Here is a 55,991-nt window from a genome sequence, read left to right on the forward strand (position 1 = left end):
ATATTAATGAGTTTTTTGGGTTCATTGAGAACATGGTTGTTGTTCAATAATAAAATTATTCCTCAAAAATACAACTTGCCTAATAATTCTGCACTCCCTGGAGGTGTTTACTGTAGGGGGGAGGAGACCAGAGGTTATAACTGTAACTGTTGTGTGAGTTCTTTAGATCAGCCTTTAGCATAGGACTGCATAGGAATGCATTGTGCTGATCTCCAGATGTATCTGTAAGAATAATGGGTAATAAAAGGATTGTGTAAAACATGGAAACATCTCAGCGTGGTCTCTACCAGGACCAAAAGAATCGCAGAGACCGGCGTTGTCTCAACAGCTTCAAAGCTAAGTTTGACTGGGAACCTCAAAGCTCAATAGCCTGCATCAACAGAAATTCACTGCAGCCTATGTAATATTTGATGCGTCATTATTTATTCCAGTCTGTCTTGCAAATACATGTTTGTGCTGCAATGTCATGCACAAACAATTAGATCCTTAAGATCAAACTTATGTCAAAATTGTTTCATTCTTTTGGTCCATTGGAGCGTGGTAAGCCATCAAACATCGCTATTGGAAACTAAGAATATTACATGTAATTGCTTGTTTGGCCAAAAATGGGTAAATGGTGTCATTTGGTAAAAAACATTAAAAACTACAATTTTCATGTGTTGAGTTTAGAATGAAAGCAATTTTACCTAAATTGCATGATTTAGTACTGTAAATAACAATCAAAAAAGGTGGTTATAATGGGTTTCAATTGGCCAAAAATGGCCACGATAGAGCCAAGAGGAACAATTTGATGTATAGTGTATATTATTGATGTATTTAAGGAGCTGAAGTTAAAAATTGAAAAATCTGAAAAAAAATCGAGACCCTTGGAAAGTTTCATTTCATTTGCTTTAACACAGCGAAAATGGTTGGAAAAAGTGAAGTGGCCACAAATGGCCACCACAGAGCCCAGAGGGTTAAGAGTGTTTAAGAAACTTGAGGGAGTGAGATAAACAAATACACGTAACTACAAAAGAAAAAAATGGGAGAGAATAAGAGGGGTTTAGCTTCGTGAAACTTTTTTCAAATGCAGCTTTATTAAAAAATGTTTGAACATTTTGTGGCTTCACACAATACTTCTAGGTTTTCAGCCATTTTTCATTATTTTCAAATGCTTTCATTCCGTCTGCACAGGAAAAATAATCTGATGATAATTACTTTTGTGAGTCTAATTTTCCAGAATGGAAGCAAAACAGCATTTATGTTTATGCCACAGTTTAACACAGTTAAGCAAACTTTTCAGAACTGCTTTGAAAGTATTCACATGAGCCCTATCCCTCCACAGAGATCTACCCTCCAGCTGTTAGAGGTCCCAGCTGTCTGTGAAAAATTGGATCAACTGCAGCGTCGCCATGGCAGCCACCCTCACATGAGTGATGGCTGCTCAGTCCTGCAGTGAAATCAACTGTTAGAGGTTTAATGTGTGTGAGACATTAAGTCCAACATAAGCACTTCTTTGACCAAACTGCCTTCACCAGCTCAGAATAAAATCTAAACACTATATTTATTTACCACTGCATTTACATTTAGTTCATGTTACTTAAAAGTCCCGCAAGAAGGGCTGAAAATCCCTGTTAATCCCTATTAAGAAAATTGCTACAAGAGATTATTAAGCAAACATTTATTTTCAAACATGTTTCATTACTATGATGCCAATGTTAATAATGTAATAAGCATAAGAAATTAATAATGCTCTCGCACACATTTAATAATATGTTAATAGTATTCTATATTAATATTAAATATATTTGAGAGTTAATATATATTAAGAATCCAAGAAATACTTGTTTTTTAATAATACCGATTTTGTGATATTGTAATTAATATAAAGTACTTTTCTTCCAAATACAAATATTGGTCCAAAAAAAGAAATCTGTGATTATTTTATTTGCAAATAACCGGATGTACAAACCTTTGCGTCACAGCTGTATGTTATAAATAAATCCAGATCGATTTGTATTTCTTCCACTTCCTATGGGCTCAAAGGAAGTGATACATACAAATCTTTTTTACACACACACAAATTCTTTTTACACATACAAATCTTTTTTATGCTCACACAAATTCTTTTTACACACACAAATTCTTTTTACACACACAAATTCTTTTTACACATACAAATCCTGATTTACAAGTACAAAACTGATATACAAGTACAAAATATTTATGATCACAATTTGAGGCCATACTTATCCTATCGGTATTACGGTAGGATCAGGCCACACCCCTACATATGTTGGGTTCTCTGATTAGATTACTGCTGTCACGTGACCCGACAATAGCGGAAGAAGAAGGCTCGACCGCAGAGCGAAGGTAAGGAAATAAACAAAATAAAGACGGGTCGTTTTAACGGGGAAAACTCCCGGTAGTGTTTTTACTTCCCGCACGTATACAGAGCCTGGGGCTCGCTGCTGACGGACCCGGTGTTCGGGCTCGGTTTGGACGGTAGGTTTACTCAAGTGACGCGGTTTTTTTGGTCGTTCCGGTTCGTGTCGACAGAAAGAAAAAATAAGACACGAACAGATCAAACAGATACCGGATCGATAACCAGCCCAGAGGAGCTCGTGCGGCACGGGGTCAGCAGGTAACCTGAAGTGTGATGGCCCGCAGGTGGAAGCGTTCAGCTGTGTTCGTGTTTAACCGGAAACCGTAAACAGTAAACAGAAACAAAGGTTAAAGACGTCATCGTTTGTCCGGTAACGACCCAAAGTCGGCTGAATAACCTTCATGTTGCGCGCACTTCTACCTTTTTCTTGTTTCAGGCCTCAAACGGGAATTTCCAGGCAGCTGCCGTGACGTCACGACGCAACCGGTGACGCAGCGAAAAAACATTTTTTAAACTTTTATTTTTTTAATATATATTAAGTGGCGGGAGTTTTCCAACCAGGTGCTTTTTATTTATTGATTGATTTATTACTGATATGTACAGCAGTTTAACACTATCACTTTATCAGTTATTGATTAGTTGTTTCTGCTGAATATTGATGTATTGTTTTTGCTCTTTATCGATTAGCTGTTTGTGGACTCTACACCACAGCCAGCTAATGGATGCATCTTAGAAACAACTGATCAATATAACAGCTGAACAGTGTAGATCAGAAATACCTGACCCATACAAACCACAAATAACAATCAATGGATGCCACAAATTCAGATCAGTATACACCAAAATGCCCAATCTGTATCGATGATTTGTTCACTACTGTTTAGTACTGATGACCTGATTGTTGATTTATCAATATAAATCAGACACAGCCAGAGTCTCTAGTGTGTATAAACTGGCTGGTTATGCTGTATATTGATGAATACTGATTGACAGGCCCTTAATTTTTTAAAGTAAGACTAACATGCTTCTAAGAGAAAATAAACTCTAAGAAATGCCTCAGATTTTCAAAGTAAAGGCCCTCAGTTAGGGTTTAAGTTACTAGATTTTCAAAATAGAAATCTGCTTCTTACTGTATCAGTAACAACTGCTGTCTCCTTTTTAGCTAATCTATTTACCTCCAAGTGTTTTAGCAGTAAACTCGACTGATTGGGTTGTGTTGTGTATTAATCGTTGTTTCCCTTGATGTTGATCAGTTTGTGCTGTGTCTGCAGGATCACCCGCAGCCTTCAGGATGCAGAGCACCGCCAACTACCTGTGGCTGATCTCAGACCTGCTCGGTCAGGGAGCGACGGCAAATGTTTACCGTGGACGGCACAAGGTATTTTGCCATGCCAGCCGCGAATTGTTTTTCTCTCTGGAAATACAGAAACACTCTGTGAAGATATCAAGATATTTTTATTCTGGTTTTGATCCCTTCTGTTTATGAAGAAGTGAACTGTTTCAAAGTCTTTCAGCAATATTTGAGTTCAGAACTGATGGTAGACAGCAGATAGATATTGAGTGTTTCCCCTGATTGCAAAGGGGAAACATTCAGGTACGCTTACAGTTTATGGTTTAACATGTCAGAGTGAGAGGCTCATATGTTATTTTCACCTTCTCAAACCTAAAGATGTCACCTGGACACATTCCAGAAAGCAGGTTTAACAAATTCTAAACCTGAACTCTGAGTTTCGGTTCTACAAAAGCCAATCAGAGTTTGTTTTTGTCCTGAGTCACAAAATCCACAATTATCCATTATTATCCACAGTTAACGAATAACAAGTTAACATTAGTTTCTTGTTTGTAAAGCCGTGAAAGCTTTCATATGAGCTTCGATTCCGACTGAAAAAGAGCCAGGCAGCTACTTCTGCATGAGGGGCGGAGTCATTGACTTCATAGTCTGTTACCCTGGTAACATCATCTTGGGGTGAACAAACTCAGTCTTTAGTAAAACCTGCGTTATTGATCTTCACGCTGATGTTGATCTCATTTATTTGTTCCAGGTTGAATTCATTCATAAAAATGTTGTTACTGTGCAGAAAAGTTTCTCCTTTTCAGATCTGAATAATTAAATCTGATGTCGGGTTGAGTTTCGTGTCTGAGCTCAGCTTGTGCTTTAAACCCTTCACGCTGCCTTCAGCCTGCAGACTACGCTGAGGGCAAATTTCTCCCAGAATATTTATGGTCCTTCTGAGTTTCACCTCTTTTAAAAACAGGATTTATTTAAAAAGTGATGATTCTTGAGTGTAATGTACACGTCTGTGTGTAGAAAACCGGCGACCTATACGCTGTCAAGGTGTTCAACAACCTGAGTTTTCTGCGGCCGCTCGATGTCCAGATGAGAGAGTTCGAGGTGCTGAAGAAACTCAACCACAAGAACATCGTGAAGCTGTTCGCTGTGGAGGAGGAGGTCAGTAACTTCATGTTTTATTCTTACTGAGAATATTTAGTCCTAGCAAGTGAAAGATCCCTGATTTGATCCCAGGAGGAAACGGGAATCTTCCAGAAATAACATGTTAGGTTAGCTAGGGCTGTTGCACATCTGGGCCCAGATGTGGCCCAGATGTGCAACTGCTGGCCCACATTCGGGCCTGGCTGTTGTTGTTGATTCAGGTCGAGTCTACATGCTTTAACGCAGCTTCAGGTTCATCTTATATGAGCCAGATGTCAGGTATGTCGCAACTTTTTGGCCACATCTGGCTCACACAATACCTGTGAGTCCCATAACTGAGCTGAAAGGCCCAAAAGTGTCTGAATGATGTGAGGCCATGATAAAGAGCTCAGCTCCACTCTGCCAGACAGAAACCTCTGAAGGTTTGACCCACGACTCATACTCACTGTGAAAAAGAACCCGTCAGACAAATGAAGCCGAGCACAAGGATGAGGTATTGCCACTGTATCCTTGTGCTCGGCTTCATTTATTTGTTCAGCTGTCTAAGTTTACAGAGTTTATTCAGCTGTAAATGTGAACAATATTCAGCAGAATTTGGGAGTGTTACCTGCTCTTCATAGTTAAGTTATATTTAATTTAAAAAAGCAGAAAATATTATTTTCATTTTTCATGTTGTTGATCTTCAAAACCTTGAAAGCTGCCACTAAAGATTCCCATCATCATAAAATTGGTTTATAGCCCAAAACAAGAAGGAATATTTCCTCTAATGTAAGAGGAGGAAAACAAGATGGAACCTAAAAAACAGAAACAAGAGTGAAGTCCTAAATATTTAAATTGAAGACAAAAGTATAACATTTTTAATGCCATAAATCTGACAACAACATTCAGATTTCGCATTTTTTAGTTTTTAATGTAAAGATTCAAATTTCGTGGTTATTAAAAGAGTTTTGCAGATGTTTGTTTCAGTAACTAAAACAAGTAATTTTTAGCCCTGAATTAGCCTGTCGGGCGCTTCTACCTCCTGACTCTCAGCTCCAGCTTTAGTTTCAGCTTTTAGGCTCAGTTTATGTGGTTCTTCAAAGTGATTTCAAACTAAACTAACATGTAAAAATTGACCAAAGCTGAAATTATATTTTGTAGCTGAGAAATAATGTTGACGTCTTTAAGGAGAGTAAAAACATCCTTCTAACGTCCTCCTCCTCCTCTCAGTCCAACACCCGTCACAAGGTCCTGGTGATGGAGTACTGTCCCTGCGGGAGTCTCTACACTGTCTTGGAGGAGTCGTCCAATGCGTATGGACTCCCCGAGGACGAGTTCCTCATTGTTCTCCATGATGTTGGTGAGGGACACATTTAACTGTGACACTCTGCGTTGGTTCCAGCTGATCAGGTTCTTTTAAATGTGAAATCTTGCTCTGTGAAGTTTGAGCAGTTAAAAGGAAATCAAACACGAGTGATCAGTCTTCTCTTTAAATGTGGAAAGAAATGCATATAAATGGTTCAATATGGCGACTGAAACTGATTGGTTGTTGTGTCCCCTTCAGTGGCAGGTATGAACCACCTGAGAGAGTACGGCATCGTTCACCGGGACATCAAACCGGGAAACATCATGAGGGTGATCGGAGAGGACGGACGCTCCGTCTACAAGCTGACCGACTTTGGAGCAGCGAGAGAGCTGGAGGACGACGAGCAGTTTGTGTCTCTGTATGGCACTGAGGAGTACCTGGTCAGCAAAACAAACGCACGCAGTGAACAGGAACTGTAGATAAAGGATGGCAGCATACACAAACATGCCAGTTAGTGATGTCACAGCTGGTGCAGCTGCTGCTGAGTAACTCTTCTTCATATGTCTCTTATGCAGCACCCTGACATGTACGAGCGCGCTGTGCTGAGAAAAGACCACCAGAAGAAGTATGGAGCCACGGTGGACCTGTGGAGCATCGGCGTCACGTTCTACCACGCCGCTACCGGCAGCCTTCCCTTCAGACCGTTCGAAGGGCCGCGCAGGAACAAAGAAGTCATGTGAGATCTAGCTGTGACCTTTGACCATTCTGACACGAATTGGACTGAGCTGAAACTTACCCAGCTGTTTGTCTGCCTCAGGTATAAAATCATCACAGAAAAGCCGTCCGGGACGATCTCTGGCCATCAGAAGTGTGAGAACGGGAAGATCGAGTGGAGCACAGAGATGCCGGTGTCCTGCAGCCTGTCAAAGTATGAGACCCTCACATACCCTGATCATCACGCTCATGAACAAACATGTTGAGGGATATATGTGTGGAAATGTCTCGGCCTGTTGTTTCCTTCATGGTCACACACACAGATCATGTCTCTGGTTTTGTTTCAGGGGTCTTCAGAGCCTCCTGACCCCAGTTCTCGCCAACATCCTGGAGGCCGATCAGGAGAAATGTTGGGGCTTCGATCAGTTCTTCGCTGAGACCAACGACATCCTGCACCGAACCGTCGTTTATGTCTTCAGCCTGCAGCAGGCCACACTGCACCACGTCTACATCCATGAGTACAACACGTAAGCCTTGAGTGCCCGTGCACCTGCTTTCTCAAACAGTCTGCACGGTGTCTGAAAGCTGCTGTTCTTCATGTGCCCACAGGGCAGCGCTGTTCCAGGAACTGTTGTGCCGCAGGACCAGCATCCCTCTGCATAATCAGGAGCTGCTTTACGAGGGCCGCCGCCTCGTCCTCGACGCCAACCGCCAGGCCAAGACTTTCCCCAAGACCTCCAGAGAAAATCCCATCATGCTCGTCAGCCGTGAGTCCGTCGCCACCGTGGGACTCATCTTTGAAGATCGTATGCACTTCCTTTTTTTTCTTCTGTCATGTTTAATAAAACCAGAATTGATGTGATGGGTTTTGTGATGGGATATGTTGGTTAGAAACTGGACTTGATTTTGTTTTCACAGCCAGTCCTCCTAAAGTTCAGCCCCGCTATGACCTCGACCTGGACGCCAGCTACGCAAAGGTACTGAACTCACATCATCTTAGCTGTGAATCTGATTGGCCCTGGAAAAAAATAGTAAAACATTGCTAGTTTATACGGCCTGTTCAATTACAGGAGCTTAGGTGTGTCAGCATAAGAAATCAGGACCACTTCAGGATGAACTCTAACCCATTAATCTTTCTCTAATTCACTCATCTGGTGACTTTTAAGAAAAAAGTTTATTTTGAACTCTTACAAACAGATTTACAGAGTTACAAAGACTGAACTACACAGAATAATTCGGAACTATTTTTAAATAGATAGATAAATAGAGACTAGAAATGATTGCAAAGGGACTCTAAAAATAACTTATAGATCACCCCAAGACAGCTGGGTTAGGCTCCAGCCTCCCCCCCGTGACCCTGAAAAGGATAAGCGGAAGAGGATGGATGGGTACAAACTACCACAAAAAAACTTGAAGCTTTTTGCAGAGGGACCACCGTGAGCCAGTCTTTTTTTCCTTCAGTCCCTCGATGCTCGCTGACCTTCCTCTTCCTGTTGTTCAGACTTTTGCAGGAGATGTCGGCCATTTGTGGAAAACTTCAGAGTCTCTGCTGCTTTATCAGGAGCTGGTGCGGAAAGGAGTTCGAGGTTTAATGTAAGTTCACGTCACAAAAATCTTCTCAGATGTGGAGCTCAGTTGGTTTTCTCATGTGATGTCATTTTTCTTTGTGTATTTATTTGTGCAGTGAGCTGATGAAGGAGGACTACAATGAGATTATGCGCAAGAAGTTGGAGGTTTTCCATCTGTGTAACTTCTGCACACAGATGTTGGAGAAGACCGAGCAGCTGTGAGTGAGGCCGTTAACCCGCACACTGCTCCTACAGATGCATCACAAACGAACAAAGCCAGCGCCTGACCCTTAGATTAGCGAGATCGATGGCCTCAGTTCTAACTTATATAGATCCTAATGTCAAAACCGCTGCAGTGAACAACCGGCCCAAAGAGCCGCTTGCAGAGACTAGAAACAACGAGACTTGGAACTATCACCAAGTATCACAAAGACTCGTAGTTACTACCAAAACACTTGACATTAATTTAAAAAAAATAAAATAAAATAAATAAATATATATATATATATATATATATATATATATATATTAGGGGTGGGTTTTTATAATCGATTCATCGATTAAAATCGATTCTGGCTTGGATAGCGTAAAATCGATTCATTAAAATCCTGAATCGATTTTTTAATATAAATTTATTTTGTCCGAAATGCCAGAATCTCTGGTGACATCTCACAAAATTTCAAGAACCACCAAACAGTAAATGAGAGCAGGTACAGGGATTCTGCACATAGACTTAAACACACAGCGCGACCCGCGGATCAGAATCAGTTAGATGTCGCCTTTCTCACAGTCGGGGCTGAAAGCCGACAGCTCGCTGATCCGGGTCCGCGCTTTGTGTTCACGCCCTTTATGCGCTGATTCTAAAGCTGTTAGTTTGATCTCTCTCCAAACAATATTGACCGAACCAGCAGCAAAAGAAGATCCAAACGCTTCACATAAACATCGTCATGAATTCACTCTTTTACTGTTTTGCTTCCATTGCGATGCGCAGCTCTCTCTCTCTCCCTCTCTCCCTCCCCCTCCCCCTCCCCCCCCCCCCCTCTCTCTCTCGAACAGTTTCCCTTTCTTCATTATTTGCTTGCTTGTTACGCACAAGTCTACTGTTGCTTACAGCGCTGTCGGCCGCTGTTTTTTCCCCTTTTACATTCTTCCGAAAAGAAAACCTCATTTCTGCTGTTCAATACTGAACAAATTGAAACTTTTTAAAATTATTCAAAATGCAAAATGCTTAGCCATGTCTCTAATAAAACCGCTGTAACGTCAGAGGTAATGTTCATTAATTAATGGTTTTCTTTCGTTTTTGATGTACTGCAGAATATTTTTTATAAAATCCCAGGCCAGGAAAATCACCTACATGTTTTTCTGTGTTTTATCTTCAGCTACTTTGACACAAAGGCATCTGCTGTGATGCTCACACCTTGGATAAAGTCTTGAGAGTGTCAGCTTCCTTTTTATAGATACAAAAATATGTAAATGTCCTGATCTGAATTATATCTCTGACTGTCAAAATTTCCCAGATTTAAATCGAATCGAATTAAATCGAATCGTGGATCGAATTGTGGATCGAATCGATTCGGGACCTTGTGAATCGGAATTGAATCGATTCTAGGAATCAGTGACGATACCCAGCCCTAATATATATATATATATATATATATATATATATATATATATATATATATATATATATATATATAATTGCCAAGAGACTCAAAACTTAAAATTATCACAAAGAGACTGAAGTCACCAAAGGGACTCAGAACAAGTATTGAAAGCATTTACTTCTGAGACTTAAAACTACTGCAAAAAAAAGTCCACAGAACAGAAACTTGACACTACATTTAATAGTCTCTAGCACAGCGGTCTCCAACCTTTTTTGCGCCACGGACCGGTTTATGCCCGACAATATTTTTCACGGACCGGCCTTTAAGGTGTCGCGGATAAATACAACAAAATAAAACTAGTACCGGTAAGGAAGAAAAAGAAGATTTATTCATAACACACGTGAAAAGACCCAGGAAAACCGAGTTAATGATCAAAACGATAACAAAATAACGCTGACAACCGATAAAAACCCTGAAAACCATACATTTCACACCTGAGCCTCAACTCTCGTGGCCCAGTACCAAACGACTCACGGACCGGTACCAGTCCGAGGCCCGGGGGTTGGGGACCACTGCTCTAGTAGAGCAGGGAGATATGACCAAAAATATTTATCACGATATACATTTGAAAATTTGCGATAACATGTAACTGACGATATAATTGACAGTAGACAAAATACTTAACAACTCGAGACTTTATTCAACTTTAGTAGTGCAAAAAAAATCACAAACATGTATTTTCACTTAAACAAACAGCTGTTTTTTATGTGCAATAAAGTTATATAAAAATTTTACAGTGCAAATGCAAATTCCTTGCTGACAGTTTAACCAAAAGGCATTTCCAGTGGAAAATGGCCGACATATCCTCAGCATAACCATGTATAATATCCACAAAACTTAAAAAGTGGTTATACACACACAATACGGTAATATTATGTTGAAGCACAGTACGTATCACTCCGCGAGGCTCCGGCCTACAATAGCTGTAAAGCTCCGACAATCCATCAAGCAGTGTGAGTTTGTAGCTTAGCAAAGTCGGACTAAAACATTTGACAGATTTTCGAGCGCCGTGTACATAAAATCGTTTCGAGGTCAGTAAACAAACAACCAGAATTCATACATAAGGCACACGGGATTATAAGGGGCGCTGTCCAAGTGTGCCGTATTTTCCAAAAAACACGGTAATAACGACGGCCCGCTAGCATGCTCTACCAAAAATAGTGCTTTGTTGTGTATCTGACGGACGAAAGCTAAACCAGTTCCACACCACTGAAGTTGCAGCATTTTTACAAACCAATTCTGTTTCATCCGTTTGATTCAACGATCCGCTTTCGCCCTTCTCATTCTCCATCGCCATCATACTTTTTCTGCCATGTGCGTACAAAAACAAAGGCATGTGTGTTTTACCCATATTCTAAAGCGATATTTCATTTTCTTATCGTTGCCAAACATTATACCGGTGTTACCATGAACGGTATGATATGGCCCAGCCCTAGTCTCAAGTTGTTTTTCCACCAACCTCGCATTTCTGTTTAACACTGACTTTGTGAATTTGTTCAATGTAAGCAACTCTCTTAGATGGTCACAGTTCTTTAGATCTGTTTTTCATAATTCAGCCTTCATTAACTGTTAAAAGTGAAATGTAATGCAGTGTTTGAATAATAATAATTTCCAGAGTGTAATCCTGAAAGTTTTGTTAATAACGTGATGCTCTCGCCGTGCTTCAGGTTCGAGGTGCTGATGCAGGCCAACATGCTGTCGTCAGAATACGACGAGATCTCAGACATGCACAAGAAAGTTCTCAGAGTGAGTGCTGGCGCTCTTTTCCTGTCTCTGTGCATCACATTTGTTATTCAGACATCTTTCTAACATGCTGCAGTTCTTTGTCTCTCAGACTCTCCAGATTTTTATCAGCTTGGTTCTTAAAACCTCTGAACGAGCTGAAACTCATAAATCCTCTTTTTTAATTTTATTGTAACCTGACAGTAATAATCTGAGAGAACAGCCACACTGAACTCTTGGTGGTGACTCTGATTTTGAGTTTGAGAATTGAAGAAACTTTAAATATTTTGCCCTTCATAAAAATATATCCCGTCAAAATTATGCAAGTTAGAAATATGAACCTGCTGCCAAAAACCCCAGAAAAAATAAATGAAAGCATACACAAGGTTCGAGCCGCATGTAGACAGAGCTGGGTATTGCTTCAGGAAAGGAACTAATAAACTGTGCGGGCCATTCAGTGTCGTACTTTCCCTTGAGTGTATCATTACACTGCAGCTCCATCTGAATCTGCACAGGTGCAGTTCAGCAAAGTCCGCTGACTTGGTTCAGCATTACTTGGCAACAGGGAAAGTGAGGCAGGTTGCACTGGTGCATTTGTGACAGTGTCACTTGAAATGCCTTCACAGCATCATACATGCCATGTCCATGAACTGACAGATTTCCTTGCTGAGCTCAAAAACTCTATTGAGAATTTTTATCCCATCTCAGCCAACGGACCTCTGTATGATGAGGAATGTCGGCAAACTCTGAATCTATTTCCCACATAAAAGACTGAAATTGACGGTGATTTAATCTTTTAGCTCAGATAAAATTTATGGTTTGCGTTACGGTGATCATTACATGCTCCATTTTTAGTACTTTACCACACAGCCTTTCCTGGTGTGTGATGCAGTGATATGCTGTTAACTCATCGGTACAGTTCTCCTCCTGCATCTTTACTCTCATCCTGCCGACTAGTCCACTTTTTTCACCGCACAACACCTGCGCTCCATCTGTTGTAAGTCCAACAAGTTTGTCCCAGGGCAGTTTCATGTCGGCTACACTTTGACATACGTTTTAAAAAATGTCTTTCCCTGTCGTTGTCCCGTGCATCGATTTAATGTTCAATATTTCCTCTCCACGGATGAAGATGGCCAGCTGCGCAATGTCCACAGCAAGAGAGTATGCAACAAAGTTTTTGCTTCTTTCACACAACTATGTTCTTAAATCCGTGGCCATCTCACAAACCCGATCAGCAATCGTATTTCTGCTCAGGCTCACATTTGCCAAACTCTGCGTTTTGTCTGGACACAAGATGTCGCACAGGTTCATCATGCAGCTCTTCAGAGTGGTACCGGGCTGATTTGACTGTCTCCTCTGCTACAATACACAGCTTCACTTTGTGATTTTGCTGTGGTGAAAAAAGTCTGCTGAAATGTCAGATTCTTCTTTAGCTCTTCTACTTTCTGTAGTGTCTGCTCTGCATTTAGGATTTTCAGCTTATCCTGACGTTTTGTCTCGTAGTGCCGTCTTAAATTAATTTCCTTAATTGGGGCGACCGTGGCTCAGGGGGTTGGGAAGTGTATCTGTAACCGGAAGGTCGCCGGTTCGATCCCCAGGCTCTCTGGTCATTGTGTCCTTGGGATATGGCAGCCTCGCTTCTGTCAGTCTGCCCCAGGGCAGCTGTGGCTACAACTGTAGCTGCCTCCACCAGTGTATGAATGTGAGAGTGAATGAATAGTGGAATTGTAAAGCGCTTTGGGTGCCTTGAAAAGCGCTATATAAATCCAATCCATTATTATTATTAATTACAGCCACATTAGCTCCACTAATAAGACACACGGGTTTACCAGCAATGTCTGTAAACATATATTCAGTCACCCACTGGCGCTGAAAGGCTCTGTTTTCAGAATCAACTTTTCTCTCCACCATTGTGCGCGGCTAACTTCGCAATAACAGAAGTTTGACTTGATTGACGCGGGAATGTTCCCAGTTAGCCTAGCCTTCAGTGAGGAGGCTGCAGCGCTGCATTATGGGATCTGTAGTTTGTATATTATTAGCGCCTCATATTGCTGGGCCATGCATAACAATAATAGTACATCTATATAAAATGATCTCACGGGCCGGATATAAATGTACGCCGGGCCGGATGTGGCCCGCGGGCCTTGACTTTGACACATGTGGTTTAAAAGGTCAAACTTAACAGCTGAGTAGGACTATAAGAAAAGTGCTTAGTAGTTTTGTGACTCTCAGAAACACTTGAGTTAAGAATTTTTGGTCACGTGCTCACTTTAAAAACCTCCAGTATCACCATACATATGATATCATTAGAGTCTGAGGTTGTCTGTTAATTATGGTGCAGTCGTCTAACTGTGCCTCATTTCTTTCAACTGTTTTTAAAATGTTGGTGATTTTTCTTTGTTTCGTCCTGACGTAATGTTTCTGTGCAGATCTCCGGCTCTCTGGAGCCCATCGAACGTACAACACAAGACGTCAAGAGTAAATTTCTGCCTGGAGGCCTTCTGACCGACACTTGGACGCAGCAAGTTGGGACGCACCCTGAGGACAGGAAGTAAGTTTGAAAGAACAGGAAATAATAATGCAAAAGTGATGTGTGGTGATGCAGTGCGTGACGCTGGGCTTTTTCTCTGCAGTGTGGAGAAGATCAAAGTGCTGCTGGACGCCATCACCGCCATCTACCAGCAGTTCAAGAAGGACAAAGCAGAGAGACGTGAGTTCACAAACACGGCTGCAGATTCAGCTGTTTATCTGTGGAGGAAGAGTCATCGTTAAATCAGGTTTCATTTAGAACCAGCTTCACCTACAGTCTGCATCAGGATCAAAACTTCTGTTGGTCTAAGGAGATTTATTGATGAGGCTCAGAAACAGAAAGCCTGCACACAGTTAGCTTCACGGCTGGTCCAACAGCACATGTATTTGTAGGAGTTTCCTTTTCAGGGCACCTAATAATTCTGGAAGATTATTTAAAGAAAACATAAAAACATGATTTACTAAGTTTTACAGCACACACTTTACTGCAGATTGTACCATATCAGCAGCTTTTATTTCATGCCTGATGTTGCTATGTGGCTGTTCATTTCTTCACAATTTGCACAATACCTGTGGTGTACTGCAAGGCTCAATTTTGGGTTCCATTTTATTTTCTATTTATTTGCTTTTGTCTTCCATTGCTATGCAGATGACACTCACATTTACCTTCACAACCTCGCTGCTGTATTAAACTTTTAAAATGTCAGATGTTACGAAATATTCTGCACCTGCATAACAGAAAATCAGAAATCATTTCTATTTCTTTCTTGAACAAAACACACAAACTGAAACAAAAGTGATCCTCCATCAGTCGAAGTTTAAGATGTGGGATATGTGCAGCTCTCCTTTGTTGTCATTGTTGAGCTGTTCTTTTCCATTTACTGACAGCACACTTAGTCTTCTGTTTAATAAAAGCTTTTGTTTGCTGTTGAGGTTTACCAACAGTTATGATGACACGACACTGTCACGCTGTGCTTAAAGCAAATGAACTGAAGGTTTTAGTTAATTTAAGCCAATTTTAAAATCTTTTAAACCGAGAGCATGTCGCTGTCACAGGAGTAAAAGTGAAACTTTAAATGGTTTGGTTTCATTTCTTCTGTTCAGGTCTGCCGTACAACGAGGAGCAGATCCACAAGTTTGACAAGTAAGTTCCGGTACTGTCAGCTATGTGGATGTCCTCCGTCAGGCTCCGCCTTCTTTCTGATGCCATGTTTTTGTTTCTCTCCTACAGACAGAAGTTGGTCCTTCACGCGAGTAAGGCCAGGACTCTGTTCACAGACGAGTGCGCAATGAAGTACCGTCTTTTCATCTCCAAGAGCGAGGAGTGGATGAGGTAATGACAGGCAAGTGGGCAGCTGGGTCGTGACCCGAGCTCCTCTCGGCTTGAGTGTTGACGTTTTGCTTTTTTTTGCTTTTTCAGGAAAGTTCATCATGTGAGGAAGCAGCTGCTAAACCTGTCCAGTCAGCTGATCAGCATCGAGAAGGAGGTGACCATGCTGATGGAGAGAGCCATCAAGGTAAACATTAAAGCGATTTCAGGTGCTGGGCGGCTGACGCACACGAAATCTGTCATCATAACTAAGCACATTCGTTTACGGCCAGTTTCCCAGAATGAAGTCTGGAAGTGACAGAAATACGTGTCTGTTTGTTTGTCTTCCAGCTGCAGGAACAGCTGCCACAGAAAGTTCTTCCTCTGGTGTCCAGTGGCATGAAGCCTCAGGCCTACCTGAGCCAGAACACGCTGGTGGAGATGACTCTGGGGTTTGTTTGTTTCCTCTCTATTGTCGCATCGTGTTGAGTTCCATCTGAAGCAGCCGTGAGTGCTGACTCAGTGCTTCTGTGTTTCAGGATGAAGAAGCTGAAGGAGGAGATGGAGGGAGTGGTCAAAGAGTTGGCAGAAAACAACCATTTCTTAGAGAGGTCAGACTTTTCTGTTTTTAATTTAAGACTACGGTAAATCAGCTGCAGGTTCTGTTTCTATTGTTTGATTTAAAATGTAAAAAGTACGCAGACCGCTCGGAAACAGACAGAATGTTTTCTCTAAACCAGGGATATCAAATTTATTTTACACCGTAGCCCACATACAGCCCAGTCTGAGCCGAACCAGTGATATCTTAATATAAGATAAAGAAGTGCAGTGCAGACTGTCCTACAGTTATAAATCTGTCAGTTCTCAAAACAAAAAGACATTAAATTCCATTTAATGTCTTTTGTATTTGTTTATTTATTTTTATTGTGAACCCAACATAAAATCTGTAACTTTCTGTAATTTGTTTACCTGTTACTTAATTATTTCAATGTAGTATGAATGACCATTGAGGAGCTCCTCACCATCAGCAAAAGCTGTAAAACTAAAATAAAGTTAAAGTCCAAATTTCATGCCCTCCTTTGTATTTCCGAAGTCATGCAGTAGGCTAGTTGGAGTCTTTGGTCGGCCGATTCTGGCCCCAGGGCCTTATGCTTGACATAACTTTGATTTCTGTTTAATCAGCTCATGTAAAATTTAGACCTAAAAGATGCTTATGAGCGTGCCTCTGAATAATATGGACCAGTGCCAACTCCCTAACAAAACAATAAGGACAAAAAATGAGCTGATCAGTGACCCCTAAAATACAGTAAAGTTTATTCTAAAAGAATTTGATTTTTAAAATCAAGTTGTCACACTTAGTACTACCAGTAATACCAGTATTCTAATGGTCGTCAAACCACAAATTTATTGATACATACTGAAGTGTCAACACTCATGATTAGGGTCTTTTATGAGGGAAAAGTGAACATTATACAGATTATACATTATCCTCCTAAAGTTCCATTAAAATTAGATAATTATAATGTTAGTACATTTAATGAAGCAAATAAAAATGTTACCTTCAACTAAAACAGTTTCAAATGTGGCCAACTTATTTTTTTTCTGCATTTTAAAGTTCAGCAGGTTTCTACTTCATATTTTCAGAGCTGAAAAACACAAAAGTTCAGTTTAAAAACAGCAACCAAACCCACAGGAAGTACAGAGGTGGGGGTCATTTTGACCTGGATTTATGAACACTGACACTGAACACGTGAACACTTTCTTAGAAACAGAATAAAAATATTTTTGTTTGCCTGAGCCAGCTTCTGAAAACCTGCCTTCAGCTTCTTGTTTGACTTTCTTTTATTTTAACTTTAGTGTGATTATTTTGGCACAAATGTGACTCTGTCTGGCCTGTATCACCTCTGCAGGTTTGGCACTCTGACACTGGATGGGGGCCTGAGAGGATGAGTGGAGTCGAGTGTCGCTGCAGTTTGTACATATTCTGTGTGTTTACTGTGTAAATAACGTCGGACTGTTGAAGACAAAGCTTTTTGTATGAGTCTCTGGAAACTCTGGCTCAATTGCTTCAGTCGCTTTAAAAGAAAAAGATCGGAGAGGTTTTCAGCTAAGGATCGGCAAAGGAATGCAGAGCAGCTTCATCCAATCACATCGCAAAGAGACCCTGAAACACCTTTGAGTATTTAGGCGGACACAGCCGGGAACAACAGGTTTAGGGAGGGTTTATGTCACGTTTGGAGTCAAATACTTTCGGCTGCAGGTGTTATTGGAAATGATGAATGGATTAAAGATCACCACAGGTGTGTTTACGTTGTTCTGTAGTTTTTCACCTGAAGTGGAATATTTAAGAGAACAGTTTTAATGGATTAAATGTTAATGGTTTAATGGGTAAAAAAATAAATAAAACAAACGTTAACTTCAATGTCTAAAGAGTATTTACTGGACCTTTCAGCAACAGGCTCTGATTAATCTGATTTTACTCTGTAAAAACTTTAAAGCATGAGCAGAGTTTGAGATGCTTTGATATAGAAGTTTTAGGTTCTAATTAATATCAGGTAGAAAACATTTAAATCTCTGACTGATGATTCAGATGAAGCTGTTTCCTGCTCTTTGGGGCAAATTAGGCTAACATTATATAGAGTATATTATGGGGTATTTAATATTTTTCCAGCTGGATTAAGGAACATTTAAGGGTTTGAATCTGTGGAAAAATACAAAATGGCATTAAGTTTGCAATTAAAATAATTTTTAAAGTGTTAACTTCTGAAATGTTCAACTTGATCTGAGTTTTTTTAGAGGATTGTGTATTAAATTAGTTTTTTTTTCCTTTGTTAAGTGTCATCAAATGTATTTATTTCCCTCTAAGTTGCATTAAAGTACTGTATTTATGGGGAAAGCTGGTGTCCTTTTAAAGGCACTGAATTTTATCGGACTGTGGATTGAACAGAATATTTTTTTTTTTTTTTTTTTTTTTTTTAAATGAACAGAATATTTCTGATTAATGATTATTTTTTTTCTCATATGTTAGTCTCTCTTTGTCATACCTCTATCCTTCAGCTGGTCGTCCTTTTCGCTATCTTTGTTTTATTTCTTGTCCATGATTAAAACGCCAAGTGACTGTTTAAATGACCTGTAAATACGCCATTCAATCAATCAATAAATAAACTGATCAGGCATGAAGCTGTGTCAGCGTGACCTGTTGAACAGTTTCAGATTAAAAGAGTTGTTTCACACAAACTGCTCCAAAAAAGTGTTCGAGGGCAACCTGATCACAGCTCACCAGACCTCCTTCATGTGGTGGATTCTGTTTATCATTAATGACTTTACAACCTTCAAAGTAAAGATACTAAAAACATGCTGCTCTGATCTCCACCCAACAGCAGGTTTTCAGTTATTAAATACAAGACTGAAGGCAGAGACCCACAAACACGCAGCAGCACGAGGTGGATGCAGTACAGGCCTGAAGAGGAGGAAACACGTGATGCCTATGGTTTCTAGACTTCAGGCAGATCCTGATTGCAGATATTAAAATGTGAGACTGTATAAATGTCTGCAATTCCTAGACAGTTAAAGCAACACTTGTTTTGAAGCCTAAACTAAAAGTGAAAGTTTACACCTCAAACACATCACCATAGTTTAATTCAAAACCCACTGAGGTGGTGTACCGAAGCAAAGCTGCAAAAGAGCTGTCTTTATCCAGAAACACATAGTCCTCCCTGTAAGAATGAAGCTTAAAATAATAAAGAAATAATGTCAGTCCCTGTTAAACTTTCCAAGCTTTAAAACATTGTTTTAATTACAAAAGGATTATTAGTTATTATTTATTTTAAGCTTGTGCTAATGTTTTTGTTGAGTATTGCAGCATCGACAGCGATCAACTCGAAGGAAAATGACGACGGAGGCAAAAATGTCCTTAATATTTTGTGAACTTTATTCCTCATCAACACGCGGCAAAACTTTTCTCATGGGTGCCATTTTCGTTGTGGTATACTTTTTTTTCTTAGGGGCGTGATGACGCAGCATCCGTGCTCTTACAATGAAACAGTGCCTCCTTGTGGTGGCAACTAAAATACTGTCTCTGTTAAACCACAGTAACCATAATGCAGTTAAACACTGTACAACATGAATACACACAATGAATATCTTAACTCAGTTGTTCTCCTGGCTGAAGTTTGGTCCTTTACAGCATCCTGCCATGCGATTAAATTTGTTCCTGACCACCGAGAACACTCACGTTAACTTTTATCGAGTGGAAAAAAGTTAGCTTGTTTATATTATGCTAACATAGCTGTGTCGCTAGCGGTCACGTAGCACATCATTATATACCAGCTAGCCAAACTTCAGTAACCCTACAAACATCACTGCTGTTTAGTTTTCTGTCTTCATTTATGTTGGAAGTGATAACAGAGCTGTACGTTTTAATTTGTTTCCAAAACCCCGCAGTCAGAACATGCTATATTGTATTTAGATAGAAGCTAGCGAGCTAACTTCCTGCTAACTTCTAACTCCATTAAATATCATAAATTCCGTTTTCATGGATGCCTGGATGTTAAACTCAATTGTTACACCTGGTAGAGCAGAACGCTGATCATTTTATTAAAGATGAAAGACTTTAGACAGTTTTTCAAGTCTCAGTAATGCCATAGTGATGTTTGATATATGGACCTGCAGCGGAGTTTAGGTCCAGACACGGCTAGTTTGTCAGACTTTACGACCGGATAAAGGGGCATCTCTGCAGTACACTGTATAACGTTCTTTTCACAAACCAAGATGGCCAGAACGAAGCAAACTGCCCGTAAATCCACCAGAGGAAAGGCTCCCAGGAAGCAGCTCGCCACCAAAGCTGCACGTAAGAGCGCGCCGGCCACTGGCGGTGTGAAGAAGCCTCACCGCTACAGGCCCGGTACCGTGGCTCTGAGGGAGATCCGCCGTTACCAGAAATCAACCGAGCTGCTCATCCGCAAGCTGCCCTTCCAGCACCTGGTCCGTGAGATCGCGCAGGACTTCAATACAGACTTGCGCTTCCAGATGGCACCTTTATCATTTGCCTATACTGCCTATGCCACAGTCAGGCTCTGCTGTGTCCTTCGCATCCAGCTTTTCTAGCTATGACCAAAGAGGAATTTCCATCAAAGTTATCTTCAATCTGATTCCTAATTTGTTGGCTCTGTAGCCACCTTTCCCTTTCTATCTGCCTTTATATAATCCAACTATTGTAGTAAGTGCTGTGCATAAGATGGATGAGTTGTACAGGAAGTAGGTAGGAATGATTTCTTGTGGTGTTCAGAGGTGAATTTTGGTAATCTCAGTCTCTCACTAAACTCCTATGACTGGTCAGCACATGATGGAGTTGGTCGGAGGTATTGTGCAGCATTTTACTTATCTTAGACAAAAATCTGTGTTTACATTTTACATTTTTCAGTTGGCGGAAGAAAGAATCCTCTTGAACGGCTGGAGGATTCCAAGCCCAAGAAAGTTGACCCCAGCGTGGGCGAGCTGATTGTGAAAACCGTGGCCGCTTCCAAGGAGCGCAGCGGTGTGTCCGCAGCTGCTCTCAAGAAGGCTCTGGGTGCCGGAGGCTACGATGTGTACAAGAACAAGGCCCGTGTCAAGACTGCCATCGAGAGCCTGGTGGCGAAGGGCACTCTGGTGCAGACCAAGGGCACCAGGGCCTCCAGATCCTTCAAGATGAACAAGAAGGCTACTGAGAGCAAAGCCAAGAAACCCGCAAAGAAAGCCGCTCCCAAAGCCAAGAAGCCCGCCGCGGCCAAAGCCAAGAAACCGGCAGCAGCTGCCAAAAAGCCCAAGAAGGCAGTAGCAGCCAAGAAGCCCGCAGACGCTAAGAAGTTGCCCAAGAAGGCCAAGAAGCCCGCAGCAGCGGCCACAGCAGCCACGAAGTAGTGAGCTGCCACCACTCTCACACAACAACGGCTCTTCTCAGAGCCACCACAGCAACACACAAGAGCCCCTTCCTCACACTCACCACCAGCGGCGGACTGGCCATCTGTGGATTCTGGAGAATCACAGAATGGCCGGTACTCCAGGAAGGCCGGCGGGCCAGCCCACCACTCTCCACGCATGCTTTCAACACCTACCGTATTTTCACGACCATAAGATGCACCGTACTAAAAGGCGCAGTCTCAGTTATGTGTGCCATTACTGTATTTAACACACACATGAGGCGCACCTGATTATAGGGCTCATACAAGTATGCGTGTTTAAAAATAAAACGGGAGCAAAACTGAGTTTGGTACTCACATTTTTATTACCGGTAATTGTCATCAATCAAACCCATCGAAGTCCTCATCCTCTGTGTCTGAATTGAACAGCTGTGCTAAATCTCCATTAAACATGCCAGGTTCACTTTCTTCACTGTCAGAGTCACTTTCCGTGCCGTGCGGCTCCTCGGAAATGATGCCGGCTTTTGCGAAAGCTCGAACAACAGTGCCAGCAGACATGTTAGCCCAAGAATCTACAATCCATTCGCAAATTGTGGCGTAAATCGCCCGGCGCTGCCTTCCACTCTTAGTGAAACTGTGGTCCCCATCGGTCATCCATCGCTCCCACGCCGCTCGCAGCCTTACTTTGAACGGGCGGTTCACACCGATGTCCAGCGGCTGGAGTTCCTTTGTCAGGCCTCCCGGAATGACAGCAAGCTCACAGTTCATTTGTTTCACTTGTTTTTTCACATTATGCATGCCCATCTCACAGCCAGAGTCACAGATCAACAGCAATGGTGATGCGTGTCTTTCCTCCAACTCGGGCCACCTCGCCTTATGTCCGCGGAAACTCAGCTGCGTTTTCTTGACCTGCCGGAGCTTGTTTTCCAGCTTCCTCCACTTGCGAACCATCGATTCATTAATCTTAAATTCTCTCGCGGCTGCTCGATTTCCATGTTCCTCCGCGTAGCTGATGGCCTTCAGTTTAAACTGTGCTTCATAAGCGTGTCTCTTTGCCATTTTCAGGGGTGTTAAAACAACGATGTTCCACATAATGCACATACCTGTCCTTTTATACAGGTATGTGCGATTGTCCGGTATATACGATCAACGCCCACACTTCACCCTTTAGCGTTCTCGTGGTGTTCTCTACTACGTCCTCCTTACAACACACAGGGCGCACTGCACTATAGGGCGCCCCGCACTTTTTAAAGAAAATCTAAGGCTTTTATGTGCGCCTTATAGTTGCGAAAATACGGTATTTTTTCCCCCACTGCACCTCTAAGTTGGATGCCAGCTGCATTGGCTGTGGCCGCCAGGCAAGGAGTAGAAGAAGTGGAGTAGGAGGCAAAGACGATGGAAAGAAACGATGCAAAACGCAGCTGCAAGTAAAAAAAAGGAAAGAAACTTGCAGTCTGAGTTAAAGTGTCTCAGTGGCCATGGCTTAAAATGTCTGCACTTGAAGAGTACAAGGTCAGGATGGTAGGGGTTGGCTGTGATGATGACGAAGAAGAGAACACAGATGTACTAAACAAACAGTGCAAATCTTGTAAGGAATGCCCAGTCTGTTGTTATCAGATTCTGAAACGATACAACCTCTTCACAGATGCTTATCATATTCTTGGCTGGGGATACAGGTACCTTCTTACTCTGCCTGTGACACAGGTAGCATGTAAGAGAAGTTTCTCTGTTCTCAAACACATAAAAAGTAGAATAAGAAGCACACAGTCACAAGAACACCTGGAAGCATTCATGCTTATGACTACAGAGAAAGACATCCTCATCTCCCTTGACAATGACTTGATCATAGACAGAGTTGCAGAAAAAACTGACCTCTTGAAGAAAATACGTATCCCCCAACATTGAGTAAGGTGAGTATTCAAGTTAACCTGCATACTAAAACCTCTTTACTTTATTTACCATAACTCATACAGTACTATGTGTTGTGTGTTTCCAATAACCATTTTGTATTGGTTCAGCCAGAGGGACTGCAGTATGTTGAGACCTCCATTACTATGTGAGTATTCAAGTTAATCTAGAATAATATACTTTTAATACAACATCTAGTCAACATCAGCACTGTTGCTATAATTTTGATGTTAACTCAATATTTACAACCATACCTTCATAGTACAAGACATCACACCACTTCTTGTTTTACTATGAGACACTATCATACAAGAAATACACCTTTAAAAGTTATCACCTACATTTTAAAATATTCTATTAAAAAACAACAAATATGACAGAAAATATTACATTTATAGATGCATGTTATTATCTATATATGAGATATGTTTCACTTATATTTTTATTTTTTGTAAGCCTACACTGGCTGTTTTAGTGGAAGTACAATGTATAGTTTATTGATACCTTGCCAATATAATCCACTTGAAATGCTTTACTCAACAACCTTACCTGACTAAATCTAGGCCAGCTGAATTGATATTCGGTGATTTTAAGGACACACATTTTACTCCAAGCTGAACCCAGACAGCTATTTATTTTACCATGTATTTATTTCATTACTAATTTCATAACCAATTTGATTCATGTACATTTGAACAAATTGAGTTCTGTAGGGTTAAGGATGCGAGGAAACCCATTATTTCAAAAATATAGTGTTGAGGTTTACTTCTTCTTGACCTCACCGATCCTTTTGATATCCCAGCTGAAGAAGAGTCCGCGGCTGCCCTGTGTCCCCCTCAGTAGTTTTCCACTAATTCTATTGTTGTGGGGGTTGTCCTCTCCCCAGGCTAGTAACTGTAACTCTCATTTTACAAAAGGCAGACCCCCACTGTCAATAAATTCTTTCCTCCATACAGAGACACGCCAAAGTTTATAGATAAACCTACTGATTTGGCATGTTAGAGGTCAGGGTTCAGCAACTCAATGTCCTTCTTGAGAGCTTTAAGGTCGCATGAAATGCTTCGAGCACACAAATCCACTATTGTCCTTAAAACAGGGGTTGACAAAGTCATTCTAACAAAATCAACACTTACGAATCATTTTCTGTTCCTCTGATCTCCAGCTGCCCCCTATTATCTAAGCAAACCTAAGTACATTGTATTGTAATCATTGTTTTATTGTGCTCACAATAGACACAGACTTTGCAAAATGTCCCAAATTCAGCAGCAGTGCTGAACATGTTGCAAACAGCTCCACATTTTCCTCCCTCTGTACCTGGATAGTTCCTGCAGCACCAAAGAACTCCACCTGTCCCACTCCTCATCATGTTCTGCGTTATGATTTACTATTGCATTTGTGTTTCCATGAGCTTAAAATCTGCTTTTATTATCAAGCGAGTGAACCATGATGCATGTTTACAGTCATAGTTAGGATATCACTAATGATTAGCTTCAAATTGACCTCAAATTATTAAGCTATAGGAGCACACTGAGGTTGAACAAGGCACAGGCCTTAATCACACAGTGAGAGACACTGCAAATTTCTTTTAGTTTTATTTTGGGATGTAATGTTAAAATTTGAGCTTTAACTTTTTATTCTTGCCTGATGACAATAAAGCAAACTGACAGTTTCAATTAAAAATGTAGTTTTTAAGGTGCACTTGAGTCCCTTACTGTGAAAGATGGCATGAGTTAATATACATTTCAAAATAAATAAAGGTGCATGTCTGCTAAATTTCCAAGTACACAAGTTGTTAATAACGCATCAAGAAGGAAGTTTGCTCAGAGAGAAGTGTGTGGCTCTTAAAAGAGCCTTTGTTTTTTTTGTTGAAAGGGAGTGCTTTGCGTTTACTTGGCCTTGGCGGGCTTCTCGGTCTTCTTGGGCAGCAGCACAGCCTGGATGTTGGGCAGCACGCCACCTTGAGCGATGGTGACTCCCCCCAGGAGCTTGTTAAGCTCCTCGTCGTTGCGCACAGCCAGCTGCAGGTGACGTGGGATGATGCGAGTCTTCTTGTTGTCGCGGGCCGCGTTGCCAGCCAGCTCCAGGATCTCAGCGGTCAGGTACTCGAGCACAGCTGCCAGGTAAACGGGCGCACCGGCTCCCACACGCTCCGCATAGTTGCCTTTGCGCAGCAGTCTGTGGACACGACCCACGGGGAACTGAAGCCCGGCACGAGATGAACGAGTCTTGGCCTTAGCTCTGGCTTTGCCTCCAGTCTTTCCGCGTCCACTCATTTTGACAGGTTCTTCTCTTCGTAGTATCGACACTCAAAGGAAATGTGGCCTGATCGGCTCAAAGCCTCGCTTATATTCCCGCAGAGCGCGCGCAGCTTCGTCACGCACCAATCGCAGAGAGGCTTGCGGCAGCGCGCAATTTCAATGCACTTTTCTCCAATGAGCAGCACACACCGAGGCGGGGCGGTGCTCCTCTGAACGGTGCTGAGCACCACGTGGAGCCCCTCACCAATCACGAGCCGGAGCGGCACCGCGTCACAGCCAGGCACACACTTTAAGAGCAGCGAGTCTCCTCTGTTTGCTACAAAATCTGCTCGTATCACAGAAGAAGAAAAGTGAGAAACAATGGCAAGAACCAAGCAGACCGCTCGCAAGTCTACTGGCGGCAAAGCCCCCAGGAAGCAGCTCGCCACCAAGGCTGCCCGTAAGAGCGCCCCGGCCACCGGAGGCGTCAAGAAGCCTCACCGTTACAGGCCCGGTACCGTGGCTCTGCGCGAGATCCGCCGTTACCAGAAATCCACCGAGCTGCTCATCCGCAAGCTGCCCTTCCAGCGCCTGGTCCGCGAGATCGCTCAGGACTTCAAGACCGACTTACGCTTCCAGAGCTCTGCCGTTATGGCTCTGCAGGAGGCCAGTGAGGCTTACCTGGTCGGTCTCTTCGAGGACACAAACCTGTGCGCCATCCACGCCAAGCGGGTCACCATCATGCCCAAAGACATCCAGCTGGCTCGCCGCATCCGCGGAGAGAGAGCTTAAGCTAGTCTCTCTCCTACAAACAACGGCTCTTTTCAGAGCCACCTCCTTCCCACCAAGAGCTCGCTCCTTTCTTACTATTACATCAATATTATAGTCACACTTTAATCTTCATGCTCTTTCTATACCAGAAACTATAGTCGGCATGAACGTGGAAATCACTGACATCAGTTACAAAAATGAAGCTTTTTTTTATTTTTGTATGATACCTGATTTATATGAAATATGGCTGAAGTAAACTAAAGTCTAAAATTCTTAGTCATTTGTTTAATAGTAATTTGACATTATATAATTCACATATAAAACTATGAATTGTAATTTTAAATGGTTTAAAAGCATGTAGAACAGCATATGTAGGCAAGTATATTTCTCCTCTTTTTATCAAGAAGCAAAGACAAAAGCAGGGCAGGGTTCGGTGGTTGAATCATCCGTCCCCCACCAATGCCAAACCTACACCCACGCCAGGATCGTCCCCGCTACCTGCAGCTGGCCATCCGCAACGACGAAGAGCTGAACAAGCTGCTGGGCTGAGTGACAATTGCTCAGGGTGGTGTGCTGCCCAACATCCAGGCCAAGAAGACTGAGAAAGCTAAATAAAATCCCGCGACTGTCCTCAACCAACTACACTTGCTTAAAGTAATTAAACTAAATCTTTAATCCATAGGTGTCAAACTCATATTCACACTAGAACTGAAGTGGCACAGCCCTGTTACGGTAGTCTCAGTGTGTGCAACACATTTAGCTGTTTTACTACATGAATAAAAATCTGACTGACTTAAATTGTAAAGTTATTAGACTTTTCTTTTTATAAACTTGCTGTAAAAACAGAAATCTGTGTAGTAAGAGCATAAACATTGTCTGTTCCTTAAAGTAGTTGCACTAAAACGTAAAAACAAGACAGCTGAGTAGATTAAAGAGGTTCAGACTTATAATAATAATTATAAATCACTACAAACTCTCATTTAGGTCTGAGATTCATTTAGACCATGCCTATTCAACTACGAAGTTAGTTGGGCCAGATTTTCAAACCGAGGAATTTATCTGGGCCAGATATTTTTTTTGAAGCCAGTAAGCAGCAGATCATGATCAATTTCAAACCCACACAACTGTACTGAAAAACAAGTATTTATTTTATTCCTTTTCCCCTATAAATCTGGTGGTGACCTCTGACAAATGCACACCAAAAAAAGGAGCTATAACTAAACTATTTTTTGCACATTTGAAATAATAATAATAACAAAAAACATTTTGATAATTCCCTTTAAAATTAAAGTAAATATTTCGCTGACCATTTTCCTGCCATGGATGGAGCCCCATCGGTCACAAGTATACAGACACGCTTCATATCCAGACCATTTTCCTCAAAAAGAGCTTAAATCTTCTCAAACATCATTTCGCCAGCTGTGTGTCCCTTTAACGGTAGTAAACCGAGCAATTTCCCATCCAAAAAAACGGACATATACGCATAACTGTGCATTATCAGTTCTGTCTGATCTCCTGCTATAGACATTACATCAGTTTTCTTCAGGTCATCGAACAGCATTTCAAACTCGTCTGACGCCAGAACTTCAACTCTACGAATATTTGAACTGTCCTACAGGGGTACGTTTTTAATAGCAGATGTCACACTCACTTTTCACCGCATCCACCATGGCCAGCATGCAGTATTTCACTGTTTCAGAATCTGTGAAAGGCCTTTTCTTCTTCGCCAAGAAGCAAACACGAAGGGAAGATGCTGCAGCTCTCTCTTGGGCTGTACAGGACCCTCACCATGGTAGTACAACTCCGGTTGTAAGATTATTAAACTCGGTAAAACGAATAAGTATTTGTCAGTCCAGGCAGGGTTAAACCGACAGTTTTCATTGTCAATTTTGCACTTTTGGAGTGAGAAAGACATGCTGTTGTCGCATCATATATTACGATGATTTTTTAATATGTTTACATCACGGTGCATTGTGGGTTAAATATTGCTAGGCTACTAAGAGTGTTGCATTCACAGTCTACACTACGCTGTAGGAATTTTTAATTTTTTTAAAAATTAATTAATTTTTTGCGTTTTCTCTGTGTTTCTGCCAGGACCACAGGCAGGTTGCTTCTGGGCCGCATTTGGCCCGCGGGCCTCCATTTGAATAGGCTTGATTTAGACCGACAGCGAGCCACAGCTGTGTGCTACATGCAAACACACTTTGTGTGTGGTGTATTTTCTGTAATTCTGATCTGCTCCTTCAAAGGAGCTTTTTTAAAATGTTTTTAATTTATTTTTTAACCTGGAAGCACGTCAATTGAACGTAGACAACCTGACAAAACTTCTTGATTGCGATGTGGGTCATTTCATCACAGATCATTTACAGTTCCCTTTGATACTTTGTTTGCAGTTTAAACAGACATGCTGCATTTCAAGTCCATAAAATCTGGGTACTAAAACATATCTTTGATAGTGTTCCTTGTATGAAGGTTATGTCAGGATTGTAGGCTGAGTAAGCCTGTGGAGAAAGAAAGATCACACATCAGAATTGTTACATTGATATGATTGGTGAAAATGATATTTCAGGCAGACATCAGGAAGAAGTTTCAAAAGCTTCTTAGAGCTCCATCCACTCATGTCCACCATGTACTAGACCAAAGGTGGGTTGGTTATCTTTAAAAAAAGAAAGAAAAAAAAAGAAAAGAAAAAACCTTATTAAATAAGCACTTCTGCTTTAAGCGAATTTCTGGCAAGAAGACATTTACAAATAAACCAAAAAAAAAAAAAAATTAGTGAAATCTATCGTTTGGTCTATGAGTGTTCACACTCCTGCTATAGGTGAGTTTTAATAAACAGTGGTATTGAATAGGTCTGTAACCTCTGAAGTTCAGTTTGTGGTTGTCAGTTATTGTAATTTTGTGAAGAAAAGCACACATTAGAAACACCTTAATCTTATAGCCTATAGAAAGATTAAGTCACTGTAATATGTTGGGAATGTGAGTCGGTAATAGTTTGTGAAGTTACAACATACTATTGCTTCAGAAGTCAGTGGGAGATACTGGCAGGTAGTTACTAATATTTTCAGGACTTCCTTCCAAATTATGACAAAAACAACAAGATTGTAGAACAAAGCTCTTAAAGTGAAGTGTGTGGCTCTTAAAAGAGCCGTTGTGTTGTAGAGTCGAGCTGTGGATTTAACCTCCGAAACCATACAGAGTGCGACCCTGCCTCTTCAGAGCGTACACCACGTCCATGGCGGTCACAGTCTTCCTCTTCGCGTGCTCAGTGTAGGTAACAGCGTCACGGATCACGTTCTCGAGGAACACCTTGAGCACACCACGGGTCTCCTCGTAGATTAGACCGGAAATACGCTTCACACCGCCACGGCGGGCCAGACGGCGGATAGCGGGCTTGGTGATACCTTGGATGTTATCACGAAGAACTTTCCGGTGACGCTTAGCGCCTCCTTTTCCGAGTCCTTTGCCTCCTTTGCCGCGTCCACTCATTTTCTCGAAGCCGTGTAGAAACACTACTGGAGAACGAGCAGCCAGCCCCGTAATTTAAAGGCGACTTGCGGACGTGATTGAGAACAGCCAAGTATTGGCCCAACTTCAGCTTCTCACAGGCTAGTCGCATTTCCGGGTTGGGAAAGCAAACATCTGCTCTCGGTGCACTACGTCATTGAGTTACTGGTTGTGAATTGATTTAGACTGAAATTGGAGATAGCTACTCTGTTGTAACACTGGGAGCTGTGCTTAAACAGTTTATAGATGCTAGTGATGGGGTTTCTGGCTCTTTTTAGAGAACCGGCTCTTTCGGCTCGGCTCACTAAAAAGAGCCGGCTCTGAACCGCCTCATCAGGTTGTTTTGTTGCTCTAATTTATTATTAACAACAATATACAATTATGCACAAAAGGAATTACTAATATAAAATACGTGGTTTTATTTATATGTGTTGATATATAAATATATGCTGTGGACCGAAGAGGCAAAACAGTACAAACTCCAAAACACATTTCTAGCGTTAACTGAACTTCCAAAACAGAGCTACCGAGATCAATTAAATAACACAATTGAAAGCTCATCACATTCGAGTGCTTTGTGCTCGGCAACATGATAGACCCTGTGCTAAAACACAGCTCGCGATGAGGAGCCGGCTCGCGTCGTTCACGTCAAAGATCTGGCTCTAAGAGCGATTTCGTTCGCGACCGATGCAGCCAGCCAACTTGGTGAATCTGAGGTGATCATTTTGGAACAACAAAAAAAAAGAAAAAAAAAAGTGAAATTATTAAAATGGGAACGCTTTAGTTCCTGGTCTCGTCAGGTCATCCTGCACATTAAGCTATGCCTCTTTTGCTTATATTGCACAGTGAAATGGCACACACTCTATACGACAACATTAATAATCAGTGTGTTATAGATTGTAATTCACATTGTAAATGTTAGCGCGGGGGTTGTGATTAGAGGATAACTCTTAAGTTGGTGTGGCTCTTAAAAGAGCCGTTTTATGAAATACTGGAGGTTTACTTCGCCTTCTCAGTTTTCTTAGGAAGAAGCACGGCCTGGATGTTGGGTAGCACACCACCCTGAGCGATAGTCACTCCACCCAACAGCTTATTCAGCTCTTCATCATTACGGACAGCCAGCTGCAGATGACGGGGAATGATCCTGGTCTTCTTGTTGTCGCGGGCAGCGTTTCCTGCTAGTTCTAGAATCTCAGCGGTCAGATACTCGAGCACAGCCGCTAGATACACTGGTGCTCCAGCACCAACGCGCTCTGCGTAGTTCCCCTTCCTCAACAGCCTGTGAACACGACCGACAGGGAACTGAAGCCCGGCTCGTGAGGAGCGAGACTTTGCCTTAGCTCTCGCTTTGCCGCTTTTGCCACCACGTCCAGACATGTTTAAATCTTTTTCCGTTTGCCGAGGAGAAACAGGCTACTGTGTAGCAGCAGAGTCTCACTTTATATCGACGCCATCGGCCTCTTCCTGATCGCTCATTGGCCAGCTTGCGCTTCAGCGGGATGGTCCAATCAGAAACAAAAACGTAGTCCACTCTGTGACAAACAAGATCTCAGGGAAATGTGAAACACAAAGGACTTCGAAAAATACACTAGGTTGTAAGATTATATTTACATTGTATACTCATACAATGTAAAAAGGATACGAAGACCAAGGTTATTACAATAAACTAGAGCCAAATAAAAACTGTTTGATACAGCACTGACAATAAACATTCGCACAAAAATTAGAAATAAATAAAAATAAGGATGATTTTTTTTTGTTTTTTTTCTGCCTGTGTATTTACATTAGGAGGCTTCAGTCCACATGTACATCAGCATTTTTTTTCTTTTTTTTTTTTGCTTTTACTTTGAAAAATAATCACATGAAAACACAAAAATGTCTTAAGGTTGATCGATATAAGATAATTGTAACTGAAGGACATTATGTTCAAAGGTTCTCCTGATCAGTGGTATTGTTAGTTCTGTTTCCTTCAGTGAATGATGAATTCCAACTCACCCCGGCGTATGTTGACCACTGAGGGTGAAGAAGCTGGATGAGCATCTCCAAGGGTGGAGCACCTCTCCAACAAGCTTAAGGGTGGAGCACACACTCTGGGTCATGGACAAATTGCTTCTCTAAGTGGAGGAGTTTAAGCGTCTTGGCATCTTCGGGTCTAGGGGGAGTTATTCTGGTTTTTTTTGTGGTGAAGCAAGAGCTCAGTATGACTGGCTGATCTCTGTACCTGGGTCCAGCTTTGTGGACAACTTTGTACTTCTTTTTTGAAGTCCACTTGCAATCGTAGGATGGCCTCTGTGGCCCAGACCCATAAGTAAAAGAAAATGTATGGATGAATATTTTTATTTAATATGAACAAACCCCTGTAGGAATAACAATTATGATAAAAGTAAGAAAATGTTGTTACTTTTTTAATATTAACAAAGTCAATAGATACTTTGTGTTATTAAAATAAAAAATGAAAAGTTAGGGTAGCAAACATTCATAAATAATGTCTGTGTTCTTTGCAAGCTCCTTTGATTCATAAATAATCCACTGCAGAGCAGCCACATGTGCACTGTGAAGTTGATATTTCTGATTCAACTTCACATGGAGTGGAACAGAAGAGGAAGAGGAACATAAGAGTAATCCGGTTAAAGTGAACATAACAGAAGTTGAACTTTATCTTCTCTTAAAGAGAAGGCCCTGGTGTCTGACAGTAGAGTTGAGTGGAGTAGAACAGAGTAGAGTGATGGAGCCTTCCCAACATCCTCCTGATTGGCAGTGAGATGTCGGCCATCTTGGATTGTAGCGGGGAAGAAGGATTGATGCGGTGAGCTCCTTTTTTATTGCTTTAAAATCTTTTTTCGGGAGTTTCGGGTCTGAGGGTCCTTTAAATGAACCCGAGTTTGTGTGCTCGCTGCAAAGACCCAGCTGGTGAAGGGCGCAGTCGGGAACAGTACGGCTCTGAACGGCGCGGCCCGGTTTCGGTGCTTTTTGTTGTTGTTTTGGGGAACTAACAGCGGAGGCGCAGCAGGCCCAAACACGGACAAAAGCACACCTGCCCGCAGTTCTCCTCTCAGCCCCATTTTCTGTCCGTACAGCAGCGTCTATCCCGGTGTTACCGAGTCGTTAAACCGTAATTTAACGACCTCCGGGTTTCCAATTAGATGCTTTTCTACGTTCACATAAATGCAACAGCTAGCTTAGCTTCTATGCTAACAGCCCCATGTATTCCTATGACAGAAGCTGCTAGCCTGTGTGCGTTGCTCAGCTAGATAGCTGTAGCGTCTGACACATTTTTAACGCTAAAGAGATAACGCTTGCTGATAACTGCTGTTTCCTGGAGACCTGCAGTCAAATAGCAGCACACGGCGGGACAAGCCGGCTCATTTAGTTCTGTCAGGAAATTCTAATATTGGAGTTAACGCTAATCAGACACACTAGCAGCGCTAGCCTTAGCGCTCTAAGCTAACATTAGCCGTTTTTGCGACACTGCTGCGCCTTCAGCGCCGCTTAGAAACGAGACAGACAAGACAGGCAGACGACTGGGCTTCGGCTGCAGGGATAAAAGGAAAGTTTGTGAGGTTTTTAACTCGTTATAAAACCTCAGAACCGAGCAGGATCTCAGCTAGCCGTTGTTAGCTGGGATTGCACCTGCTTTAGGAGGCGTCGCTTATCTCTGTTAGCATCGCTTTGTGTTTTAGTGGAAGGTTTGACACATTATGGAGATTAGCTGGTGCTTTATGTTATGAGATGTGATGTTTTGATATTACTTTTGGCTAATGTGCAGTTTGTCCTCACAAACACACCAGTCTGGTTGTTGATCAGTGATTTAGTAGTGGAGGCTTTTACTGTAAAAAACAGAAACGTCCAGCAGACTTCTTTCACTCTGAAAGTTAAAAGAACTAAGCGTTCAGAGGCTTAAAGATGTGTAGTCGGTTGATTTTCTGTAGTTGTTAAACAGTGGAAGCTTTCCTCTGTCTTTGTAATTAAAACGTATTCTGGGAAGTATGAGGAGCTGTGGTGGGATACACACCTTTGTCAGTGTTTTAGTTTTGAGCCTTTTTGGTTTGGATGCTTTCAACCTAGGTTCATCTTTTAAAATGGGTCCAGCTTTGCAGATTTGTTTGTGGTGACAGTCTTAATTCAGATCAGAGTCTACAGCTGCAACTGCTTCACTCAAGACTCAACAACTCAATTTTTATTAGTGGTTTAGTCAGTTTCTTCTTTCCCTGCTCTCACTGTGAATAAAATCAGGAACCATCAAACGCTTAAACTTGTACTAGTCCTTTTCTGCAGTGCTTTAGCTGCCCTGAAAGTTTCTGATCAAGTAAGATCACACCTCTGATATTTTGTTTATTCAAAACATTTTACATGCCACAGACATTAAAACCTTTGTGTTTTGACCAGGTGTTTCCCCAGATTAGGTGTGTTTTTGTCACATCTCCGTCTTTGTAACCTGATCTCTCTGTGCATGAATTTGAGAGGGGTGTGACCGGATGATATTACACTGTGCACTAGCACCTGTAATGTCACTTTCGGTGCATGCTGCTTAACCAGAACTTAGCATTTAGCCTAAAAGTGAGTTCACATCCTCATACAGAGTGAGACGAGAGAAGGAAATGGTATTAATCCAGTTTCTGATAACAGGTTACCCTGCCATAGATGCAGTAAAAGCCTCCCAAGCATCTGTGTCTTTTGAGCTTTCAGTTAAAGCAAATATTTAAAACCTGAAGAGAAATGCTGCTGATGTAGTAGCAGCTAAATGGCTCCAAACTGCTGATCAGGGATCAACTGATCTGTTTGGATCACACATCGGCCTCAGAAGCCTGGATCGGGTATCTCTCTCAGTTCAGCCTTATTCTGTTTACTTTGCTGCGAGGCAGCAGGTGAGCACAGCTATTACACACCTGCTGCACCAACATACTTTCTAAAAAAGGTCTTACTTTAACACTTAAACTGTTATCATGGCTGAAAATGTTCAGAGAAGCTGCTAAAACATGTTTTTAAGTTTGCATTTTTTTGCTCTGACAGTAACACAACATGTTGTTCACAGCATTAATATTACCTCTCTGCGCCACACTGAGTGAGGAGGTCCACCACAGTGCGACTCAGAGGAGAAACAGTAAACATCAGCTCACAGACACATTTATATCAAGGAAACCTCACAGAGAGGAGTGTAGCTTATTGATTTTTCACTGCTGTCAGCACAACACACAGGGAAGATACTGAAACCTGATCCAGATGTTGGAGTTGGGATCAGGCTGAAAAACATTAAAATGTTCAGTTATTTGTTTGTTTTTGGCAGAAAATGATAAGAAGTATCTTTAAAAACAAGCTTAAAACAATTACATAAAAATCTAAACGTAAGCAGTGCAGCTCAGCCTGTAAACCTGAGATTAAGCAGTGAGACTAAATATTATATGAATTTTGTTTTTCTTTTTAAAAATTGAATTTCAATTTTTTTTGTGTTTTGTGAGTCATGCAAAAGTCGTTCCTGAATGAGACTCTGAGCACGCTCAGAAGCAGGTTTCTGGTTTCAGAGCATGAAATGTTCCATGACAGTGAATGACTTCTGTCCAGGTATGACTGGTCTGACTGTTTCCCGTCGTCTTGTCTCCTAGGTGACACGCGGCATGTTTGGTGCTAACCGGAAGAAGTTTATGGAGGGAGGGATAGAGAGTGACTACCCGGACGACTCCAGTCTCTACTACAGCCAGCAGTCCATGTTCCCTCCTCACCGTGCGGACAAAGACGTGAGTCTTGCACGTTCAGCAATCATTACGGTTTATTAGGTCTGCTCGATTATGGCAAAAATGATAATCATGATTATTTTCACTGAAATTGAGATCTCGATTATTTGACGATATTTATTTAACAATAACAATGTATTGAATAATGACTTTAAAGATTGTCAAAAAATATAAAATAGTGTGCAAATACTGATAACAGTGCAAATGTTTGCAATATAAAAAATAAATGAAAAATGTAAACATCTATGTTTAGTGAACTTTGCAGTGTTGCTCTGTGGTGCAGCTACGACACTGTAGCAAAGTTTACACACTATGTCTACTTGATCCACGTCTGACTCCGCGAACCCATAATGTTTCCAACCACTGAAGCTTTTTTTACCTCTCTTTTCAACCAACGGCAGTCACTCTCCTCTCCAAATAACTTCTGCTTAGCTTTCTGAGCTTCCCTCGGGTCCTCTTAATCAGTGGTCCCCAACCCCCGGGCCTCGGACCGGTACCGGTCCGTGAGTCATTTGGTACCGGGCCGTGAGAGTTGAGGCTCAGGTGTGAAATGTATAGTTTTCAGGGTTTTTATCGGTTTTCAGCGTTATTTTGTTATCGTTTACTCGGTTTTCCTTGGTCTTTTCACGTGTGTTATGAATAAATTTTCTTTTTTTTCGGTACCGGTACTAGTTTTATTTTGTTGTATTTATCCGCGACACCTTAAAGGCCGGTCTATGAAAATATTGTCGGGCATAAACCGGTCCGTGGCGCAAAAAAGGTTGGGGACCGCTGCTCTTGTGACACGTGTTCGAAATGCAGAGAGGTCCGCTCGATTTGCCACACAGAGCAGCGCGAGAGTAAAGCACGAGGGAGGGGCTAATAATCGGCTCAGTCATTTTTAATGATCGTTGAAAGCCCAGATCGTAATCGAGATTAAAATTTGGTTAATTGAGCAGCCCTACGGTTTATAATTATTGTCAAAAACTGCATTTGAGGGTTTGGACATGCTCAGCCAGTCAAGAAACTTCAGAGGCGTTTTATGGGTCTTGCACATGTACATAAGGCATAGTGCCCCATGGCATTACATTTCATTCACATGTGTGAAATTCAGTATCCTCATGTTAAAAAAAAATGCCCTAAATCCAAGTGGAAGTACACAGTATTGAATATAAGATGATATCTTGGGGCCGTTTTTGTCACTTTTTCCAGGTGTTGTACTTCATGCACTAGAAAAAGAAGTATGCCTCAATTTTTCCAAATGATAAAGAAATATGCTGCAATAAATAAAAGAAATCTGTCAGCATAATTCTTATTAGGAAGAAAATGTGTAAAATTACAGAAAAAAAATCTTCTTGTAGCTCATTGGCTAGACTGTCCAGAAAATGTCAGTTTTAAAATGTCATTTAAAAAAATCTGAAATTTCTATACTTAGTATTGAAAAAACAGAAACTTTCCAGTCATTTAGTTGTTTATTTATTAATTAATTACTTTAATTTAGTATGAATGGCTGTTGGGGAGGCTTCTATCAGCAGGAAAAGCGCATTAAAGTACATTTAAAAGTGCAAACATTTAAGCCCTCCTTCACATTTTCCAAACCCATTGAGTGGCCAGGCCAGGTTATGCCAGGCCAATCCTGCTCCCCAGGCCTTATATTTGATACCGCTGTCCAAGGGGGTGAGAGCTCTGTGTGAAGCAACTCGAGCAAAAACAAAGAAAAATGAGTCTCTTGTTGTAAAAACAGCACACAGCTCGTCTCCCTGTCATCTCTGCCCTCTTCTATTCATCCTCACTTTGTCCTCACTGCCCGGGGATGCAGCACAGAGCCCTTCACAGCTTACCTGAGTGGTTGACAGTAACAGAGCATGCTGCTGCATCTGCAGCTGCTGTGTGTGTTTCTGTGTTTTGATCTGTGTGATTGTGTGTTTGTCCTCCTCAGATGCTGGCGTCTTCCTCTGCCTCCTCTACGGGTCAGCTGTCACAGCTCGGAGCCAGCCTGTACGGCCCGCAGAGTAAGACGGACAGGCACTGACCTGTTTCTGCTGAATAATGTCGACTCATTACTGTGATGTTATCTCAGAGAAAACGTGGGAGAGTCAACCTCGTTTTTCACGCTTGTCTGCTTGCTCTCTCTGTAGGTGCATTGGGGTTTCCCATGCGAGGCATGAACAGCAGTGCAGCTCCTCCATTGAGTCGCAGCGGGCTGAACCAGTCTGCCGGTCAGCTCTCCAGTACGCCCAATGCCGGCTCGATGCACACGCCCCCCTCACCCAGCAGGTACCCCTCACACTGTGTGCTCTCATTATAAGAACTCTCTGTCAGTGTCTCTGCTTCTTCTTCAAACCACAAACTTCTTCCTGCAGGGGAATACTGCCCATGAGCAGCCGGAGTGTGCTCAATCACAACCAGCAGGTGGGGGGTCCAACGGGGCAGTCAGGTGGGATGGGAGGCGGAGAGCGTGGAGGTGGAGGAGGGAGGAGCGGCAGTATGGGGAGTCCCAGCCGGTCGTCACCCAGCATCATCGGGATGCCCAAACAGCAGCAAGCACGGCAGCCGTTTACCATCAACAGGTAACTCGCATCACTGCGGTCCAGATGTGACCTTTGACCTGTGTTGTTAGAAAGGAAGGTTTTCAGCAGCACATCTGGACCGTGTGATGGAGACGAGGGTTCAGGAATGTTTATGATTATTTATGATTTGAAATGATAGAGAGGAAGAGCTCATAATGGCAAAAACCTGTATGAAATTTACGCAAAACCTGTGTGTGTGTGTCAGTATGTCAGGGTTCGGGGTGAACAGGAATCCAGGCTTCATGAACAACTCGCTATCCAACAACATCTTCAATGGCACAGGTAACAGAGTGACATCAGAATTTTAAAAAATCTGTCAGCTGTTACCCAACCTGCTGTAATGTGACCTCTCTGAACTCGTTTCAGACGGCAGTGAGAATGTGACGGGGTTGGACCTGTCAGATTTCCCGGCATTAGCTGACAGGAGTCGGAGGGATGGAGGTTCGAATCCCACCCCACTGCACAACCCGCTGACCGGTCGAGCTCCCTACGGTAATACAGAAGGGACATTTATCTGTTTGTGTCCGTTTGTCTAATATAGAGTTGTCCTTTAATTCTACGCAGTGGTCTAGACTTTACAAAAGTCAAGCAGCCAATAAAATGTAAAGAAAATAAAACCATTTATGGAGCTGTTAGAATATTTGCTTTAACTTCAATTGAAGCATGCTGGGGGACAGTGATGAGAAATACGGAACGCTTATTTTAGTGGATTTTCTTCCTTGTTTTATAGTAAACTGAATATTTTCAACCGTTGGTCAAACACAATAGATATTCAATAAAAACCTTTAAAAGTCTTACATTTGCTGCTGATCAGTGTGTCTTTCTGTTGTGTGTTTTGTTAATGTCCTGCAATTGGTCACTTTCTCCAGTTGGCATGGTAACCAAGCCGTCCAGTGAGCAGTCGCAGGACTTCTCCATCCACAACGAAGATTTCCCAGCTCTCCCAGGGCCAAACTACCAAACAAAAGACCCCACCAGCACCAACGAAGACAGCAAAACGGTGACATTTCTGTCTCTCTCCGTCATCCGCTTTCTGCTTCTTTAACTTCCCAACTCATCCTCATTTGTCCCGTCTGTCTCCATCCAATCAGAATCTGAACTCATCGGGAAAGCCAGCCTCTAACTCAGATGGTCCAAAGTTCCCCGGCGATAAGAGCTCTGCACCGAGCAACAACAACCAGCAGAAGAAAGGGATTCAGGTGCTTCCTGACGGTGAGACAGTTCAATCAGATAATCGCTCAAAAGCCAGACATCAGCTGATCTTTGTTTCTGAATGTTAACCCTGAAAATGTTTAGAGTCATCTCTTTGAGAATTTAAAGAGAAAGGAAATGAATGGGACATAAGAGCTTTATTAGTTTATCACAGACTCGAGATAAAATAAGAAAAGCTTAATTTGTCCTTACTGTAGGGAAATACTTTTGTTTCAGCGGCTGAAACTATAATGGAACATGTAAAATCATAAATGTTGTCATCAGATGATGAGTCTGCCAAACAAATGCAGTTTTATGTTGCTATGAAAGGGTTTAATAGGTTTCTGAATACCCAGCTGTGACGTGTTTAACCAAATTAAAAAAGGCCGGAACTGAAAATCGTTAATGTGAATTTAATCTGTGTATTAAAAGAACCTCCGAACACTTTCATCCTCCTTATTTCCCCTCCGTCCTCATCATCCCCAGTCTGTCACAGCAGATAGCTTCCCCACCCTCAGCCTGATGCTGCAGGTGGATTTTGTCTTAAAAGGGAGCTCTTCCTTTGCACTGTTTTTTTTGTTTTGCTTTTGTTCGTCTCATTTAATTAACTCAAAACCATTAGACGGAGATTTTCTTATCTTTGAGTGAGTTTGGGTAAAAAAACAAGCAGGAGAGATTTTAAGCTAATCCGTAATCCTCTGTTGTCTTTGTGTCCCAGGGCGAGTGACCAATATCCCTGGTGGCATGGTAACAGACCAGTTTGGAATGATTGGCCTGCTGACGTTCATCCGGGCGGCGGAGACCGACCCCGGCATGGTCCACCTGGCGCTGGGCTCAGACCTCACCACACTTGGCCTCAACCTCAACTCGCCTGAGTACGAGTCGCACATGCAAACGCGATTTATAGTTGGAGACGAGCGGCGTCTTTAAAGTTTGTTTTTTTTTGAATGGCCGCAGCAGCAGCTGAATGACCTGTCACTGTTCTCACACTCAGACCCTCTCTCTCTCCCTCTCTCTGTCAGGAATCTCTATCCTAAGTTTGCATCTCCGTGGGCATCGGCTCCATGTCGACCGCAGGATATAGGTGAGTTTAACACCAACCTGGAAGTAGTGACTGAGGCTATGTCCACACTAAATGCGTTTTTGTTTTCTCCCCGTTTTGGCCTCCTGTCCACATTGAGACCGCGTTTTTCGCTCGAGGAAAACACAGCGTTTTAAAAATGCTCTCGAAAACGCAGAGATTTGAAAACGGTGTGATGCAGTCAAGTGGCCAATTAAACTAAACGGAGGGCATTATACAGCAGTTGTTTTGTTTGCTCTCAATTTTAAAGATTTTAAAGATTAATTAAAGATTAAAATTAATAAATTAAAGATTAATATCAGTTTGTACATGCTTCAGATAACTTTTCTTCAAATTCTTTAATTCTCAATTGCTTTTGCAACTTTGTACTTTTGTGTTACTCGCAGCAACAACTCCACCTCATTGTTAGTCTATTTAAAAAACTCTGTGATTTTCCTCGACATTTTGCCGCGACATTTCAAAGAGCCGGAAAGTAAATAAGCGGCAGACAGAAATGAGGCAGGTCGAATCTTCTTGCGTTTCACGCATGCGCAGTACTGGAACGTAAGAGTTTTCTGCCGTTTCAATATGGACGCTGTCTATATACACTGAACAAAAATATAAATGCAACACTTTTGTTTTTGCTCCCATTCCCCATGGGATGGACGTAGAGACCTAAAATTCATTCCAGATACACAATATAACCATCCCTCCCAAACAGTGGTCACAAATCAGTCCAAATGTGTGGTAGTGGGCACATCTGCTATATTGAGATAATCCATCCCACCTCACAGGTGTGCCACATCAGGATGCTGATCTGACATCATGAGTAGTGCACAGGTGTACCTCAGACTGCCCACAACAAAAGGCCACCCTGGAATGTGCAGTTTTTTGCGCTATTGGGGGTCTGGGGACCCAGAACCGGTCAGTATCTGGTGTGACCACCATTTGCCTCATGCAGTGCAACACATCGTCGCATGGAGTCTATCAGATTGTCAATTGTGGCCTGTGGAATGTTGGTCCACTCCACTTCAATGGCTGTGCGAGGTTGTTGGATATTCGTGGGAACTGGTACACGCTGTCGTATACGCCGGTCAAGCACATCCCGAACATGCTCAATGGGTGACATGTCCGGTGAGTATGCTGGCCATGCAAGAACTGGGACATTCTCAGCTGCCATCTGCCCTGAACAATGTGAACCATGATTCATCCGTGAAGCGCACACCTCTCCAACGTGCCAGACGCCATCGAATGTGAGCATTTGCCCACACAAGTCTGTTACGGCGACGAGCTGGAGTCAGGTCAAGACCCCGATGAGGACGACGGGCATGCAGTTGAGCGTCCCTGAGACGGTTTCTGACAGTTTGTGCAGAAATTGTTTGGTTGTGCAAACCAATTGTTCCAGCAGCTGTCTGGGTGGCTGGTCTCAGACGATCTTGGAGGTGAACCTGCTGGATGTGGAGGTCCTGGGCTGGTGTGGTTACACGAGGTCTGCGGTTGTAAGGCCGGTTGGATGTGCTGCCATATTCTCTGAAACGCCTGTGGAGACGGCTTATGGTTGAGAAATGAACATTCAATGCACGGGCGACAGATCTGGTTTACATTCCTGCTGTCAGCATGCCAATTGCACGCTCCCTCATTGCTTGTGGCATCTGTGGCATTTTGCTGTGAGACAAAACTGCACATTCCAGGGTGGCCTTTTGTTGTGGGCAGTCTGAGGTACACCTGTGCACTACTCATGATGTCAGATCAGCATCCTGATGTGGCACACCTGTGAGGTGGGATGGATTATCTCAATATAGCAGATGTGCCCACTACCACACATTTGGACTGATTTGTGACCACTGTTTGGGAGGGATGGTTATATTGTGTATCTGGAATGAATTTTAGGTCTCTACGTCCATCCCATGGGGAATGGGAGCAAAAACAAAAGTGTTGCGTTTATATTTTTGTTCAGTGTATGAACTCTGGGAAAACGACTGATACTGAAAGCGATAGTGTGGACGCAGAGCGTTTTTTAGACACAACCGCCATTTTCAAATCTATCCGGGCTAGTGTGGGTGTAGCCTGAGACCTTGAAGTCAGCATGAAAGTGTTCATTTTCTCACAGACCTGTAGAAGAGCCATTTGCTCACCATTAGAAACGATACTTTGTGAAAAATGTGAAGGCTGATGCTAAGTTTACTCTGACTTCAGAGAGGTGCTGGAACCTCTACAGGCTCAGAAACTCTGAGCGTCTGACTCTTTTTGGGACTTCAGAGGCATTTCTGTCAGTGTCATTGCAGCAGTAAAGTGACAGATCAGCCTGCAGAGTGAATTAAAATAGACAAGCAAAATTGACCTGATATGTGAACGACATCAGTGTATTGATGTGGTCGTACGTAAGAAACCAGCTTCATTCGAAACCTGCTCACTCCAAACAGCCAGCAGGGCGAGGAGGAGTCCTCTCGATTTCTGGACGCATTTTCACGGCTTTCCCTGAAGTTTGACTGTTAGCCCTCACTGAGTTAGATCTTTTTCTTTGACAGTGAAGAACCGCTTGGCTCCAGCCGCCCCCAGACAGCATCGATGAGCTCTTCCATTCTGATTGCTTCTTGGTTTTCACGCTGTGCAGTGAAGCAAATTTTCACCAAAGTTGGAAATTTTAACTCTTGAACACAGATTCTTCTTCAGGGTTTTTGCTGTATGTTAAAAGTTTTGGTGGCCAACAGAGGACAATCATCATGGCTGATTCAAACAGTTTTTAAACGATTTTAATTCTTAATTCTGTTTTATTTTAAAAAGTCTTTGCTTTTAATGCGTGTTTGCCAAACTCGTTTATATATATTTATAAGGACTCGTTGAGTCCTTCATCAGCAGGAAATTTAAATCTGGAGTTTTTCTGCCTCCATGTGGTCTGAACAAGTTAATGCATCATGATTTTTTTTCCAATCAGTTTTTATAATGTGAGACTGAATTTACTGAAGTTTAAATTTATTTAATTTTAGTTGCTTAAATAACATCAAAATGCTCTACGCCTGTTCATTGCATTAATTACATGCAGACCAGTTGTGCAGTTTTTCTAATGAAGCTTTTCATTTTGTCCTGTTTGTTGATTTTATCTTTTCTTTTCCTGCAGACTTCCACGTCCCCTCAGAGTATTTAACCAATATCCACATAAGGGACAAGGTACCTCCTTCACAAGACACCCCAAAGGTCCTTTACATGATTGTTATGAGACTGATCTCCTGAAAAATGTGTCCGTATTAATCTGTCTCTCTCTCTCACGTGCAGTTAGCAGCTATCAAGTTGTCTCGGTATGGTGAAGATCTGCTGTTTTATCTCTACTATATGAACGGAGGAGACCTCCTACAACTGCTGGCTGCTGTAGAACTGTAAGAGCGACCGGTCATTACTGCACCCTAATCACACTAAGTCAGTCACCACGTGGGTGGAAACTAAATTACTTTGATGTTTGGATGAGAAAATTGCTTGAAACTGAGATAAAAGTAAGATTTCATAGTTTCCTGTTGTGCTGGCGTTCAGTGCAATCAGTTTTTTAAAGAAATCCGCTCACCAGCTTCTTGTCATCACCAACAAACTCTCCACTTTTCCATACTGATCTAAAATACATCCTTCCATTTTAAGATAAGTCTGCAAATGTTTTTTTTAATGATTGAATCTATTTTTCAGAAGCTTCTCATCTTTTTAAAATGTTTTAATCTTCATTACAAATAAAGATTAAAGCATCCAAAAGAACCCCAGGCTGTCTGAAATGTCTCTCTGCGTTTATGATGGTGTACAAGCTGTTTAAAGCGATCATTTCCGCGTGTGTGTGCGTGTCCAGGTTTAACAGGGACTGGAGGTATCATAAAGAGGAGCGGGTTTGGATCACTCGAGCTCCGGGGATGGAGCCCACACTGAAGACCAACGCCTATGAGAGAGGGACCTACTACTTCTTCGACTGCCTCAACTGGAGGAAGGTGGCCAAGGTGAACGAACACACACACACACACACACACACACACACACACACACACACACACACACACACACACGCACACTTTAAATCAGCACCAGGATGTGTTGCCTACATTTGATCAGGTTGACAGTTCTCAGATCTTGATTTCATGAAACTGGTCCGAGTGTTTGAACACTCAGTACTAAAGACTGCATTCGTACAGCTGTGTGGTGGTAAGGGCAGCTCCTTCTGCTGCTATCCGTGTCTCAGCCTCTAAAAGAGCTCCTCAGGTGAAAAACTAAGTGAAGAAGAAGGTTCTACTACTTTTTTCCCCTCCAAGGGAGGAACAACATACAGAGATCTGATGAACTGATCATTACTGAAGTATTTTTGAGACTTCATCTCTGCGAGGAATGTTTGTTGTTTGTCCTGGATCTGTAGATCTGCTTGAAATGAGGTTCAGAACTTCTGTTTGATTTTATTGAACAAGTCTACATTTGAGAACAATTATATTCTGGAAAAAAAAGCTAACTGTTTTAATAGTAAAATGTGATTGGATCAAATAAAAATATGCATTTGTATCCCATTAAATCCAAAGCTAAAATTTCATTTTGAAAGTAAACACAGAATATGATGAACGCTGTGTACAGTCGATGACAATTTACCACTTTCCTCCTCGTTTTCAGGAATTTCATCTGGAATATGACAAACTAGAAGAGCGACCTCACGTTCCCTCCACCTTCAACTACAATCCTGCCCAGCAGGCCTTCTGATTGGCTGTCTCTCCTACTGCCTGCCTGCCATTGGCCCTCCTGACCCCATTAGGTTTTTCCACCGGCACACACTGAACGGGGAGGACATCCTGGCTCCTGTCCTCCTCTCTGAACAGACTTCATCCTTTTATTTTTTTCATATTTTTGTTCCTTCTTTACCTCATTATCGTTATTTTTTTTTTTTTTTTTTGAATTTCACACTTTTCCATCAGTTTGATTTGGCTGGTCTGTGAAGTGGACCACAGACTCGATACACAGACACAAGCACTGCAAAGTGTCCATCTGATTGAGTGACTCATGTTTCTGCTCAGTCTTAAGAATCGACTATTTTTGTCTCCAGAAGCTTTTAAGAGAAACCAGATTTTAACACAGGAAGTGATCACCTTTCAGGATGGATAATTATTTCCCACTGTGTCGCACCTCTCTGAAACCTGGCGATATCTTTAACCCACTCTCTTTTATCAGGTTTATCCCCCAGCATTACAAACCAGAGCACATCATCAGACAGTCAGGAGGACATGCAATGTACATTGTAGCACTATTTCATAATAAAAGAGGAAAAAATATCCTTTTTTCCCCCCTTTGGTTCCTTTGTGTTATAAAGCGGGTTTAATTTAAAGAGACAGGTGAGAGTGCAGCAGGTGATTTCATACTGCAGGGAGGTCTTTCACAGGTGGACACGTTCCCTTTATACCTCGAGGAAAAGGCAGGAAATCTCTCTCTTTTTTTTAATTACGTTTTTTATACATATTTCACCATCTGCAGTTATTTTATCCTCCTGAGGTGGCAGCCTGTTTAAAAATGAAAAAGACATTAGGTTTTTGGGGTTTTTTTGTCATTTGAAAGACAGAAATCTGAGGTGGCATTTAAGAAAACCGATTTGTCTTTCTGGATGATAATGGCGTTAAATTGGAAATCTGGTGAATGCCATTTCAGATTTATCTACTACAAATCTTGTTTTCAGCTTTTTCAAGATGGAGAAAAAAGAAAATAGTTTCTTTTTCTTTTTTTAGATTTTCCTCCTTTGTGTCGGATCATATGTTAGTCCATGCAGAAGTCAGCTTTAGTTTGGTGAAATAACTGACACTTGCCATATAAGAACAGTTACATCAAAAATAATTTTGAGTTTTGCTGCCTCATAATCGGCCCTTGGGGGTTCTCACCATAGTAAACATGGCTGTTCGGTAAAGCAAAGGGACTCAGTTTGTCTTGCTTTATTTGAATAGAAATCAGCGCACTTTTCTCAAGTTCTCGTTGATTAGATAATCAGAAAATGTCTGCTATGTTTAAGTAAATAAAACCCCAAATCAGATTCTCCTGGCTCTGGCTAAAACCTGATCAGGAGGCACCAATCACTACCCTGACCTTACAGCTACAAAGACATTGGGATGATTGGTGATGCTAATGTTGTCTGTTGTTCTCTGTTAGCCTGTTCAGGGTTTAATCTCCCAGCTTATCCCACTGTCAGTTTATCCTGAGGATAAGTGGCCATAATATTTAATAGGATGGATTTATTGTTGGATAGCTGCACCTATTTCTACTCCTGCGATCTGTTTGATATTTTAATTGTTATTCTTGCAAGGCTTCTGCCTGGAGATCAAAAACTCAAACTCTGCTGCCTGTATCCACTTTTAAAGATTACAGTTACTTGCTGCACTGAAAGCCCCCCACAGTGAGTCACACAGTTTCCCACTGAGCGGAGGTCTGTACTGAAATGCAGAACCTGGGGTTTAGTGAGGTAGCTTCAGGTTTAACCCCAGGTGCTCCATCAGCACATGTAGAAAGCTCCACCTGCTGCTTTTCACCTATTTTATGTTAATTTTTGTTAACACTGCTCTCTGCTTCTCAAACTTCCTATTTCTTCACCTTTAACATTATTTTCTTTTTTTTTCTTTTTTTAAAATTACATTTTGTCCCAACTGTTTTCTGCCCGGTAACAGTCAAACCAATTGGATCCTCATGACACCACCACCACCTTGCTTGTAAGCTACAGCCAGGAGATAATTAGCATCATTAGCAAAAACACTGGAAGTGGACACTGGCAGCCCGGCTCTCATGGGTCTGTTTAGTTTAATCTGCTACATACACGTTGTTGTGTTGGGACCAGTTAAAACTATACTCCAGGGAAATTCTGATTTTTACACTTTTTAAAGCCGCTTAAACAAACATACCATCCTAATCGTGAGGTGCTTTTCTTGTGGGCAGACCTAAGCTACCTGTTAAAGCCCATTCAATCTTTATGCTAAGCTAATTAGCTCATAGCTGTAGCTTGAGAAAGTTTCAAAAATCAAAAAATCATCCCAAAAAGTTTTTATTTTAAGGCTTTGAATTTTTCATATCTTTAACTGCCAGGAGACACCAGTGTCCAGTTATGTATATGTATTTTAAATATGTATACATAAAAGTGAGGCAGTATTTTTATGGAAAACAAAAAGGGGTAAAAACGGAAAAGAAACTCCTCCCTCTTCAGCTGGCCGTCACTTAACGATGCAATACTCCACTTCCTGTCATGGAGATGGTTTCCAGGGGACCACGCCCGACTCCGCCCACCTACTAGCAACAACAATCACTGGGGGAGGGGAGGGGCCAGCTAGTTCGCACTGCAGCAGCAAAGCCAAGGACACGCCCACAGACCTGTGTGACCTGTCTGAGGAGTTTTGATTGGAGGATGAGGACTGAGGCACTTGGCCGTTGGCTGTTTTATTAAATATGGCAGCTAGTGTTTTAATAGAAAAAGAATAAAATAAATATTCTGGTAATGAAACTGAAACATGACTCCTGGGTGTTTATTTTTGTTTGTGTCAATCTTCGAGGAGCCAAACCTCCAGTCAGGTCCATAATTCTGTAAATTATTCCTATATAGAAGTATTTATAGTTTGTGTGAAGATGGCTTTAATTCGTAAACAGTTAACGCAGCATTTTTATGAAACCCTCTGATTAAAGCTGAACATCAGAGCTTTAATTTGTCAGTTCAAATACTTCTGGTCATGGCTGTAGTTTAAAGTGAGGTTTGTTTAAATGTGGAAACCATTCAAGTCAGTCTCACTGGGTCTGTCTCATCTGTTTGAACCCTCGTCTTTATATTAATTTGTCCTCAAAAGCTTACTGCTCAATATTTGTGTTTAACAGTCAGTTTATTGCAGCTTCATTATCTGCTTAAGATCAACAATGAGACTAATTTCAACTCCACATTTAATTTGATTCAACTCCACTATGGAGTCAATAATTAAAATAAACTGTGATTTTATTCAAATTTCAGCCTCACTGGACTCAAATGGATCCAAACAGCAAGCAACGTTTTCCTCCACTGAGAACCCGGTTGTAAATATCGTATAAAGATCAGGCTCAGTTTGAACCATTTTCTCAGACTCACAATCAGTAAACAGGTTAGGAAAGTTTCCTCGTCCTTTACTGAAGGACCTTTGGACCATGATGTTCTGCTCGGCTTTAACAGCTGCAAGTAAATGTGAAATGGCGTGCTATGAATGCTCATTCACCTGTCCTAGAGGTGTAACTTGCAAAATTAATATAAAAATTGTTTTGTCTGCTGTTTCAGGGTTTGTCCAGCAGAGGGAGCCACATGTCAAAGGACGATAAACGGTAGGAGGCTGCTCTTCACCGTGTGAGGTTCACTAAATCAATTAATCTATAAATTATCAATAAATATAACTAAAGTCAGTCATCGAGTACTTCCACAGAGTTAAAGGGTTCATGTTAAATAATTTAAAGCTTTTTTCACCTAATCGGTGAAGTGACTTTTCATTGACTGTGGGAGATTTAAAAAAACAGTTTAATGGAGACATAAACCTGCAGGAAGAAGACAGGTTTATATCCCAGAGGTAAATACACAGACTGTAAATGAGTAAAGGAACAGGAAAAGTGGATTGTAGTGCAGCGGTAGATTAAAACTGCGGTGTAACAAACCAATGAGTATAAAGAGAAAATTTGAGGTGAACACTGAAAACAAATTACCTCAGATATTTAATTCAAATCACTGAGTGTTAGAGAAATGATCATGATGATGAAGAGATCTTCAATCTCTGTGATCAATAGTTTTGCTTGGAAAATTGGAATTTTAGTCTCAGTTTAAACATTTAAACTTTTCTTTTAAACATTTCTCTCTGTGCTCTAATACAAAGGTGAACCTTTGCTGCTGCTTCTCCTTGTGTTAAATATGTTTTCATATTTTTATGTAACTGCCCTCTAAACACAGTTATGTAACCGAGCAACAAACTAATCTAACGTGAAACAAAGAGTGTGAGAGCGAGTGGGTGAATGTGAGAAGTTAAAACTTCACTTTATTTGTTAATTAGCTCGTTTCTTTTTATTAAAGCCAGGAAAAAAATTCCATCACACAGTTTCCTTAAAGAGTCTCACAACATTAACCGAGAACGACGTCGTGACTCTACCTTTGCTGCCTCAAACAAATCCAAACTACACTAACCTGTTTGGAAGGAGTAGAGACATTAATGAGCGTCACGTTCCCAAGGCGAGAGCTTGGATTATTTGTCCTGTTACTGTGAAATAATCTGCCGTGCATGGAGGGAAACTCACTCCATTTTGCTGGTTTCATTAAGTCTGCAAACAACCAGCCATTTATTCTCATTTTTAATATTAAGTCTTGAGTTTTAGGCCATGCTGGGAATTACAGATGTAGATTATCCATCCATCCATTCGCTTCCGCTTCTCCTTTTCAGGGTCGCGGGAGGCGCTGGAGCCTATCCCAGCTGTCATAGGGCGAGAGGCAGGGTACACCCCGGACAGGTCGCCAGTCTGTCGCAGGGCCAACACACAGGAACAGACAACCATTCACACTCACATTCACTTGCACATTCACACCTAGTGAATTTGGATTATCCAATTAACCTATCCCCACAAGCTGCATGTCTTTGGACGGTGGGAGGAAGCCGGAGTACCCGGAGGGAACCCACGCAGACACGGGGAGAACATGCAAACTCCACACAGAAAGACCCCGGCCTGATGGTGGAATTGAACTCAGGACCTTCTTGCTGTGCGGCAGCAGTGCTAACCACCGTGCCACCGTGCTGCCCAGATATGCAAAATTCAAATCTACATCTGTTCTGGTTCTGGTGCGGTCGCCTGTAGTTTGCATGGAAGATGTCAACTTGCCTACAAATTTCAGCAGAACCAGAGACCACTCACCGCCAAAGTAAAAGCTGCACCTTTTGAAACATGCTGGTTGTGATGGTACGACTTTTACTTTGAGGGTGATCATTGGCTGATTCTGGTTTGTGAGTTTCAGCAGGGTTGGCGTCTTCCATGCAAACTACAGGCAATCTCAGCAAGCTGCTATCAATTTTAGGTGATTTTTGATTGTTTTTAGAACTTTGTGCTTAACAATTTACATCATTTCTTCTTTCCTTTACCAGCAGTCCACATATTGATCACAATCAGTCACCTTTGCATTATTGCTGTTTAAATCCACTTTGCACACAGAGCATACATTTGAGCTCTGGCTACAGATTCCAGGAGAAGAAACTCATCAGACTGAAATGAAATGTAATACGTGACAGATTTTCAGATGAATATTTCTGATGTGGCGATTCTAGCAGCAGAAGGCCGTCTGTCGCTCTGCGGTGCAGTGATGTGTTAACGCTGCCTGAAACCTGCAGACTGAGACCGGACTCTCTCCCGATGCTGTCGGAGGCCTCTGTCGCTCCGTGATGAGGGATGTTACTGTGTTGATGGAAGGATTTTTAGCCAAATGTTGCCTCTGCAGCGGCTGCGCTGCTGCTATATTATTTCAGGACAGTCGGAGCAAATGCTCTGCAGCCTAATCGCATCATCTGAATGCTGATTTCGGTCACAGGATGGCCCTGTTTTCTTTTCTTTCTTTCTTTTTTTTATCCATTTTTATTTGTTTTATTTCATGAAAGTCTAAATCCCATCCACAGAGGATGCCAACTGTTGCTCCCGGCTGCCAAAAGTGAAATGCTGCCTCACTTTCCTTTGCTCATGCATGCAAACTGAGTGTAAACCTCAAACTTGTTGAAGCTGTCGGGAGTTCCTCTCCAGTGGCTGCTTTCTCCTGCTGCTGCTGGATCTGCAGAGACAAGCGGCCCCAGTTCCTCCTCACTGATGTCCGTTATTATTTGTAATCTTTTGATCCGCAGAGATGATAATAATCCTGCCACATGCCTCTCTCTGATTACCAGTGCATAATGCTGAGCCTTTATTCTGGAGCCTTTCAGCTCTTGGCGTTTTATGCAACAGGCCGAAGCAGAGAGAGAAAACCGCACACCCACTGCAGATTGAAGGATATCATTATTTAAAAGGTGATATTTTTACTCTGCAGCTGCAGGAAGCTGCTCTTCTTTCACTGCTTCCAGCAACAAAATCCTTCCAGTGTTTAGTCTTTTCTGACCCACTCAGCTTTTCACTGGCTAAAAATATTTTAAAGACCCGACTGATCACTTCTCTTGGCCTCAGCTTAGACCGCTAAAAGTCACTACATTTAAACAGCTGGAGATTAGGATTCAATCTTAATATCTGCAGCAGAAATTTAAAGTTTGATCTCTGAAAAGCACTAGTCATCTGCATGTTGTTATCAAGCCGCAAGAAACTGTTTTCAAGTATTTTGGGTTTATCTTAAGAGAAGGATTAATCCACATTGGGTGTTCTGGTTTTTGTGGCAGTTACTGTATTTGTGATATCAAACATGGATGTCTTTTTTTTTTCTCACTGAACAGTAAATCCAGTGAGGCGCTGCCTAAAGGAGTGCCCAGTAGGAGGCGACTCCTCACCTAACCTCTGACCTCAGCAAACACTGACTGCTGCTGGTTTTTTGGGCCTGTTAGAGTCAAAGAGGGAATGAAGCAGAGGAGGTTTTAGAGACTGAATTTGCATTTCTTTGTGTCCCTTTACATCTAATTCTAGACATTTTAAGTGTTTCTATGTTCATTTCATGTCTTTTCAGGATTGTTTTCTGTATATTTTTGGTCATTTTTCTTAATTTTATTCAATCTGCTTGCAGTTGTTCTTTTAATATGGTGGTCATTTGGTTGTTTTATGTAAGTTTTAAAACATTTCTTTTCACCTTGGTGAATTTGCAGTCATTTCACATCAGGTCTTGGTTCCTTTGTGCCTCTCCAGGATTGATTTTGTGTCTTTGGTGAAGACTGAGGTTTTGTACCTCAAGTGGTAAATTCTGGACCAATGCTTATGGTGAAAAACAATTCAGCTGATTGCTGAGGGTAACATTTGTTCAATTTATTTTGTTTCGTGCCAGAAAAACTAAGAAACCTTTATTGTAAAAAGTGACAAACTGGTTTTTAATTCTTTAAGGCATGGATCACACTGGCTTTGCACATTTATCCAGCACAAAATTACTGCAGCTGATTGAATAAATATGAGACTGATCAATCATTGGATACTGGGCGGCATTGAGCTGGTGCACTGAGGTCTCTCTAAAGGCCAGGTCACTGACGATATGAAGAGCTGGTTTGGGAGCCTACAGCTGACATGTGTCATATGTTCAAACATTACTGCAGTTATTGTTTGACAGGTTTAGAAACCAACTGGTGAACAAAGTGGAGAATTTACAGCTGTCAGTTTGTTGAGGAGCAAAAAAAACTGCATACTCACTGACTAAAGAATTGTCAATTACAAGTCCTCAGAAAAATGCATTACCCCCAAAACTGTGTTTTTATTCAGCATGACCCCAAAATCAGTGACTGAGCCGTGAACTCGTCAAGGAAGTGGTTCCCTGGCCTAGCCCCTGGGTTTAATAGAAAAAAAAGCAGATTTAGCTCCACCCCCTTTAAGACACGTTTCTTCTGATTGGCAGTCTACTACAGCCAGGGTGTGACAAGCAGGTGGGTGTACCTGAGATGACCATATAAGGAGATCACCCCTCTGTGACATCACAGATCCAAGAGTAAAAAAAAACCCAGTATTTCTGAGCAGTCTGAGCTTTTGGCTCACAGGGATTTCTATTCATACACCAACCTGATCTGTGTTTACAGTGAACATCCACCTTTAGTACAGGAAACATATGACAAGAAAATAAAGAAAGCTGCTTTGTGAGCGTCTCAGTGACAGCAGTCAGATATTTACGGCTCTAGCCGACATTTTAATCTTCTAATTTAATCTACTGTTGAATTTGTCTAGAATATGTAAAAAGCTTTATTCCTAACCCCACAGCCCCAAGTGACATCATCAGTGTCCTTGTGTTTACTTGTACTTCATTAGAAAAAATAAAGCATCTTTGAAGCAGGTAGTGTTTAAGCTTTGGTTTCCTGTTGGTAAATGTGATTTATCTGCTGTCATTAGTGTGATCTGAAGACTGATTAAGTCTTTTTTGCTGTAGTCGAATTTTGAGCTGAGGCTCCTTCACCCACTGGGAAAAAAATTCAAAACAGCTTCTGCATAAAAACCCAACAGAGTATTTGAAGGGGGTGACTCTGTGTCAACGGGTGCCTTTTTTTTCACTCTCTGGGCTCCTCATTCTGGCTGAGAGAGAGGGAAATCAATAGATCTCAGTTGGCTCATTGATCGTTTGGTCTTTGGAGACTACTGTGGTTGGCTGTTTTGGTCTTTAACAACAATCAACCTCTGTCTACGCCACACTCATCTCTCCTGCCTGTGTGGACGAGCAGACTGTGTCATCACAGCAACACTAATGAAGTTCTGACAGTTTAAAAGCACACAAACACCATCTTTTAATGCCAGGAACAAGATGATGATAAACGCTGTGATGACTTACAGTACGACTGGTTACCCACAGACTCTTCTTCCTATTTTTCATCCCTGAGGGCAAAACTGGTTTTACTGTTAGTATCTTTAAATGTTTTTTAGACAGAAATAGGAAAAAGGCTTGGTTCCTTGGATACAAAAAATCCATAATAACCTTTCAGCATGTAGTAATTTATCTAATCAGAGCTCTTTACTGAGCAGGTCAGAGAGAAGAAGTCCAGATAGAAGCATGTGGCTCCAACATTAACGAGAACAACAACCTGAAAATGTTAATCTGTCGCGTAAAAGTAAGAGGCAAAACCTGCAGTTCCTCTAGCATCCACTAGAGACCACTAGAGAAAATGTTAAAACTTCACAGCAGAGATAAATAGCATGATGTAACTTGCCTGTTTGAGTTGTATTAAGGCTTAAAGTTTGCATTATTAGTGGTGTGGCCTCTTTGACTAACACGTGGACAGAGTCTCTGAGCTGGACTTCTAAGCTGTGTTTGTGCTGTTGGAGCAGTTTTAATGACACTATTTGACCAATAATATGGCTGCTGTGAGGTTACTGTGCTAACAGACTGTCCAAGACGTCCATGAGTGAAATGCTGGGATTTTATTTGGATGTTACTGAGCACCGTGTAATTAATGACTAAATTATCTTGAATTAGCTTATAACTCAACCCTCTTTCCCTATTTAAAAGGTTATGAAGGGTAAAACTATCCACAAAGGCCAAAATTCATGTTTATTTGTATGGCAAAGACATTTTAACAAGCGAGACTGTAGCCAGCTCCTAGTGGGCATCACAGGAAATGCAGTGTTCTGTTTTGAGGTTTTGGTTTTGTTCAGTCACAACCAAAAAAAACTTTCCTATGAAGTGAAATGTGTAAATCGTGTCATACTTTTACGTTTTACATGTTAGCAGAGCAACAACGGCATGAAGGTCTGCCATGGGCATGAAATCCAGTTGTTTCAGCCTGAGTCATAATGGTGAACCGACCAAACGAGTGTTTATTAAGCTTGCCTCAGCCACTCAAAGCCATAACTAGTGAAACTAACTGGAAACACTAACTCCATCTCTGAATACGCAGTTATCTCAGCTAAATCCTCACATCTGTCTCACCATCTGTGGGATGTTTTCAATTACTGCATTTCTAAATCCAGACTGGCGATGCTCCACTACTTCTGAGAGAGACAGATATTTGAGATAGATATAAGTCCGGTATTAGTTCCTGTGTGAAAGCAAACCTGACATCCAGAAAAACAGAGGATGTTTCTGAGAGTGTTGCGCTCTCTCGATCCGCTAAGAGGCTTATCTCATGCAGCATGTAACAGCGAGAGAACAACAAGGAGCCAGCGGCGAAATAAAACCTGATCTGGATTGAATCATCAAGCCACCGGAGTGATCGAGCATCACTCAACCTGCAGAGAGAGAGAGAGAGAGATGAAACCATAGAAACATGCCACGTAGCCACAGGCTGCACCACATGACCAAAAGTATGTAGACACCTGAGTCGCTGCTGGATAGAGTTCAGGTTAGGACATCAAACTGTTTCCCAAAGTGAAAGGTTTTCAGCAGGAGGGTTGAACTCAGACACGACACTCCTGCTGGACGTCCTTGCGCCGCTCTTTGGCTCCATTACACATGCGTCTAATCTTATAGCTCAAGTTCTGCAAATAAACCCCTAAAGTCTGACGACCACATGCTAAAACTGTCCACACTCATGGCTAAGAAGGATCAAGCTTCTGCAGTCTGTCCACACAAATGTGTCACTTTTGCTGCACCTCGCGTCTACGTTTCTCCACCATCTCCAGAGATGGGCTCTGGAAATGCTGCTGAATCTTGGCACACACATCTCCACAGAATCCAGCCAAGGAGGTTCACCTGTCCAGAAGCTGTTGACCCGTTAAGAACTGCTGACCCATTAAGACCTGACATAGATACAATCCCAAACTATGTGCAAGTACAACAAAGACTGTCTTATGCAGTTTTAAAAACACATAACCAATAAAGAAACTCTAACCATTTAAAACAAATCTGAACTTTTAGATTTTCAAGAGCAGGGAGCTTTGATCTTTCATCAGCTGTGGGTAGCTTCCTCTGTAGATGTGATGAGGTGAGGAGCTCATAGTAGAACCCAG

At 41.9% G+C, this 55,991-nt stretch overlaps 7 protein-coding genes across 17 annotated transcripts; 4 read left to right on the forward strand and 3 right to left on the reverse strand.

Moving 5' to 3' along the window:
• Positions 1-2,275: 2,275 nt before the first annotated feature.
• tbk1 (TANK-binding kinase 1) lies at positions 2,276-18,562 on the forward strand. Of its 10 annotated transcripts, none has more exons than XM_085387726.1 (22): positions 2,307-2,352; positions 2,802-2,926; positions 3,619-3,743; positions 4,674-4,814; positions 6,006-6,135; positions 6,340-6,521; positions 6,657-6,817; positions 6,899-7,009; positions 7,143-7,322; positions 7,405-7,601; positions 7,714-7,772; positions 8,297-8,388; positions 8,480-8,581; positions 11,695-11,773; positions 14,179-14,300; positions 14,383-14,459; positions 15,383-15,422; positions 15,510-15,611; positions 15,699-15,795; positions 15,939-16,039; positions 16,127-16,198; positions 17,498-18,562. In XM_085387726.1, the coding sequence occupies exons 3-22, from the start codon at positions 3,657-3,659 to the stop codon at positions 17,535-17,537; spliced, it is 2,172 nt and encodes a 723-aa protein (XP_085243852.1). In that variant the 5' UTR covers positions 2,307-2,352; positions 2,802-2,926; positions 3,619-3,656; the 3' UTR covers positions 17,538-18,562. The 10 variants fall into 10 exon arrangements, with proteins under 10 accessions (XP_085243848.1, XP_085243852.1, XP_085243853.1 ...); XM_085387727.1 differs by having other exon boundaries at positions 3,637-3,743; XM_085387725.1 differs by having other exon boundaries at positions 2,347-2,484.
• Positions 18,563-20,357: 1,795 nt separating this feature from the next.
• LOC146649610 (uncharacterized) lies at positions 20,358-21,488 on the forward strand. Its single transcript, XM_085386103.1, has 3 exons — positions 20,358-20,654; positions 20,926-20,947; positions 21,010-21,488. Exons 1-3 carry the CDS (start codon positions 20,358-20,360, stop codon positions 21,486-21,488), a joined length of 798 nt encoding a protein of 265 aa, XP_085242229.1.
• A 3,517-nt stretch (positions 21,489-25,005) lies between these two features.
• LOC146649611 (histone H2A-like) lies at positions 25,006-25,732 on the reverse strand. Its single transcript, XM_085387773.1, has one exon. It carries the CDS (start codon positions 25,666-25,668, stop codon positions 25,282-25,284), a length of 387 nt encoding a protein of 128 aa, XP_085243899.1. The 5' UTR covers positions 25,669-25,732; the 3' UTR covers positions 25,006-25,281.
• A 159-nt stretch (positions 25,733-25,891) lies between these two features.
• On the forward strand, positions 25,892-27,140 carry LOC146649612 (histone H3). Its single transcript, XM_085387772.1, has one exon. The coding sequence runs from the start codon at positions 26,014-26,016 to the stop codon at positions 26,422-26,424; it is 411 nt and encodes a 136-aa protein (XP_085243898.1). The 5' UTR covers positions 25,892-26,013; the 3' UTR covers positions 26,425-27,140.
• A 2,399-nt stretch (positions 27,141-29,539) lies between these two features.
• On the reverse strand, positions 29,540-29,901 carry LOC146649613 (histone H4). Its single transcript, XM_085387785.1, has one exon. The coding sequence runs from the start codon at positions 29,890-29,892 to the stop codon at positions 29,581-29,583; it is 312 nt and encodes a 103-aa protein (XP_085243911.1). The 5' UTR covers positions 29,893-29,901; the 3' UTR covers positions 29,540-29,580.
• A 430-nt stretch (positions 29,902-30,331) lies between these two features.
• LOC146649614 (histone H2A-like) lies at positions 30,332-31,342 on the reverse strand. The gene has a single exon (XM_085387774.1). The coding sequence runs from the start codon at positions 31,285-31,287 to the stop codon at positions 30,910-30,912; it is 378 nt and encodes a 125-aa protein (XP_085243900.1). The 5' UTR covers positions 31,288-31,342; the 3' UTR covers positions 30,332-30,909.
• A 1,229-nt stretch (positions 31,343-32,571) lies between these two features.
• LOC146649615 (CCR4-NOT transcription complex subunit 2-like) lies at positions 32,572-45,718 on the forward strand. 2 transcript variants are annotated; one of them, XM_085387744.1, is made up of 15 exons: positions 32,572-32,716; positions 35,511-35,642; positions 37,558-37,630; positions 37,757-37,895; positions 37,982-38,188; positions 38,394-38,470; positions 38,555-38,680; positions 39,058-39,188; positions 39,280-39,400; positions 40,098-40,254; positions 40,402-40,463; positions 43,558-43,634; positions 43,713-43,813; positions 44,266-44,410; positions 45,066-45,718. In XM_085387744.1, exons 2-15 carry the CDS (start codon positions 35,523-35,525, stop codon positions 45,150-45,152), a joined length of 1,623 nt encoding a protein of 540 aa, XP_085243870.1. In that variant the 5' UTR covers positions 32,572-32,716; positions 35,511-35,522; the 3' UTR covers positions 45,153-45,718. The 2 variants fall into 2 exon arrangements, with proteins under 2 accessions (XP_085243870.1, XP_085243871.1); XM_085387745.1 differs by having other exon boundaries at positions 43,558-43,607.
• The last annotated feature ends 10,273 nt before the right edge of the window (positions 45,719-55,991 follow it).

This window comes from Rhamphochromis longiceps, linkage group LG17 (genome assembly GCF_057381845.1).
Source record: "Rhamphochromis longiceps isolate RC_006_pf linkage group LG17, R_longiceps_female_GT1.1, whole genome shotgun sequence".
NCBI classification, from domain to species: domain Eukaryota; kingdom Metazoa; phylum Chordata; class Actinopteri; order Cichliformes; family Cichlidae; genus Rhamphochromis; species Rhamphochromis longiceps.

Coding starts and splice junctions, on each gene's coding strand:
- tbk1 (XM_085387722.1), top strand. CDS start 3,657: ATGCAGAGCACCGCCAACTACCTGTGGCTGATCTCAGACCTGCTCGGT. Junction 14,301..14,382: donor ACGCACCCTGAGGACAGGAA/GTAAGTTTGAAA, acceptor TTTTCTCTGCAG/TGTGGAGAAGATCAAAGTGC. Junction 15,612..15,698: donor AAGAGCGAGGAGTGGATGAG/GTAATGACAGGC, acceptor TTGCTTTTTCAG/GAAAGTTCATCATGTGAGGA.
- LOC146649615 (XM_085387744.1), top strand. CDS start 35,523: ATGTTTGGTGCTAACCGGAAGAAGTTTATGGAGGGAGGGATAGAGAGT. Junction 35,643..37,557: donor CTCACCGTGCGGACAAAGAC/GTGAGTCTTGCA, acceptor TGTCCTCCTCAG/ATGCTGGCGTCTTCCTCTGC. Junction 39,401..40,097: donor GATTCAGGTGCTTCCTGACG/GTGAGACAGTTC, acceptor TTTGTGTCCCAG/GGCGAGTGACCAATATCCCT.
- LOC146649612 (XM_085387772.1), top strand. CDS start 26,014: ATGGCAAGAACCAAGCAGACCGCTCGCAAGTCTACTGGCGGCAAAGCC.
- LOC146649614 (XM_085387774.1), bottom strand. CDS start 31,287: ATGTCTGGACGTGGTGGCAAAAGCGGCAAAGCGAGAGCTAAGGCAAAG.
- LOC146649613 (XM_085387785.1), bottom strand. CDS start 29,892: ATGAGTGGACGCGGCAAAGGAGGCAAAGGACTCGGAAAAGGAGGCGCT.
- LOC146649610 (XM_085386103.1), top strand. CDS start 20,358: ATGGCCAGAACGAAGCAAACTGCCCGTAAATCCACCAGAGGAAAGGCT. Junction 20,655..20,925: donor CCTATACTGCCTATGCCACA/GTCAGGCTCTGC, acceptor ATGACTGGTCAG/CACATGATGGAGTTGGTCGG. Junction 20,948..21,009: donor CATGATGGAGTTGGTCGGAG/GTATTGTGCAGC, acceptor TACATTTTTCAG/TTGGCGGAAGAAAGAATCCT.
- LOC146649611 (XM_085387773.1), bottom strand. CDS start 25,668: ATGAGTGGACGCGGAAAGACTGGAGGCAAAGCCAGAGCTAAGGCCAAG.